Here is a 71,436-nt window from a genome sequence, read left to right as displayed (position 1 = left end):
TGAAGACGGTTGACTTGGATCGTTATTGGCCATATGTTGCTCTTGGGACTCTTGAGGCTTGATTTCTTCAATTTTCATCTTCTTAATTACTTCACTTGGAATTTCTTAATAACCTAAAACATTAGGATCAACTTGCTCTACTTGGGAGCCGTTAGATTCATCAAATGTTATGTCACGTGTAATTTCAATACAACCAGAGGTTTTATTGAAAACACGATAGGCGTAGGCATTTGATCCATAACCAAACATAAAACCTTCATCTACTTTAGGGGCAAATTTAGAACCTTTTGCTTTCTTATTAAGAATGAAACATTTGCTACCAAAAACTCTAAAGTAAGATACGTTCGGCTTGTTACCGATTAGAAATTCGTAGGCGGTCTTCTTCAAGATCTTGTAGAGATATAATCGGTTGATTGCATGGCAAGCGGTGTTGACGGCCTCCGTCCAAAATTGATACGATACCTTGTATTCATCAAGCATGGTTCTTGCCGACTCTATGAGAGTCTTATTCTTCCTCTTGACAATCCCATTTTATTGAAGGGAGTAGGGTGCCGAGAACTCATGCTTGATTCCTTCTTCATCAAGAAATTCTTCAACTTGAGTGTTCTTGAATTCGCTTCCATTGTCACTTCTCACTCTCTTGATCTTCACATCGAATTCATTTTGAGCTCTCCTCACGAATTTCTTAAATATGGCTTGTGTTTCACTTTTATCATGCAAAAAGAATACCCAAGTGAAATGAGAATAATCATCAATAATAACTAAGCCATATTTGTTACCGCTAATGCTTATGTAAGTGATTGGTCCAAATAGATCCATGTGAAGAAGTTCCAATAACCTTGTTGTCATCATCACATTTTTGGTAGGGTGAGGAGCTCCAATTTGCTTTCCCGCTTGACAAGCACTGCAAATCCTATCTTTCTCAAAAGAAATATTTGTTGGTCCTAGGATGTGCTCTCCATTTAGGAGTTTAGACAAATTTCTTATGTCAATATGTGCAAGTCAGCGATGCCATAACCAACCCATGCTAGACTTAGCAATCAAGCAAGTTTTAGGCCTCACTTCATCCGTTGAAAAATCAATAAGATAAAGTTTACCCTTCAACCTACCCATGAAAGCTATTGAGGCATCCTCCCTTTTAGAGACGGTCACACCCTCATTAGTAAAAAGACAATTGTAACACATCTCACACAATTGTGACACGGATAAAAAATTGTAGCTAAGAGATTTAACTAACAAAATATTAGAGATAGAATGATCATTGGAAATAGCAATTTTACCTAGACCTATTACCTCTCCTTATCTACCATCACCAAAAATAATGTTTTCATGTGGTCCTCCATCTTCTTCAAACGATGAGAACATACTCTTCTATCCGGTCATATGATTTGTACATCCACTATCGATCACCTAGCTTGATCCACCGGAGGAGTATGCCTACAAAATGTCACACCCGGTTTTAACGGCCAAAACCAGATGTGGCTTATGTGTGCCCAGGATGTTCAACACACATAAGGACGTCACAGGTGAAGTAACAAAAGCAATACTTTATTCAATTAAACGTTCACCTCTTACAATAAAAGACTTTACCTAAGAAAACTCAATATTAACCTAAACGACATCATCTAAATGACGGCAGCGGGACAAAAGCATTGGCGACCAAAACTCCACAGGCACCGACTGGAAGACACGCTCCTTAGAACACCATGTCGTTGTCTTGAAAATCCTCAAAGTCTTCCACTGAGCAGCATATGTTTTTGGTAGGAGAAAGCAAGGGTGAGCACATAATGTACTCAACAAGTGTGGGAAAATAATGATATGCAGGCTTATATCAAGAGTAGGCTGACACAAGGTATTATTTGCATAATTACAAGTAATGAAAACACATTTGGACTCAAAAGCATTAGACAAGTTTTAAATGAATGTAACCCAACAATCCATCATCTAGCATACAAGGTTTCCCACCCTCCATACAACAACCATCTAGTACTCCCTGTACTAAGACCAAAACCACACCATCTAGTACTCCTTGTACCAGGACCAAAACCAAACCACCATCTAATCATGTGAGCATCCAAGTCTCTCATATCCATGAGCACGGCTGTTATAACAGTTTTACACTCTGCAGAGGTTGTCCAACTTTACCCACGAGTCAGTGAATTCCATGTTGTCGTGTTTGCAAGACACTTAACACACGCCAGTGGTGTGCCACCAAGAATCACTATATGATACTTTCCACTAACCAGAGACTAATCCAGTGCATGTCTGCCCACTAGGTTTCACCGCCAGGCTTTACGCAAGCAAAGCTCCTACCCAGAAACCCCCTTTTGTGCTAACCCAACACACACTGGACAGACTCTAATCAGTATGTCACACCATACTCATATCAGCCTTGTGGTTGGTACGTTACTTCTTGGGTTGTCGCTCCACGAACCGGTCCTTACTTAGGTTACTTGAGCAAGCACTAAACCAACGTCATAACCATGACAACTATCACCAACATCCCTATGCTCAAGACCTAAGGTTCCATGTTGCTAAAACATTATCATATTAACCATCATTACTGCACATGTTCATTAGTCAAAATTATGACACTTCCCAATATCCCAAAAGCAAGGCTAAGCTATCTACCCATAAAAGATTCCTAACCATAACCATCTAAGTTCCAAGGGATGATAAGGGAATATCTAGAGAAAAACCCTAACATAGGTGACTACCCATCATATTGACAGACATTGCATGCAGTTTTATAAAACAAAACATTTAAAAAAATGTAGGTTCAATATGATCAAGGACACTTGCCTTCTCCTTGCTGCTGCTCAGTGTATTCTTGCTCCTGGTCTTGATGTTCTTCAAATTGATCCGGGACGTTATCGGCTAATCGCACAATCACTAGCAAATAAACAAACAAGATACACTAAGAACAGAGTACAAAACAAAAGAACAAGAAGATAAAAACTGGCTAAAAAGAAAGAGCACTGAAAAACGAATCCATCGGCGCACGAATCGCTTAAATCGGAGTTACGATGAAAAAGTTAGGGCTAAAACAAGTCTAGGGTTAAATCTGGATAAAGAAAAGGACTTAAATTGAATTAACAGAAAGTCCAGGGACCTTTTTGTCAAAATAGAGGGACCAAAATGTAATTATGAAAAAGTATAGGGACCTAACTGTAAAAAGACAGGGCTCTTTTTGTTATTTCAGAAAAGTTCAGGGGCTAAATTGCAAAATTACCAATTTCCAGGAATTATTAGATTTATTTTTATACTAGAAAACACCTTTTTTTCTGCGTGGCAGCTGACTGGATCTGACTAGGCATGACACATGGGCTGAGCATTTGAGGTGTCGCACACGTGGAAGGGTGACGAGGCATGGGATGCTAACTGGTTTAAAGGTGACACGTGGCGAACTGCTACTGGCCAACGAAGGGGTACGAATAGATCTAATCTGGACTGATGAGGATAGATCCAATGGCTGATCTCAAAGGGGACGGTCGGCGGAGGGGTTCTCGGCGGAGCCGAGCTCGGCACGGCGGCGACACGCCGGAGCAGGGGGAAAAAGGTCGTCGCCGGCCTCAAACTTCGATGACGAGTGGTGGAATAGCATCAGGAGGGAGAGAGCATCCCGTTTGAGGGCTTACCGAGAGTCGATCGACACTGGAGAAGCTTGGCGGCGACAAGGGGCGGCGGAAGGCTCGGGTCTTCGTCGGGGATGGCGCTCCAGCGACCAAACAGCGAAGATAACGGCGGCTAGAGCTCCTGCGGGCAGAGGTGTAGCTCGGGGGTGGCTAGACTGGGGCTAATCGACACGGGAGCGACGTAGCGGTGAGGGCAGCCGAGCGGCGGCGCTTATGGCGGCGGCGGGGCTTGAAACCTGCAAACTCGGCTCTGGACTCGACGGATTTGGGATGAGATGAGTTCGGGGAGGGGACGGGCACATATATAGGCGGCTCGGAGGGTCGCGGGGCGCTGTAGGACTCCAAGGCGGTGTCGATCTCTGTTCGGACTCGGTGGCGTGGTAGAGTTTGACTCGGAGACGATGGACCTTACCGGCGGGTCCCACATGGCGGTGGCATAGGTGAAGGCGGCATTGGCGGGGGCATCTTCGGCTTGCGCGCGGGAGTGGGCCGAGGCAGGGCACGGCCCAGGCGGGAAGGGAGACCGGCGGCAGTTGGGCCGAAGCCGGGAAGAAAGTGGGCCGAAAAGAGAAAAGCAGCCCAGAAGAGATTTTATTCTTTTTCTTTTTCTTATGAATTCAAAATCCAAATTCAAATTCAAAATCCAGGCAAAAACTCTTCAAATAAATTCATCAAAAATCAAATAAAAATCTTATTTGCCTATTTCAGCATGAATGCAAAATATTCACTTATATCCTATGTCATTTACTTTTTCTTTCATATAAAATAGGGTTTTCTCTCTTTTAAAATAAAATATATAAACTCATTTGAACTTTAACAAATATTGAGAACATTTTAGAATTAGAAAAAATTAGGGTGTTACACAAAACAAGTTTAAGCCTTTGTTTTAGGTACCCAAACTTGTTTGGGTCCTTTTATGTTAGTCACAAGCATTTTTGGCACCCGCACACTCTTTTTCACAATTCTATCCTTTGTGCAGGTACCAACATATAGAGCAACCACTTTATCACGGTGGTTCCTCTTGAGCATATAAGAAGCATAGAAAGTGGATTGAGGTGCATGAGTCTTTTGTTGCTTCACTTGAGATGTGTGATTGACTTGCTTGCCTCCCTTGATGAATTTGAGGCACTCCTTGCCCTTGATCACAACATGCTTATTTGTCTTGCTTGTATGCGTGTCAAATCCGAGGCCTCTCTTTTGCTTGTTGTCTTTGGCCCCAATGGTCTTGTATAGTGCATCCTTCAATTCATAAGTTTTAATGCACCCATACTTGACCAAAGCATTTAGCATACTTGCAAAGATTCAATGTTAGGAGCATAAGCATTTACATCAATGTTATAGCAACGAGAGCAACCATTACTTGTGGAAACACTAGAGAGCAAAGTTGCATCATTAGAGCGGGATGAGCTATTCTTGAGGATATTAATTTGTACTGTAAGAGTTTTATGACTTTCATCTAAACTTGATAATTTCTCTTGAAGCATAGAATTATTATTCTCAAGACTAGCAATTGAGCTATTGGCCAAATTTAGATCTTCGGTCAATTTCTCAACTTTCTCCTTCTCTTTAGCAAGGAGTTCCTCGAGTTCAAGGTTTCTCTCCTTTTCAAGGATGAGCAAGTCTTCTTGCTTCTCGAGGATCTCATCTTGACCCTCTATTATTTCCATAAGTTCTTTTAATTTAGACATGGCATTCTTGTTAAGACCTTTAAACATGCTTTCATTACAACTATCACTATCACTATCACTAACTAGAAGCTTGGGATGTGATTTTACCTTCCGCCCTTTTGCCATGAGGCATGTGGGGGTGTCGTCGTCGCTCATGTCGCCAAAGAGTGATTTTGTTGGTGTAGGAGCGCGAATGGCGATGGTGGTGACTCCTTCATCATCGGAGTCGGAGTTTGAATCCCACTCCTCGCAAATATGAGCGTGACCCGAATACTTTTTCTTGTATGTCATGTTCTTGTCTTTCTTGAATGGCTTGCTCTTCTTTTCATCTTTGTCTTTGACCTTCCTTTTGTTAGGACAATTGGCTATGAAATGGCCAAGTTCGCCACACTCATAGCACGCCCTCTTGGAAGTTCTTCTTTTGGGCATGTCTCTTTGTACTTGCTATAGCCTCCTTTCCTCATGAATTTCTTGAATTTCCTCACAAAGAAGGCTGTCTCTTCATCATCAGAGCATTCATCTTCACTTGAACTAGATTCTTCAATTTGTTTGCTCTTGCTTGCCTTGAAAGCTACTTCTTTGTTTTTGGAGGTGGAGCTTTGCTTGGCTAAGTTCTTCACTTCATTTGCTTTCTCCTCCATGAGCTCATGAGCAAGTATTCTCCCAAGAACATCACTTGGGGTAAGCCTTTTGTAATCTCTTATTTCCCGGATGAGAGTGATCAAAGTTGGGTTTTTTTCGTGCGAAGGCTCTAAGCAACCTTCTCACCACCTTGTGATCATCAAGTTCCTCACTTCCAAGCCCTCTAGTCTTATTGACCAACACCATCATCCGGTTATACATGGCTTGGGGAGTCTCATCATCCTCCATCACGAATCTCCCTAATTTGCCTTCAAGCAATTCTATCTTAGATTCCCTCACACTAGTTGTACCTCCATGGGAAACTTGAAGTGTATCCCAAATTGCTTTGGCCTTCTCAAACCCATCCACCTTGTTGAACTCTTCGGGCTTAAGGCACTAAGTAGAACACTTGTTACTTGAGCATTTCTATGGATGGCTTGTTCTTGTTCGGATGTAAGCTCAATGTCTTCCGCCGGAAAATCAAGACCTACACACATAATTTTCCAAATGCTCGAATGGAGCGATATTAAATACATCTTCATCTTGTGCCTCCAAGCGGCATAATAAGTACCATCAAAAAATGGTGCACGTCCGGAAGGTACAGAGATGAAGTTGTTAGACGGAGAATTTAATTTGCTATAATCAAAATTAATTTCAACTCCATTTCTATCTTTGGAGCCACTGGCTGTTGAAGCATCTCCCGTATCCATTTTCCTTCTCGAACCACCACCCGAAGTTTCACCTTTAGGACTTCTCGGGTTTTTCTCTCCAGATGCCGACATCTTTAATTTATCCAAGCAGTTAAGCCTTGTAGGAGGTTAGACTCTAATACCAATTGAAAGTACTTGTTGTCGACTAGAGGATGGGGGGTGAATAGTCAATTTTGAAAATTAAAACTCTGTAGTAGATCAGACAGTGTCAGGAGACTCCGGCACAATCCGGATACTTCGGGTTCTGGAGTATCCGAGATCTCCCGGGTTATCCGGACTATACAGGAACTCAAAATCAAAGTAAATTTAAGTAAGTCTAATATAGTCTATGAGTTACCACAATCTCTATAAGATGTATATGCTCCTTTCCACAATAACCTGCACTCAAATACTCACAAGAAACAATATTGAGGCAAATCCCCAATTAACAATTTGAACGAATAAAGTGCAAGAAAGTAAATAGAGACAAGATTTATTCCCAAAGTTCGGCCACCTTACAAAGAAGTGCCTACGTCTCCGTTGAGGAGCTCAAAAGAGTTGGGTCTTTTTCAACCCTATTCTCACCCAAGCGACCACAAAGATCGAGCTAGGATTCTTACTCTATTCACGGGTAATACAAAATTTCCATGGCAAACCACAAAGATTGGGTGCTCTACGGGTGACCTTTTGGCATCTAGAAGTACGAAGCTTCAAGAGTAAAGAACGCAAATCGCAGCTTGGCAAGAACTCAAAATGCTCAAAGGTTTGCTTGTTGCTCTCTTGCTCTAAATCTCACTCCCCAAACCCTAACTCTCAAATCTTGCAAAGATCAAGCACTAGAGGGGTTTAGGAGGGCTATTGAATGCTCTTGACAGAGTTAGTTCACATGTAGCTTAGCAGCATTGAATGGAGGGGTGAAGAGGTATTTATACCCTTTCCCAAAAACTAACTGTTACTGTGCTTTTCAGACAGACTCGGAGTATCCGGGTTCACCCGGAGACTCCGGATAGCACAGAAACACACGCACCTAACCTGTCAGAACTAGCCGTTACACTGACTCGGAGTATTCGGATTCACCAGAAGACTCCGGGTAACACTTGAGAAAACCGGCCAAAACACTAGTTCGGAGGATGCCTGGAAGGTCCAGAAGCATTAGGACCCAGAGACTCCAGCTTTAGCACCCTCGGCAGACGGAGACTCTTTCTCAGAGTCTCACTCAGAGACTCCAGGACACTAACAACATCCAGAGTATCCGGGCTAACCCGAAAACTCCGAGCTCAAGCTTTGAAGCGAGACAGAGACTCTCTCTCAGAATCTCACTCGGAGACTCCAGAACACTTACACAGTTCGAAGTATCTGGACTAAGCTGGAGACTCCGGGCTCAGACTTAAAGCCAAACAGAGACCTTCTCTCAGAGTCTCACTCGGAGACTCCAAAACACTTAACAGAATCCGGAGTTTCCAGACTAACCCGGAGTCTTCGGGCTTAGACAACTCTACCATTTTTTTCGGTGTCTGTGAGTAATTGTGTCTCTCAAAATTTGGTTTTAACAAGATACTTTGAGCACTGAGACACTAGTAAGACTACCAAAATGCATCCCTTTTTATAGTACGACATTCCTAAACTCAAATTCAAAAGAAAAATAAATTGAACCCTATGAGTTTCTTCATGCCGCTTCTCTTTTCTTTTTGAGGGACGTCGACTTCTTTTAACCTTTTTCAATAGGACTAAAACCTGTTCATAAACTTGGTAAACTCATTAGTCCCTTAATCGTTTGTCATCAATTAGCCAAAACCCATAAAGGGCCTAGATGCACTTTCAATATTGGACATGGGTGATCCCTCTTGTGATCAGGTGATTGACCACTCCCTCTAGCAAACCTTTGGAAGATGCTTTATCTATCAAAGCATTAAGAGCATCTGCAACAATGTTAAATAACAGTAGGGAGAGAGGGTCACCCTGTCTGAGCCCTTGGTAGGTTCTAAAGAATGGTCCCATTTTATCATTAATGTTAATGCAAACTTTGCCTCCCTTGACAGATTACATAATCCAATCAATCCACCTAGAGGGAAACCCTTTCCCTTTCATGACTCCTTCAAGGTAACTCCACTTTACTTTGTCATAGACATTTTCAAAGTTAATCTTCACCAACAACCCTTGCTTCCTTGTTCTTCTTAATTCATGAATGACTTCATGAAGAGTCACCACACCCTCCAGGATATTTCTACCCTTGATGAAGGCAGTTTGGCTTGGACCAATAACCTCCTTGGCTATTGGGGTAAGCCTATTATTGAGGACCTTGGTGAAACCTTTGAAGTCTACATTGAGAAGATAGATAGGTCTGAACTATTTAATGGTGTTGGCCTCTGTGACTTTAGGAATCAGAGTTATCACTCATAATTTAGCTTTTTAAGAAAGCATCCCTGCATGTAGGTCATTAAACATGTCAAATATGTCCTCCTTGACAGAGTCCCAGAAGACCTTGAAGAAGGTGGTAGTGAAACTATTAGGCCCAGGGGCAGGATCTTCTTTCATGTCCCTAAAGGCATTCTCAATCTCCTAGATGGAGAAGGGTTGGACCAGGGTGTCTATGGCTTCATCTGGCAACCTGTTATGATTATCCCAGAAGGAATTAGCAAGCATCAGGCTCTCTCTTGAATCAGATCAAAAAATGTTTTTGTAGAAGTCATAGATATGGTCCCTAAGTTGGGATTGAGAGGTGATCTAACCTTGATCAGTCTCCAAAGACATAATTAGGTTCTTCCTCCTTCTCCCATTTGCTAAAAGGTGGAACAATCTGGTATTGTTGTCCCTCTCTTTTACCAGAGTTGTTCCACATTTCTGCTTCCAAAGGATGTCCTCCATGGAGATGATTTTTTCAAGATTCTCTTCTAGCTTGTACCTATTTTCCCAATCCATCTTGGAGAACCCATCAAAGTCAACTATTTCATCAAGCACAACAATCTGAGCTAGCAAGTCTTGTTTGTGCTTTTTCTGTTTAGTCATCTTCTACCTATGCCATCCTCTAATGAACTGTCTGGTGTCACAGAGGCTTCCATGCCATTTATCCAAAGAGTAGGCATTTTCAGGTCTTCTTCCTTTCTTCTCCAACCACCTTTTGTAGTCAGCAAGAAACTAATGTCTTTCAAAGGTGAAGTATTTGCCTCTTTGGATCCCAACCTTCCCTGAGTCCAAGAAAATTGAGCTGTGGTCTGAGCTAATCCTAGTCAGGCTCCATGCGTAACACAGTGGAAAGTGTTGTTCCCAATCACTAGACATTAGGAACCTGTCCAGGTTCACCATCACTGGTATTAGCTGTTTATTGGTCCAAGTGTACTTGGGTCCAGCCCTTTTTACTTCTCTTAGGTGAAAATCCCAATGAAACCATTAAAGAGGTCCATCAGATTCTTATCTGAGTTCTCATTGTTTTTGTCCTAGGGCTCCTGTCGGAGGGTGAACTCCTAAAGCAGGGATCCAAAGGGACCCCCTTTGAGATTCGGCCAGAGGGGATGATTCTGAATCTGTTTTGCGGGCGAAATAAATGGGCGTAAATGCGATGGCAAGTGGAATGGAATGATCAGATGCCGAATGCAGTAAATGCACCGAAGGGATTTTTAGACAGGTTCAGGCCGCACTGAGCGTAATACCCTACTCCTATGTATATGCTATGAATGCTCTAGGAATGTCTCTCAGAGATGTTGCTGGTTACAAGAATATTTATCTATCCTAGAGCTTTGGGCTCCTTGTTCTTTGGTGATCTCCGCTTTTGTGCTTGTACTGGACCTGTCTTCTTCCTTGGCTTCCTCCTTGTCCAACTTCTATTACTTGTCTTCTGTCACTTGTCTTCTGTCTTCTGTTCCTAGTCTTCTCTGGGGAGCCCGCCCTGCCTTAAATACTCGTCGGTAGAGGCGTGCCCAGAAAGAGAGGGCCCACTGGGCAGCCACTGAATGGCCCGGCGTGCCCGTTCGGTCTTGTACGCCTGACACAGCAGGGCGGCAGGCGGGGCGCTTTGGGCTTCGCGATGTTATCCCGAGGTGCACCGGATGACGCGGGATGGGACCCGTGCATTAAATGTCCCCCACGCCTCCCTGCGAGGTCGTGGCAGGGACTGACAGCAAGTGTGGCAGGAGCAGTTGGAAGTGACAGGCCATGCACCCTCTTAAATGTGGCATCGGGCCTTTCACTAGTTGACACCTCACCGCTAGACCTCTGTGAGGGCCACCGGCGAAGAACTTCTGAGGCCATCGGGGAACCGAGTGCTCGGGGGGTCACTGTTCACAGCCCCGAGCACTCTCTCTCGAATATGCCCTTTCTTGGTCCTCGGGGAACCGAGTGCTCGAGGGCTACTATTCACGGTCCCAAGCACTCTCTCCCGGAATTGACTGTTCAGGTCCTCGGGGAACCGAGTGCTCGGGGGCCGCTGCTCACGGCCCCGAGCACTCTCTCCTGGAACTAACTTTCTTGGGTCCTCAGGGTACTCGGGTGCTTGGGGGTCACTGTTCGCAGCCCCGAGCACATCCTTCCCAGTACACAGCATCTCTGGTCGTCGAGGGACTTGAGTGCTCGGGGGCCACTGTTCATAGCCCCGAGCACTCTCTTCCCGGCACTTGGTCTTCTCGGATCATCGGGGAACTCGGGTACTCGGGACCACTGTTCAGGGCCCCGAGCACCCTCTCCCGGGACTTAGTCTTCTCGTACTTCGCGGAGATAATCCCCGCGGAAGGGCGCCACGTGGCAAACTGCTGATCTGGCCTCAGGACTCGGGGACCCCTAGTTCCTGTGTCACTGACAGCAGCCCCCGAGCCCATTGGCAGGCCATGGCCCAGAGACTGCGGATGGGGCCTTCTTCTTCATCGAGGCCAACCACAGCACTGACGCCATGTGACGTGTCTTTAGGCGCTGGTCTCTCAGGCCCAGGCTTTTGGTACGGCCCAGCGGGGAGCCAAACGGACGCGCGTCCAGCTGACTCCCGAGGAGCATGATAACGCGGCAAGCAGCGCACGTGGCAACCGTGCAGATCGAGGGTAGTGCGCCTGAAGACTGCTGACAACCGTGCAGACCGAGAGAGATTCGCCTGGCGCTCATGCCGGTCGAGGAAATTTGCCTCACCGAACACACCGCGGCAGGTGTCGTTTGAAATCCCTAGGATATAAAAGGAAGAGGGGAGCGAACCATTGCCCCTTTACGCCATCTTCGCAATCAAGCCTTCTTGCCTTCTTCTTCTTCTTCCTTGCGCTCCATTAGGCCAACAGTGCACTCTCTTCCCCCACCATTCCAGCACACTCCCCACCCCGAAACAATGCCGAGGGCAGGAAGCAGCCGCCGTGACAAGGGGCCTGACAGCATACTGCCGGAGTTGAGGATTGTCAATGAGGAGGGGGTGGAGAAGGTGCGCAAGCTGATGGTGCCCGAAGGCCAGCGGGAGGCGTCGGTGGTGAGGCCGGCGAGCTTCCCGCCCGTCACGGACCGGCCGGAGCGCATCGTTGTCTTTGTTTCCTTCGTGGAGGCCGGGCTGGTGCCGCCATTCTCGACATTCTTTCTCCAGATCCTCGACACGTTGGGGATCCAGCTGGCGCACCTCAGCCCGAACTCGGTGGTCATCTTGGCCATCTTTGCGCATTTCTGCGAGATATTCGTCGGAGTGCCACCGTCAGTGGCGCTGTCCCGCCACTTCTTCATGCTGCGGCCGGCTGGGAAGAAGAGGGGCTCCTCCACCGCGAACGTCGCTGGTTGCTGCAACTTCCGGCTGCGGGACGGCTTGGCGGAGCTGTACATCCCCCGGGTGTTGCGGAGCAAGTTGGACGACTGGCGGCGCGATTGGGTCTACGTCAACGTCAGCCCCCACGACCGCTTCGCGTTGATGGAGGTGGTGGCGGAGCCCCAGAGGTCGATCTGGGAGATGGCTCCGGCAGAGGACGAGCGGATGCGACCAGTCCTGAACCACATCGACTACCTGCGCCAGGCGGGACTGACATCGGTGATGGTGGTGGCGGACTACCTGCGCCGCCGCCTGGCGCCCTTGCGGGAGCGGGTCCGCCCCAGCTGGATGTACATCGGCTCCAATGACATCACCAGGACCCAGATCAGCGAGGACAGGGACCTGGATGAGGGAATGCTGGTGGGCCTGCTGCGGGTGGTGACTGGCGTGGAAGACCTCACCCGGGCGGTGCTTCCCCGGGAGCAGTTGGTGCTCTGCGCTGACCCGGGCCAGGTGGCGCTGCAAGCGACGCTACCCGACTTCGACGCCCAGGGTTTGGTCGACCGGCCGGGGCGCCGGAACCCCGGGACCATCTTGATCCCCGGGGTGGACGAGGAGATGGGCGGCGTCTGAAGGACTGGCGGTGGGGATGCCGCGGGTGGCAGGCCGCAGGCTGGCCGTGGGGCTGCCGCAGGCAGCAGCCATCAGGTCGGCGGAAGAGGCACCACCGAAAGTGGAGTGGCGGCCCCGGGGGACAAAGAAAAGCGCCCCCGGACGTTCGTGCCTCAACCCTTGTCCTCGTCGTCACCGTTCCCTCCACGGCAGCGGCCGTCGGCGAGCGACGCAAGGGAGGGAGGCCGGGGTGGCCAGTCGTCTACACGGAACCCACGACGGAGGCGAGGTCCAGGGCGCGGGAGCCCGAAGACCAAGGCCGGTGTGGCGGCACTACAGTGAGTTCCCAAGCCGACCCACCACCGGAGACGGGCTCCACGGTGGCCCCTCAGCGGCCCGAGGGACAGAGCCCCCCGCCGAAGACGAGGAGGGTAGACTTCGGGCCGAAGCCGCAGGGCCCGGAGTTCAAGATCCCAGAGTCCCAGTGGCAATACCGCGGACCAAAGTCAGCGTGAGTATTTTCCTTTTCCCGAGCGCACTTCGCCTGGAGTAAGTTAGGGGACTAACCTTTGTATGCTTTCGGGACACCCAAAGACACCGCCAGAGACCAAAGGCGACCGAAAGTGCCCAGGCCGTCTCGCGCCCCTAACCCGAGCGCGCCGGCCGAGCCAAAGCCGCAGGTGCTGCCATGCCCTGAGCCGAGGGTAGCAGCCGCGCCTGAGCAACCGACGCAGGCCGAGCCCGCCCCGAGCACTTCGAGGGCGGGGCAAATGGCCGCGGCGAGGGCGGCACCGATGTGGCAGCAATCGGGGACCCCGAGCACCTCTGCAGAGAGGACTCGCAGGGGACCCAGCACCTGGCTGTTGTCCAGCCAGGCCGCAGAACCCCTCCCGAACGTGCTAGGAAGCGCCCGGGAGGTGATCGAGCGACTGGAGGTGGCCGTGGCGGGGGAGCGGGCGCAGCTCGAGGTGGACCGCGCCGCCCTCGTCAAGGAGAGGGGGCGTTTGGAGGAGGTCAGTCGACTTTTGGAGGCCCGCATTGCCTCGGCCCGCGCCACCCATGAGAGGGCGATGCGCGTGCTGGCCGAGGAGCGGGAAGCCCTGGAGGAGGTGCACGAGGAGGCTGTCGCCGCGCAGGAGGAGGCCACCCGCTTGGGGGAGATATCGCGGCGGCGGGCCACGGAGCTGCTCGCCAGGGAGCGTCTGGTCCGTGCCCGGGAGGAGGCCATCGTGCAGCGTGAGAAGGCTGTGGAGACCTCCGTCGGGTGGAGGAGGTGGCAGTCCATGAGACTGACGTCGAGATCACGGTGACGGCTCAGGACTCCCGGGAGGAGCAGCTTACCTTGCGCGAGGAGGAGGCTACCATGGCGTCGGCGGCCCTAACTTCTTGGGAGGAGTAGGCCGCCAAGTGGGAGGCCGAGCTGGCCGCCCGGGAGCAGACCCTTACTGCCCTCGCTGAGCAGGTGAAGCGGGGCCAAGCCGAAGCCCCGGCGACCCGCGGTGTCCCAACCATCTTGGCCGAGGGGATTAGCCTCGAGGAGCGACTGCAGATCGCGAAGGACGAGCTCGAGACCATCGTCGCCGAGCAGGCCAACGTCAAGCTGATGATGCGAGACATTCTTCGGCAAGCATGGAGGTCCGTGAGGGTGGCCGGGCTCGGGCGAGTCAATGTGGGCGAGAAGGGGATGGATCAAGAGACCATCAGCCACATCGCCCACGGCTTCGAGGAGATCAGTTGGTGACTGAAGGCTCTTCCCCGGGCTGTGCAGGAGTTAACCTCCCGGGAAGGGCGCGCTCTGGCCCAAGCGGTGACCGAGCACATCCTAGCCTATTACCGGAGCTGGGACCCCAACTTCTCGCTGGAGCCAGCCCGCTAGGGGGTGGTCGAGGCTGAGGAAGGGGCCGCCCGGGAGGCTGTCCGGGGCATCGCCGCCGAGGTGGCGGCTTGCTTCACGTGGGAGCCGCCACCGGTACCGAGCAGTGGCAGCAGCAGCGAAGACTCCTCGCCGCCTTCAGAGCCCACCGACCTAGATTAGTGTTCTGTTTTTTGTTTTTTGACTTGTTGTAAATATGAGAGTGATCCCTCTGAATGGCTCTTCTTTTTTAATATAATGGAAGCCTTTCTTTGGGATCGCAACTCCAATGTTTGTCTCTGATGTACTATTCTAACTTTTTCGACATGTGTTACATAAGACCATATACTTTGCTACACCACTCTTGTTTCCATACTATCGATAAGAATCCTTGAGATCATGGTACATCTTAGTGCTTTCTGATTCCTGAGAATTTCGTAGCTTTAGCACTCTTGATAAGTTTTTTTTTAATCTTCTCATCTATTGATTGACCTTGGCGGACCTTCTTATCCTTGATGATTTAGTAAGGCATATCTTCATTCCAAGGAAAGAGTACTTATTCTTAGCAATCACTTATGTGGTCGGAGTGCAGCTTCTTGTATTGTCCTTCCTTTAGCACACTTTATTACCACATTACCTTTGCTAACTAGCTGTTTCCAATATCTGTTTTTAGGTTCCAGAACCAAGAGATTAGGTAGGAATACTACCCCCTTAAAAAGGAGCGGACTTCACTGACTTACATTTCCAGTTCTTGAGAAGTAGATAGACATGTAGCCTTTAACATGGAATATTTCACTCTTTTTTTGTGCCTACTGAGCTTCTGTGAGATTGATGGGATTTCATCGGTCTTGGCTATCTTGAGTTACAACTTGAAAGTCATGACAGACTGAATATTGAATTGAGATCTTCATATGAGATTTGGGGTTGATCCAGTTCTGTGCGGGGTGTTTCACGGGACATCTTTTGACCCAGTGCATAGGTTCTCCAAAGTGGGTACACACCTTCTTATCGTCAGGTACAAGGCTCCTTAGGGGACATCGATTTGCATAGCGTCTTTCTTCTTCACAGCAAAAACACACCTTCCTTGTAGAGGTACTCTGCAAATTTTCTCTCGACCTGTGAAACTTCCTAGTTGATAGAACAAAGTGCTTGCTCAGGAGTGGAACGTAACAAAGAACTATTGTTTGCTTGATGGTCTTCAAAGGCTTTATTCCTCTTCTTATTGTTGTCTTGCTTTCCACGCTCGTCTTCTGTACCTAGAGCTTCAACGATATGTAGCAGACTTTCCATATTCTGAGCCATGCCTTAAAGGATCTGAGTTTGCGTCTCCAAAAATTGTTCCTTGTGGCATCAACTGGATGTTGTTGTTATTGTTGTTGGTACCTTTACCAAGTTGATCTTTCTTTGTGTTCACCATCTGATCGGTAATGAGGCAGGAGGTTGGGGCATGAAGAGAAAAGGCTAGAAGGAGAAAACCCAACTATACTATCAGCTATATAGATATATAAGGAATATCGCTGTTATCAGATGCTAAAGCATCCCACAACGCATCCCATCACTCAAACAGAAAAGCCAAATCACACAAGGCACACCACACAGGCACACACTACTAACAGCGCTCTAACGTTTACGAAGAACAGGGGAAAATCCTCCTATAACTTGAAGAACTAAAACCGGAAGCGGTGCGGAGGTAGATCTTCATGTCTCCAGTGTTGTGGTAGATGAATCTTCCTTGTCGTGATGGATCTTCATCTTCATCATATAAATCTTCATGCAAGGTAGGAGTGCCAAGAGAGATCTTCAAGTGCATCCTCCTCAAACAGAGTAACTAGGATCGTTCAACAACTAAAATTTTGAGAAGGGGAGTGTTGGAAATTCATTTTTCTGAATAGATTGAAATGGGTAAGTAGAGAGAGAAACTAAGAGGTCAGAAAAGCACAGGGATGGGTTTTTCAACATAGGCTTTTAAAATACAACCTTGTGGCACGACCATTCTATCTAAGCTTGCGTCCTACGGTCAGTATGGCTCTGATACCACCTCTGTCACACCCGGTTTTAACGGTCAAAACCAGATGCGGCTTATGTGTGCCCAGGATGTTCAACACATATAAGGACGTCACAGGTGAAGTAACAAAAGCAATACTTTTATTAAATAACGTTAACTCTTATAGCAATTAACATATATTGTCTTCTATGAAGATATCTGCAACGGAACAGAAGCACTGGTGCCCAACAACACCGCAGGCAACTCACCGAGAGACACGCGCCTAGAACGTCACAACCTCGTCTTGATAGTCTTCAACATCTTCACTCACTGAACAGCAGCATACATGTCGCATGATACAGGAAAAATAGCAAGTGTGAGCACATAGAGTACTCAGCAAGTGGGGGAAAGTAATGATATGCAGGCTTATATCAAGAATAGGCTAACACATGGTATATTTGCGAGTAATGAAAACATATTTAGAGTCAAAAGCATTAAGCAATTATTATGTGAATGTAACCCAAATAATTCAGCATCCAGCATACAAGGCTCCTCACCATGCACACCATAACCTTCTAGTACTCCCTGTACTATAATCAAACCATCTAGTACTCCCTGTACCAGAACCATAACCACAACCGAATTCATAACCACAACCCACTAATCATGTGAGGATCCAAGTCTCTTATATCCGTGAGCACGGTTGTTATAACAGTTTTACACTCTGCAGAGGTTGTCCAGCTTTCCCCACGAGTCAGTGAATTCCATGTTGCCGTGTTCGCGAAACACTTAACACACGCCAGTGGTGTGCATCAAGAATCACTGTATGACACTTTCCACTAACCAGAGACTAATCCAGTATGTGTCTGCCCACTAGGTTTCACCGCCAGGCTTTACGCAAGCTAAGCTCTTACCCAGAAGCCCCCTTTTGTGCTGACTCAACATACACTGGTTAGACTCTAATCAGTATGTCACGCCTTACCCATATCAGCCTCGTGGTTGGTACGTTACTTCTTGGGTTGTCACTCCACGAACCGGTCCTTACTTAGGTTACTTGAGCAAACACTAAACCAACATCATAACTATAACAACCATCAACACCACTTTGCTCAAGGCCTAAGGTTCCATGTTGCTAGATCATTAACACATTAACTATCATTATTGCATTTGTTCATTAGTCAAGATTATGACACTTCTTAACATCCCAAAAGCATGGCTAAGCAATCTACCCATAAAGACACCTAACCATAAAACATCTAGGTTCCAAGGGATGATAAGGGAAAATCTAGGGGAAATCCTAACATAGGTGACTACCCATCATATTGACACTGCATGTAATTTTTTAAAGCAAAACATTTAAAAACATAGGTTCAATAAGATCAAGGACACTTGCCTTTTTCCCAATGCTGCTCAGTGTTGTCGAAATCTTGGTCTTGGAGTCCCTCGAACTGCTCCGGAACGTTATCAACTAATCGCGAGAATTACCGACAAACAACACAAAGGAAACACTAAGAACAACATACCAAACATCATCAAAACACTTTAAAAATGCTATGGTCAGATAGGGATGATTTTAGAAACATTTAGACACAAGAATCGTCTAAATCGGAGTTAAGATGAAAAGAGAATAGCTTTCGGGAGATGGATTAGACTGAAAAGGAAACTATCTCCCTATGGAAAAGGCTTTATTGCACATTCATTGTGTCAGGCTTGAAAATATTATTGCGCAAGATTCAAGAAGTGTAGGGCAGGTCATTCTTCGCTGAATAGGCTAACAAGAATGATGTGGTACTGACTGGTATGCTATGCAAGTACCATCTTGGATTAAAGAAGGGATACACTGAGATCTAGTATCGACCACCTATGATGGATCAATAAGGCTGAAGATTGCGCTTCTAGGTTGAGGATACTACTAGTCACTTTATGTAGCGGTGGTGGTTCGGGTTTCGTCGAAGATGGCGATCGAGCATGTGGCCACAGACATCGATGTCGGCTTCAGTGGTGTTTCAGTGAAACGAGGGAAGCACGGCGTAGAACGCGGAAAGACTAACTCAGCGGTATGGTTGGTTTTGGAAGGGTCATCCGAGGTAGCGGCAAAACAGTGATGACTACTGCTAGGTTTGGTGGTGACCGTGAACAGATTCAAGAACGAAGACGCTCGCGTTCCAGGAGATTGGCTATGAAATTTGAAAAACCGTTTGAACAAGGATGTTCATATAACCCGGGAACACAATGCTATGGCATAGTTTTGGGTAGATCATCCACTGAGAGGAAGAACGATCAGTATAGATGAGACGGGTGATGGCTGCGATATGCTGTGGTTGGCAATGGCATCCTGGTCGTGTCGCTGCACAAACGGGGATGGGCTCCTAGGGTCACGTAGAAGACTCCATGGGTCACGCCGTGATGCATTTGATGCATCCATACGGCTTTCGGATTGACGGGGAACACGAATGCAAATCCGGTGCGCACGCAGAACGCGTCCAGAAACCAGACAGCGGGTATGTCGACCCTGATTTTGATAGTTTGGCTGCTCTACTGGCCGACCTGGTTAGTGAGGGCATGTGGAACATCATGGGACATGCACCGGTGAAAGGGCTTGGTGATTTGACCTCTGGTCGATCGGGAACATTGATGCCAATAGGCTACAGCGCGGCTGTCTCGCGGTTATCCGCGACGGCGACGACCGTGGCGGCGTAGATTGAGCTTTGGCCGGGGCTAGGGCTTGGCTAGGGACTTAGTATGATGCTAAAACAGTATTAAGGGAGAAGAAGAAGGGATCCTCACATTGCTTTGATTGTCGAGGAAGGAGGATTCGCGGAGAAGACGACATAGCACATCACGGGTACCGGCGGCGGCGGCTCCGGCGAACGGCGGTGCTCCGGCGACGCAGAGGGCAGGGCAGCAGCGACTTCTAGGGCTTGGGGCATTGAATAGAGGTAGGAGAGGGCGTGCAACTCATATATAAAGGTCTAGGGGTGGCTGGTTAAGGTAAAGTCCAAACCGAACACGAATTGGATTTGAGTTCGAGTTGGTTATGATTTCCTTTTTCGCAGCTCTGTATTCCGAGGATGATATCTCCATCGTCCGAACTCCAAATTGGACGTTTCTTGATTCTATATTGTATTATTCGAAAATATCTACAACTTTGGTAGTCATTGGAACTTCTGAAAACGTCATCTTGATTTCCAAAAATGCACCACAAAATAAACTTTTTGAACTCGGACTTCTCTGCGCAGCACAGATTTTGGGGGCCGTAACTCCTATCTCCATTATCCAAAAGAGGACTTACATAGGTTCAAATCGAAGCTCTTTACGAGACCTACAACTTTGGTATTGTCAATATTTGCATTTGAGGCCGCTTTCAACTCCGAAACGTTATGGGAAGATGAGGTTGTCCAGGACTCCGCAAAAATTTGCAGATTTCGTGGATCCTTTGTTGGGCCATCTAGAAGACTTGGCTAAGGGTTTGGACTTGAGAAAGATTGAGTCTAAAGATATTTTAGGTATATCTAGGGTTTAGAAAAGAAACGTTTGCAGAGAAATTTGAATAGGATTTGAATTTGAATTGAGTTTGGAGTGAATTTAAGAGAAACGAAAAATGAGGTTGATCAAGAATAAAAGTAGATAAGGAATTTTAATTTGGATTTGGGTAGAATTTGAGAAAGAGGAGTGATTGGCTTTAAACAAGGATTTGAATAAGATTTGATTTGAACTGGAGAAGGATCAGGTATGATCAAGGATTGAATAGATGATGAATTCAAAGATTTTGAATTCCAACCATTAAGATCCTTAACTTATTCACTACTGAGTTTTGTAAAAACCTTTTCAAAATCTTTTTCACTCAAAACACCAAAGAGAAAGAAAAGGAAAAAGAAACTATAATACATTTACCTAGCTCCTAGCAAAACTTAGCGTGCAATGCATAAGAAATAATAACCTATACTGATTGATTGATTAAGAAAATAGGTTTTAAACCTATACTGCTGGTGAAACTATTCAATAATCTTGAAAAAATTTAGAAATTTGAGAAATCTAAAAATCAGGGTGTTACAATAACCCAGAGGTCCTATGGTTCGATGGCGCCCGGGAAGGACTGACCAAACCGAGCATCGACCGCCCACCCCTAGGGTCTAGGCTCCCGACCACTCTTTGCTCAAGCGGTAGGATTACCCGAGAACCCCAGAGGCTCGGTGATGCTCGGGGTACTGCCATGACACCGAACACCACAGCCTACCATAACAGACTTAGGTCAGCGGCAACTGCCTGCGCACATACCGATCGGGATTCTTTTATCAACGGAAAAAATGAGAGAGCATGTTTTTTCTCGCACAATCGAGCATCTCACCAGACAGATTAAACATATGGATTCCAGAGAGAGAATAAAATTTGAAATAAGAACTGGACAATGAGAGTATATATTGATAATTTTGTATAAGATTGGGTGACTTACATGGTTGGTGGTAGCCCCCGGCCAACTTGGGCGGGGGAGGACCCCCGACCTGGTTGGCCCGAGCACAAACATGTCCAACTAAGGATAGAACTTGCGTAGATGCCCAATGTTCCACGCATTTGGGAGCGGCTGCCCATCCTCCGTAGCCAGCCAAAACGAGCCTTGTCACGGGACACCGATCACGGTAAAAGGGTCTTCCCACATAGGGGACAGTTTATTTCTTCCTTCGCACGTTTGAACGCGTCGGAGAACCAGATCCCCAACCTCGAGTGACCGGGCCCAGATGTGATGCTGACGATAGCGTCGCAGGCTCTGCTGGTATCGGGCTGCTCGGACGGCGGCACGCCGCCGGCGCTCTTCCAAGTAGTCGACATCGTCGCGTCTTCGCTGTTCCTGTTCGCCTTCGGAATAGGCATGCACCCGAGGGGAGCCAAGAGTGAGCTCAGAGGGGAGGACCGCCTCAGTGCCGTACGCGAGGAAGAATGGTGTCTCCCCGGTGGCGCGGCTTGGCGTGGTCCGATTGGACCATAGCACAGCATGTAGCTCGTCGATCCACCCTTTCCCATGCTTTGCGAGCATGTCGTAGGTCTGGGTTTTGAGCCCCTTCAATATCCCAGCATTGGCACGCTCGACCTGCCCATTGCTCCGAGGATGAGCGACAGAGGCGAAGCAGAGCTTGATGCCAAGGTCCTCGCAGTAGTCCCCGAACAGGGCACTTATGAACTGAGTGCCATTGTCGGTGATGATCCTGTTCAGGACGTCGAAATGACTTGTGATACCGCGGATGAACTGAAGCATCGTGTTATTGGTAACCTTGATGACTGGAACCACCTCTGGCCACTTGGTGAACTTGTCGATGGTGACGTAGAGGTACTCATAGCCCCCGATTGCTCGGGGGAATATACCCAGGATGTCCAGCCCCAAGACCCCGAAGGACCGTGATAGGGGGATGGTGTGAAGAGCTTGAGCTGGTTGGTGAATCTGCTTTGCATGGAACTGGCACGCCCTGTAGCGCTGAACCAACTCAGAAGCATCCTGGAGAGCTGTAGGCCAGTAGAAACCTTTCCGGAAGGCCTTCCCAACCAGCGTGCGGAACGATGCATGGCCACTGCACTTGCCCTCATGGATCTCAGTGAGAAGCTCACCGCCTTCTGCCCGGGTGATGCATTTCAGGAGGACACCATCTGTGCCGCGCCGGTAGAGACCCCCGTCTACTATGGCATAGCGTTTGGACTGCCGTGCAATCCTCTCGGCAGAGGTATCATCCCCGGGAAGGAAATTTTCTTTCAAGTACCCTTGGATATCGTCCATCCATGAGACATCTTGAGAACCGCCGGCAAGCGCAGCGCACTCACCGGGTGGCGGCACCCTGACGGGGCTCCCCACTGAGGGCGCCGCCTGGGTCCCCTCAACTAGGCTCGAGGGTTCCCCTTCATCCTGGTCGGCAGGCAGGACGGAAGGCCGTGTGAGCCTTTCTTCAAAGGCTCCGGCAGGGACGCACGCACGGGAAGAGGCCAGGCGAGAAAGGTCATCGGCTAGAGTGTTGTCGCGGTGAGATATGTACCGCAGCTCTAGGCCGTCGAAGTGCCTCTCCAACCTCCTAACTTCTGCCACGTACGCCGCCATTTGAGGATCTGTGCCTTGGTACTCTTTTGACACTTTGTTGACCACCAGCTGGGAGTCTCCCTTGATCAGCAGGCGACGAATCCCAAGGCCTGTCGTAGCACGGAGGCCGACGATGAGGCCCTCATACTCTGCTATGTTGTTGGTTGCTCGGAACTGCAGCTGCATGATGTACCGGAGTTCTTCACCCATTGGGGAGGTGAGAACCACTCTGGCCCCCGCGCCTTTCAGTGTGAGGGAACCGTTGAAGTGCATAACCCAGTACCCGGGCGTATTGCCCGGGATATGCGGAAATCTCTTCTTGGTCGATCTCGGGGACGGGCGTCCACTCTGCCACAAAGTCAGAGAGCGCCTGGCTTTTGATCGCTTGGCGACTGATAAAGTGCAGATCGAACTTCGCCAGCTCCATCGCCCACTTGACGATGCACCCAGTGCCTTCTCAGTTCCGGAGGATGGGCCCCAGCGGATACGTGGTAACCACTGAGACCTTGTGCGCCTGGAAGTAGTGGCGCAGCTTCCGGGAAGCGACGAGCATGGCATAGAGCAGCTTCTGGCCTTGGGGATATCTTGTCTTGGCGTCTCGGAAGACTTCACTAACGAAGTACACCGGTCGCTGTACACGGCGGGCCCGGACTGCGACTTCGCCCGAGGGCTTATCACAGCCCCCGAGCTCAGCGGCGTGGTAGGGATTGGCTGAGTGCTCGGGCTCGACTCCCTGGTCAGGAGGAGCCAAGTGCTCGGGTTCAACTCCCTGCTCGGGAGGAGTCGGGTGCTCGGGCTCGACTCCCTGCTCGGGAGGAGCCGGGTGCTCAGGCTCGACTCCCTGCTCGGGAGGAGCCGCGAGAACTGGAGACTGTCCGGGGGTGGCCGGGAGCTGGGACCCAGCACCTTGCCCCGAGCACTCATCACGCTCCACCACCAGTACCATGCTCACGACCTGAGGAGTGGCCGAGACGTAGAGCAGTAGAGGCTCACCCTCGGAGGGGGCCACCAGTACAGGCGGCAAGGTGAGATACTTCTTCAAGTCGTGGAAGGCCTGCTCGGCCTCCGGCATCCAGTCGAAGTGACCAATCTTCTTCAGGAGTTTGAAGAGGGGGAGCCCTCGCTCCCCGAGCTTGGATATGAAGCGCCCGAGGGCCGCCAAGCAGCCGGCGAGGCGCGACTGAACTTCCTTGAGTCGAGCCGGGGGTCGCATCTGCTCGATGGCCCGAATCTTCTCTGGGTTGGCCTCGATTCCTCGGCTAGAGACCAAGAAACCGAAGAGCTTGCCCGCAGGTACCTCGAAAACACACTTCTCGGGGTTGAGCTTCAAGCGGGTAGTGTGGAGACTATTGAAAGTCTCGGCCAGATCTTCCAGCAAGGTGGCGTGGTCTCGGGATTTAACCACGAGATCGTCGATGTAAGCCACAACGTTGCGGCCAACTTGCGAATCAAGGGTAATGCGTACGGCGCGCTAGAAAGATGACCCAGCGTTGCGCAAACCAAATGGCATTGATACATAACAATAAGTTCCCACCGGAGTGGTGAAAGAAGTTTTTTCTTCATCCTCTACGGCCATGCGAATTTAGTGATAACCAGAGTTTGCATCTAGAAAACATAAAAGATCGCACACCGCGGTTGCATCTACAATCTGATCTATGCGGGGTAAAGGAAAACGATCTTTGGGGCAAGCCTTGTTTAAGTCGGTGTAGTCGATGCACATGCGGAGCTTGTCGTTGGCCTTCGGGACAATGACTGGGTTTGCCAGCCACTCAGGGTGGAGGACTTCTCGGATGAAGTCGGCGTCAAGGAGTTTACTTACTTGCTCCCGGATGAACTCCTGGCGCTTAAGCGCCTGCCGTCGGACCTTTTGCCGTACCGGCCGTGCGTCCGGGCGCACGGCAAGGTGGTGCTAGATCACCTCCCTAGGGATCCCGAGCATATCGGACAGCTACCATGCAAACACGTCGACGTTAGCCCGGAGGAAGGCGACGAGCGCGCTTTCCTATTTGCCGCCCAGGTCACCGCCGATTCGGACGACCTGGGAAGCGTCTTCGCCCACCACGACCTCCTTCGTAGGAACGGAGGCGTCGACGGTGAGTCGGGGTTTGGATGAAGAGGGTCCCGGGCCCCCTGAATGACCCTCGACCTCGGCCCAAGCTAAGACCAAGGCCGAGTATAGTTGCTCGGCGCAGGAGACGGCGCTGCCGGTCTCGGGGGCACAGAGATGGGGCCCACTGGGCCCGGTATCTTGACTGTGAGGTATGCGTAGTGGGTGATCACCATGAACCGAGCGAGCGCTGGGCGCCTGAGAATGGCGTTGTAGGGTAGGGGGAGTTTCATGACATCGAAGATGATGTTCTCCGTCCGAAAGTTATCCCGGCTCCCAAATGTCACGAGCAGCTCGACCTGCCCAAGGGGCAGGGAGTGCCCGAGTGTCACCCCATAGAAGGGGAGCGACGGCTTTAGGCGCCTGGAAGGCACCTGCAGCTTCTCGAAGGCCTCCTGGGAAAGGAGGTTCAGGCCTGCACCCCCGTCGATCAGCACCCTACTGACCTTTACATTGCAGATGGTGGGGGACACTACCAGCGGTAGTCGCCCCACTCCTACAGTACTTGCGGGGTGGTCGGCCAGGCTGAACGTAATCGGGGAGTCCGACCATTTCAGGGGCCTTGCGGCCTCCGTGCTCGGGATCACCGAGCACACCTCGCGCCGCATGGTTTTGACGCTGCAGCGGGAGGAGGGCGTATACGCGCCTCCATCGATGAAAGCGACGGTATGCTCTAGCTCCTGAAAGCGGAGCTCTTGGTTGTCGGGGGTGGCTTTGTCATCGCTGCCCCTGTGGGGCTCTTCGCGGTCCCTCTTGCGTCGCTCGATGAGACCCTTGACCATGCGGCACTCCGTGAGGTCATGCCATTCGATCTGGTGGATCTAGCACCACTTCCGTGGCTCGGGCCTCGCAGGAGCGGGGGCCCTAGCGGGAGCAGGAGCCGGAGCCCTCGTTGGGGCTCGGGTCGGAGCCCTTGTAGGCGTGGGCCTTCTGTCGGTGGCCGCCCAGCGTGCTGGCCGGCGGTCAGGCTACTGGACTAGCCCATGGGTAGGGCCCTGGGCCGGCACGACAGGGACAGCCTCGCACCTTCTTCTCGTTTTCTTTTCCCGCCTGTTAGAGCGGGAAGGACCTGGTTGATCGGCAGCGGGTTGCTCAGGGCGTGGAACGTGCCACGCCCGAGCCTCCGCCGCCTTGGTGCACTTGTCGGCCAACGCGAAGAGTTCCGCGGTGGTTTCGACTTCATGCGTGCCCTGCTTTTCAAGCATCCGCTCATCGCGGACACCTTGCCGGAACGTGACAATGATGGCGTGGGGGGTTATCCGCGGGATGGTGTTACGGACCTGGCTGAAGCGCTATATGAAGCGCCGCAACGTCTCCCCCTCCTGCTGTTTCACGGCGTGGAGGTCGCACTCCAGGCCAGGGCGGGTGAATGTGCCATGAAAATTAGCCACAAACTGGTAGCAAAGGTCATCCCAGGAGCCAATGGACTAGCGGGTGCCTGAGGAGAGCTTGCACCGCAAACAGCGCGCTCCCAGGACTGGCATCACCGAAGGCGAGCCTGCGCCGCAACGGCGCCCAGTGCTGTCCAGACGTGGACCTCACGGCAACAGCGGCGGTGGCCCTGCTGGGCCCAGCGCTATGGTCCCCATGAGAGGGGAGCGTCGTGCGGGCAGACCGTGGCTGCTGCTGAGGAGCAGCAGCGACTGGGGCCTCCTGCGCGAGGGGCTCCATTTCTTCACTGGAGCTGGAGCCAGTGCGTCGGAGACGATGGCCACCTGCCATTTTTTCTGCAGGAAAACAAAACAAATTTAGGGATGCAACCCCCCTACCTGGCGTGCCAGCTGTCGGAGGGTGAACTCCTAAAGCAGGGATCCGGAAGGACCCCCTTTGAGATTTGGCCGAGGGGATGATTCTGAATCTGTTTTGCGAGCGAAATAAATGGGCGTAAATGCGATGGCAGGTGGAATGAAATGATTGGATGCCAAATGCAGTAAATGCACTGGAGGGATTTTTAGATAGGTTCGGGCCGCACTGAGCGTAATACCCTACTCCTGTGTGTATGCTATGAATGCTCTGGGAATGTCTCTCAGAGATGTTGCTGGTTACAAGAATATTTGTCTATCCTAGAGCTTCGGGCTCCTTATTCTTCTGTGATCTCCACTTCTATGCTTGTACTGGACCTGTCTTCTTCCTCGGATTCCTCCTTGTCCAACTTCTGTTACTTGTCTTCTGTCTTCTGTTCCTTGTCTTCTCCGGGGAGCCCGCCCCGCCTTAAATACTTGCCGACGGTGGCGTGTCCAGAAAGGGAGGGCACGAGTTCCAAGGCGCCATAAATGGAAAGCAACCATCATGGATTGTTGCACGAAGTGACGGGGAGGGTTGAAAATGCGCCCCCGTCCGACCTCGTTCGTCATGATATCGTTCTGCAACGGGCGCCGCGGAGAGGGCCCACCAGGCAGCCACTGAATGGTCCGCCGTGCCCGTTTGGTCTTGTACGCTTGACACAGCAGGGTGGTAGGTGGGGGCACTTTGGGCTTTCCGATGTTATCCCGAGGCGCACCGGATGACACGGGATGGGACCCATGCATTAAATGTACCCCACGCCTCCCTGCCAGGCTGTGGCAGGGACTGACAGCAAGTGTGGCAGGAGCAGTTGGAAGTGACAGGCCACTCGCCCTCTTAAATGCGGTATCGGGCCTTTCACTGGTTGACACCTCACCGCTAGACCTCTGTGGGGGCCACTGGCGAAGAACTTCTGAGGCCGTCGGGGAATCAAGTGCTCGAAGGGTCACTGTTCACAGCCGCGAGCACTCTCTCCCGGATATGCCCTTTCTTGGTCCTCGGGGAACCGAGTGCTCGGGGGCCACTGTTCACGGTCCCGAGCACTCTCTCCCGGAATTGACTGTTCAGGTCCTCGGGGAACCGAGTGCTCGGGGGCTGCTTCTCACGGCCCCGAGCACTCTCTCCCGGAACTAACTTCCTTGGGTCCTCGGGGTACTCAGGTGCTCGGGGGTCACTGTTCGCAGCCCCGAGCACAACCTTCCCGGTACTCAGCTTCTCTGGTCGTCGGGGGACTTGAGTGCTCGGGGGACTTGAGTGCTCGGGGGCCACTGTTCACGGCCCCGAGCACTCTCTTCCCGGCACTTGGTCTTCTCGGATCATCAGGGAACTCGGGTACTCGGGGACCACTGTTCATGGCCCTGAGCACCCTCTCCCGGGACTTAGTCTTCTCGTACCTCGTGGAGATAATCCCCGCGGGAGGGCGCCACGTGGCAAACTACTGATCTGGCCTCGGGACTCGGGGATCCCTGGTTCCTGTGTCACCGACAGCTCCCTAATGAGGTTAAAATCACCTCGAAGAAGTAAAGGCAGTGACACCCTATCACAAATTGCCTCCAATTCACAGATGAACTCCTTGGATGTCTTGTGGTCTACAAGGGCATATACTGTGATGAACTCCCATATGAGGTTAGTGGTCCTCAATCTCATAGTGATCTGGATACATAATTGATGAAGCTCTTATTGCTCCAATTCCAGCAAGTCATTCTTGACCCCCACCAGAATCCCCCTAGAATGGCTCTGGGCTGGTAGCACACTCCAAGAAAAGTCCTCGGCACCAGAAATTTTTTTAAGTTCTTTTGCTATGAAGTCCTTCTTCACAGTTTTCTATATGCCAGTGATATTCAACCTTTACTGCATTATGTAGTCCTTGGTCTGCTTCCTCCTTACTGCTTTCCCTAACCCCCCTAGCATTCCATATAAGAATTCTCATTTATGCTTTTTCTTTGGTCTACCTCTTCCTCTTTTTTGCTTAGGGCCACTCCTTGTGACCTGCCTTTTTTCTGAGCCTGGCTTACCATAGCCCCTCACAAAATTGTAGATGACCTCCATGGTCAATTCTTGTTTTGGGTCCTCTACCCTAGCAGGTTCCTTCTCATTTTGCTTTTGAAGGAAAGCTTTAAAAGCTGCCTCAACAATCTTAGCCCTAATCAGTTCCTCAGCCTTAAAGGCATCTATTTGATTATCAATATTCTCAACTACTAGAACTAGCTCAGATATAACATTTGCAATGCATTCATTGGAGGTATTATTAAGAATAGAAAATTGGTTCAGATTTAGGACAGTACCTGTAGATGAATTCTTCTGTTGGGCTCTTTTCATGGCATTGGCCTGAATGGAGATCCCATCTCTGGGGATCCTGGAGCTTGCCCTAGTTACAAGGGCTGGTCCCCTCCTCTTATAAGTCCTGATCTTTGGACTTTTAGAGACAGCCACCCACCCATGAGAGCTATCCCCCTAGTCAGTCTTGGAGCTGAGCTGAGATAAGGTGTCAAAGTTCTCTTCTTCTGCCTCCAAATTTTCAGTTTCCTACAATCTTCTAGGGAACCATTTCTTAGGAGAACTCAAAGTACTATGCACATCCTGGATCTTAGGTTGATGGTTAGATGTGTTGTAAGGGGAAGGAGACAAACTTGGCCATGAACTAGCACACAACAGGTAGGAGCCCTCCTAGTTGTGAACAATGATCATACCATTAAGAATCACACCCTCCTGTGTAATTTGGACTCCACTTCCTTGTCCATCCCCCTTGCCATTGTATTCCTCAGGATGACCAGGATCAGGTAGGAGGTGCCCCTCCTTGGGACCACATGATCATGTCCCTTGGAAGGGGGTGAGAATCTGAGAGGTAATGGTGCCTTCCATACCTAGAAGAAGCTCAAAGGATTTTTGTTCCACCTCCAAGTGGTTGTCTTCCAGAGTGAGGCGCCTCATGTCCCCTTTCTCCACCTCCCCTTCATTATAGATAGTTAATGCCCCCAATGGCTAGGTAAAAGGAAGCAATGGGCATGATCTCCTTGAATTCTATTGGTGAAGAAGGGGCTTCCACAGATACCTGCTTGCCTTTGTCTTTGTCTTCACTGTCCTTCTTTGGCAAGTCACCTTGACTTATGTCTTCATCAAAGTCACTTAAGTAGTCATCATCAGATCATCTATCATCATCATCATCATCTGGTTTGGAAGATGGCCCGCCATCAGTTGATGTTTTATCATTGAAACCTTCCATGACATACCTGATTAGGTGTCCTTCTCCATTGAAAAAAAAAATCTCAATGAAGTTTCTGATCTTGTGTGGGTCCCTACATAAAACCTTTACCCTGATAGGGTCATTTCTGAGCAAGCTGAGTTTATCCACCACTAGTGGTTCAGCCACCAGGCCAGTGATCTCTTTGACAAACTCAACATCTTTAGGCAGAGATCCCAAATTTTTTTATCCAAGTAGACTTCAGTAGGTCATTGATATCAAGGTCCTTCCCATGAGTACTTATCTTGACCTTGTCAGAGACTCCTTGGTGGGGGAATACAACCATGTATTCATTCACATCCAATTTTTTAACCTTCCTATCCCATTTCGGGTCAATCAAGTGTTTGAGTTCAGCTTCTATTTTCTGCATTGTGGCCTCACCTATGAGAACCGACAGCAGTCCGGTGGTTTGGAATATCTGGATCTTCTCTACTTGGATGTGGATAGAATAAAAACCAAGATTCTATGTTGCAAAACCAAACATTTGTATCTTCCTACTCTTGCCAAAAACCGGTTGCACAATCCATAGCCATGTGTCCAATTTGCTTGCATTTATAACAGACTGGGTCATTTGTGCAATCCGCTTGGTGGTGGCCGTCTTGCTAGCATCAGTGCAGCATTTTGTTAGCATGTTCATATGCAGTTTCAGGATTTTTGTGAAAGCACAAGGTCATCCACATGACAAGATACCTAAATCAACTAAGTTCAGTTCATGATTTTCAATTGTTCTGCTATCAATGGATGGTGACGAATTGATGGTAGCAAAACACCTTCAACAGTCAGATAATTATTTTCTGATTCCATGTTTGTTCTGTCCTTGCTGTCACTAGGATGCCGAGATTCCAGAAAATGAAATGATGGAAGAGGAACCGCCACAAGCAGATGATGCTCCACCAGCTATTGTGTAACCAACCATGTTCATGCCCTCACTGGTGCTGCCAACTCAGGGCCAAGAAGCGGCTCTCCAAGACTGCACAATGAGCATTGCATCTGGGAGCAAATGTTCAGAACCACCATTCAGCGCAGACCAGGCGGCCCCGATGGACGTCGAGGCAGATGTCCGGCAACGCTAGGCCCTGCCGCAGCCGGGGGATCACGCTACATTCTTTTCAGGTTAGTAAGAACCATGGCAGCAACTGGTTGTTTGTCTCAACTGCAGGTTTCTTCTGATGAGTGGCACTCAGCTGAATACTCCGGCCGGCAGTTGTTGAAGTCATGCGACATGCTGCTCTGCAGCCTTCGTCATCCTCTTAGATCAGTACATGTTGCTCTGAATTTGATGCTGCAGCAGAAGAGAATGTCTTGCATTTCATGCTGTATAATGTATGATAATGTTCAGTCCATCACCACCACTGCCTAGATCGGTACATGTTTTACTAGGTATGCAGGTGTATGCATGTGATGGATGGAGTAGATTTAACTGTGAACTATGATTTTTTACACAGGATTTAAATTAGTCAGTAACCAGGCTAAATACAGGAAATATCAGTCAATGCCATGTTCAACTAAGCATAAGACTGGAGTGGTCTGATTGGTTACTGTTCTTTAGCAAACGAATCACACATTGACTTGACACTGCAACATAAGTTTCTTCTGCAGTGCACCCTGATAAACAGTGAGACTGAGACCGAGACCGAAAGACTGTCAACAAATACAATAGAATAAGATCATCACTAGGTTCTTTGTCTCAGCAGTATAAATTTTCAAAGTATAGCATAGTACAATCAGGGAGTATGCAATGCTAATCACTCCACACGCTGTTAATTAATAACACACAAGTATACAACATGGATTTGCTGAAGATGTTCAGCTACAAATATATCCCCTCCAACATAAGTCAAAAAAGAATCATGTATGTGAACTCTTGATGTCAAGTGAGCTCTTCTTCCTACGAGAGCAATAGCAGAAGAATGTGACAGCTCTTTTTCATTTCCCTAATTTAGTTCCTCCAGCCGATCCTCATTGTCGAATGACTGTCAAAGTATCACTATGACCTTTCTATAGCCAATTTTATGTTCCAGTCTCTGCTGTAGAATAACATCAATACAGGGTGGCCACATACATTTCCTCAGTTTGCTGCAAAAATATATGCTCCTTATGCAGCACTAATCTCCAGAAACAAATTTCTTTTGTGTGTAATATCTGTCTTCACTTGCCTTCTTTTTCAAGTTCCTTTTCTGTTTATAAAAGCACAGTAACCACGTTTAGCACAGATAAACAGTGATCAAACAAAACTATAAACTGTGACAATGCATACCTTATAGGCTTCATGATTGTCAACTATCCTCGTCGCCACTGAGACTGATGTTATAGTTTTTGGGCTCGTGATTGTCTTAAAAATACCCATGCTCTTTGGAACAACGTAAGGATCAATTTCACCCTGCAGCACAAGCTCACCAGTTTCAAGATGAATTTCGGCAATTATTACATGTAAGATTGGCTTTGACATCAATTAATTAAGTACTTACAGCAGAATTGCCCTCGGCTACAGTCCCATGCACAACCAATGAAATGTTAAATGTGGTGATCTGCACCATTTGAAATTAAAAAAAAAAAAAAGTTATGACGGCATACTAAATTGTCAACAGATACTCATATAACAATCACAGCATGCTTGCAACATGATGATATGACAAAATATCTACGAATGAAAACATGGACACAAACGTACCATATCCTTCGAAACTTCCCATGGTGCACCAATAATGACTTCATCAACATAGCGACAGGCAAGTACACTGAGAGTACGCTCATGAAGATGCATGATCGGGCGATAGCCTCTTCTATCCCTAGATGAATGGTTCTCATAAGCTAAGTATCTCAATTAATTACAGCAAACTCTTTTGAAAGGAATTTTTCTGATATATACTTCCTATTGTAGTCAATCAATTTCCTAGTTAAATCTTAAGTGAAGAAATGAAATAGGACCTGATAGACTGGTCATCATGGATACCCACAAGAAGAAAGTCACCAAGTTTTCTAGCACTTCTGAGGATCTGCATTGAACGATAAGCATCAATATCTAGTATTTTAATAGTAACATATGAGTCAAGCTAGTGAACAAACATAATGAGATATGATAAAATGATTTGCATGAGAATAAAGAAAATGATACCTCAACATGGCCAGCATGGAAAAGGTCAAATGTGCCATCTATATACACGACACGAGCACCTGGCGAAGGAGCCTGAGTGCATATGAGCATATGTTCAATAAAAGCAACAGAAGGGCAGTATCAAGCCTTTAATCATTGGAACCTTTTAAAAAAAATTGTTAACTACATAACATTACTCTGAGAAAACCATTGAAGAGCAAGATTGAAAAGGCAGGAATATTGATCACTCAGGACCAAGATTGAAAAGGTACAATGAAGGCATCATATGTGTGATATATCAACTAATGTAGTTAGATTAGCTGCGAATTATAAAGCAGAACACTTTCTGTAAACGCCCAAAAAGGTTGATCAAATTAAGGTCACTGACATGTAAAAACCCTAATTAAGCTGGGGGTGGATATTGTCTCCATTATCAATAAAAGGTCACATTATGGAGCAGTATGAATGTTAAGCAACCTTAGCCCTTCAAATCTCATACCTGCCCATTTGAAAACTGCATGATCCGGCGAGAAGTTGGAAGAAAATGAGATAACTGACTTTTCAGTTCATCACATGATTCCGCTCTATCCTTCTCATCAACAGCAACATTTACATCGGTGTCAGCATCTTTCTGCTTGAATGTTAGCAATATCCTCCCTGTGTACAAAGGATGCCATTTCCATGTACAATTGCAGTCGACAAAAAGACAACATTTTAGAATGAGCTTGATTTTTTTCCAAGTGATGCATTATAAGCTTAATTGTAAATAACACATTGAGGGGAAATATGATCCCGGAAAAATGGTGAGGTTACTGAACCTTACCAACTATATCAGTGCTCGAGACACCTTCTGTTCGCTTGATTTGCTTGTAACGTCCAACCTTCTTTGCTAACGCATAAGCATCAGTCCCATCAGGTAGAAGACAAGGATCATCTCCATGAATAATGTAATCAATGTTGTATTTGTTGAAGAGGGTATTCATGAATTCCTCTGTGATCTCATAGGGTGCATTGGGAATGACCTCATCAACCCACTTCAGTCCACTAACAAGAGTCAACCTAGAAAGAAAAACCATTGATACAATAAATTTGCAACGAATGTTCAGGTAAGATGAAAGCCAAGAAATTTCGATCGTTTAGAAAAAATATATATGAGATCATATCGAACAATGCGGCTCTACCAATTAACATTGATAATTTCTTTCTGGGAAAAGAGTAGTGTATTTCACAGAACAGAATAATTAAGCCCTGTAGTACCTCTCTTCCATCGAAAAGACAGGGGGACCCTTATTTGCCACAATCTCCTCATCACTTACAACTCCAACTACGAGCTGATCTCCCAGCAACTTTGCCTGTCGCAACGCATTCGCATGGCCGTAATGCATGAGGTCAAAGCATCCATCCATGTACACTCTAACAGGCCTATTGCGCTCCTTCTTTGGAAGTTGCCCCAAATATGGCCAAAAATATGGAGCAAACGGGGCACCTATTCCCCCAAAGTAGCCCGTGGATAACATGAGAATGGCAACAGTGATCATAACTCCTCCAATTCCAAACAACTGCGAATAGTATCCACCCTGGTTTGTCTCAAACGCCAGCAATCCCATCATCTTTGAGGTGGAAGTACGAACTTGCTACTGCTTCTGTTAAAAAGAAGTAGAAGACCAAAATGAGACTCCAAAGTCGATGGGTTCTTGTGGCAAATGGCAACCATATATGCAGCATGGTAGTACAAAATATGTCATTTTCCAACATAAGGAGAAGCTAATAACCTTCACAGCTTGAGTTATCGTTATTATTTAAAAACAAGAAAGTGACTTCAAAAAGAAAGAAGAAAAGTGTGCCTTTCTCACTAATTAATTACGAACGGTTGGAAGGATCTTAGACGCATAACCAGAAGAATTATATGTATACATATTGCTAAACGTGCTGAACCATCAAGTCATGCTGACCAAATCCTAACCACCAGGTATTTTACAAAAGCCACAGGAACAGACTCGAATTGATTTTACAAGAAGCCGCGTAACAGCTACCGGAGCTCTAGAAACCATGACAATAGCATGAGAAATGTTCAACCTTCTTTCTCATGAAGAAATACAATTCAATTGTTCATCCCAAAAAAAACAGCAACTTTGAGCACAGTTCAATATGATCTTCTAATTCAAAATTGTGAGACAATCATTAAAAAAACAACTTGAATCCACAAATAAACTCGTCTCCAGTAGCATATAACTTAAAACAAACACTCTCAATTCAAGGGCCCTAGCAATCTAATTCCTTCGCAATCAAACGAGCGCACATGCCCGACAAAGAAACAAATTCCCATCCGCGAACCCCATAGCTGAGCTGTCAGAATACAGTCAGCGATGCCCAGCTAGGCAGGCAGGCAGCGGCATCCAACGATGCGTACTTCCAATAGCCTCGGGAGCACGGAGAGGACCACGAAGGTTGGAGAAAGCAAATTCTCCAGCTCGAATTTGCCCCCACGGAAACCCCACTACCAGTGCCGTGAGCAACGGAAGCATCAAATGCAATCGCACCTCCGTCTGCCCGTGATTCGAATTCCAGCGCGACACGAAATAAATCAGAGAAAGCAATTTCTTGAACAACAAGCTCGGAGATTGAAGGGGATCACAAACAGAACCCAAAAAAAACAGAGATTTTTTCCCCCTACATTTTAAGAGGGCACGCGCCCACCCATAACGGAGGAACAAGCAACAGCGGGGGATCAAGAGAACGGACCGAGATCGGGCCGGCGAGCGGCGGCGAGGCTCGCTCCCCGGGGCGAGCGAGGATGGTAGAGGGGGGCTCCGGGCGGCGGGGGCGGATCTCGCGTCAAAATCCGGCCTTGGCGCGAGATCCGCCGCCGCGAGTCGACGCTGCGCCGGAGATGAGAGATGAGGATGAGGAGGAGGCCGGAGGGAGGGAGGGAGAGCTCTGTCGCTCGCCGCCTCGTCTCCGTCTCGCCTCGCCTCGCCAATTGGGGGTCGTGGAAGCGTGTGGGTGGGGGTTCCCCTCCACCAAACTGCCTTCTCCCGGGCCGGGCCCACCGGCAGGAACGTATCGTTTTGCACTTAGGCCCTGGGGAGGGGAAAAAGAATTTGCATATCGTTTTGTCGCTACCAGACCGTGATGTTTCTTCTTCGCTAAGAAAGAAGGTGAACACCGGCGATTTTTCACACCAAACAAAGCCATCGAACTGTAGAATCAAAAAGGTTGTGTTTGACTTTTGGAATTGTATAGTATAGTTTGGTCGAGCGAAAACGGGTTAAATAAAGTTATAATTATTAAAAAGGAGAGTGTTTGGTTGTTTGTATCTGTTTATTGATTGAATCTGAGAACTTATTGTGGATGTAAAAGTTAGGATTGTGATTGGTTACGTATATAAAGATGATATTGTGACACTGATAAGTTAGTTCGTCTGTACGAGTGGATGTAAGAGCCTACATCCGTCAGGCTAGAGAACTTATTGTGGATGTAAAAGTTAGGATTGTGATTGGTTACGTATATAAAGATGATATTGTGACACTGATAAGTTAGTTCGTCTGTACGAGTGGATGTAAGAGCCTACATCCGTCAGGCTAGGATAAAAACGTATATTTACATCTATCAAGCTAGGCTAAAATAATAGATACGGACGATCAAATATGTTTCTCCTAAAAATTACACATATCTACTACGTTAGACTAGAATAAATTCGAACAGTCAAACACACCTAAATGCATGTTGGATGATCTTGTGCTCGAGATTTTAACCATAGGATCCTGGTTTCTAGAAAACCTAGTCACTGAAACTAAAGTCAGGATGTTTGGTCTTGTCAACTTCTTTTCCCCGATAAATAGAGCAATACTGACCAGTTTTATTTACTTGGCAATGTTTTTTACTGTAGCAAATTTAATCAAGCTTTTTAAAAAAATTATAATACTTGAAAGTATATAATGCCAGTAAAGTTTATTTTATAATAAATCTAATAATATAAAAGTTTTAAGTATCTATAAATTCTTTTTAAAGAAAACACACGATTAAATTTACTACAGAAAAAATTAGCGACAAATACACTGAAACGAATGTATTATTTTATTCCTCAACCTACTTTTTTTCTCGTTTTTCTCTAAGGATAAATAAACTAAAACTAAGGCACACATAGAGTTTTTTTTAGAAAATAGATAAACATCTGGTTTAACCTCGAAAATTCGTTGTAGCCATTTGGGAGGATATATGAAATCAAGGCACACATAGAGTTTTTTTTTAGAAAATGGATAAACATCCGGGTTTTTTTATCAAAAGACGCATATAGCTCATAGTTGATTATTACAATATTGAGGCACAAGAAGCTAGCATCACACAGAGAGAAAACATAAATAAAATGAAGAAGAGTTTTATAAAGCTTGTAATCTGTAACTACAAGACTACCCATACTTAGCGAAGAGCTCTATCGCCACAACCTCTAAAAAGTGGCAAATCTTAAGAAACTCTTCCCTTTGTTCCTCCCTGTGTAGTAGTCTTAAGAACATTAGCTAGTAAGTTTCTCTCAAAAGTACCTGCATAAAAGACATATTTGATTTTTTATGAAACGCTATATCATTACGATAGAGCTATATGACCAAAAAAGGCCGCTATTCCAACTAAGATTCTTCTCTTTTTCTTAGCTCATATCTCGTTTAACCAAGTACCTATCATATGTGAAATATTCCTTAGATTTTTTAATCCCTAAGGCTATCCTAACTATATACCAGATTGTCTTAGCCAAGAAACATTCAAAGAAAATGTGTTGGATATTTTCATTCTGATTACAAAAGGAGCACTTGAGGCTGCCCTTCTAATTTCTTTTGACCAAGTTATCTTTGATCAAAATTACCCCACGTCATATGTACCATAAGAAATTTTTTTATCTTTTCATCTTCCAAAACCTCATTCTCTTTTCATCTTAACTCCGACTTAGGCGATTCTTGCATATAAATGTTTGTAAAATCATCCCTATCTAATCATAGTGTTTTTAGAGTATTTTAATGATGTTTGGTATGTTGTTCTTAGTGTTTTCCTTTATGTTGTTTATTGGTAGCTCTCGCGATTAGTCAATAACATTCTGGAGCAATTCGAGGGACTTCAAGACTAAGATTTCGACAACACTGAGCAGCATTGGGTAAAAGGCAAGTGTCTTTGATCATCTTGAACATATGATTTAAACTGTTTTTATTTTACAAAAATGCATTCAGTGTCTATCAATATGATGGGTAGTCACCTATGTTAGGGTTTTTTCTAGATTTTTCCTTATCATCCCTTGGAACCTAGATGCGTTGTGGTTATGGGTTGTGGTTATGAGAGACTTGTATCCTCATATGATTAGTGGGTTGTGGTTATGAGATGTGGTTATGGGAGACTTGGATTATCACATGATTAGTGGATTGTGGCTATGGGTTTGGTTGTGATTTTCGTCGTAGTACGTGAAGCACTAGACAGTTATGGTATGTAAGGTGGGGAGTCTTGTATGCTGGGTGTTAGACTGTATGAGTTACATTCATTTAATAACTGCTAAATATTTTTGAGTTCAAATATGTTTTTATTACTCGCATTTACGCAAATATATCATGTGTCAGCCTATTATATAAGCCTGCATATCATTATCTTTTCTACACTTGCTGAGTGCGTCATGTGCTCACACTTGCTATTTTTTCTATACCATGCGACATGTGTGTTGCTGCTCGGTGAGTGAAGATGTTGAAGACTATCAAGATGAGGTTGTGACGTTCTAGGCGCGTGTCTCCCAGTCGGTTGCCTGCGGTGTTGTTGGGCACCAGTGCTTCTGTTCCGCTGCAGATATCTTTATAGAAGACAATATATGTCAATTGCTGTAAGAGTTTAGTTTATTTAATAAAAGTATTACTTTTGTTACTTTACCTGTGACGTTCTTATGTGTGTTGAACATCCTGCGCACACATAAGTCGTATCTGGTTTTATCCGTTAAAATCGGGTGTGACAGGTGATCACAGAGATAGTTGCACTGGAGTATTTTCAGGGAAAAAAAGAGAAGGTTTAACTCATCAGATGGTTCGGTGTGAATGAGATGAACACCAAACGATTGCACTGGAGTATTTTACACAGAGAGACTGCAAAGGCTCGTCTGACTCAAGATAACTGATCGGAAGGTCCGATGATGAATTTGAAGGCACACCGGAGTGTCCTATGTTTATAGAGACATTAAGTAGATTTCCAACGGCTAGTTTCTAAGTTTATACTCACCGGATGATCCGGTGTTAGTACTACTGTTCTCATCGAATTATTCGATGTTAATAGCTTTTCTGAGCAGTTGGGAAAACAACTAGTTGATGGGTTTGAGGCTATAAATACCCTACCACTCAGTTATTTGAATATGTGGCATGCTGCTGGAGTCTAGAGCAAGCTCATATATACTTGAGAAGACATCCAAACCACCAAAATACTTATAGTGATCATCCAAGGTGATTAAGCACAAGATTAGAGAGTGTTTAGTGCTTATAGGCCTAAAGTGAGTTGTAGCTAAGTGCTACCGCTTGAAGAAGGGATCAAGGAGTGATCCTAGTCTCTACTGAGTGATACGTCAGCACCTTAAAGTCTTACTGACTCGCCGACATCTTAGGCTTTGGTGGCTCAAGCTTGTTGAACCTCCGACTTGGTGTGGAGTGATGGCAAGACATGTGTATGGGGATGTGGAGACCCTTGCCATGATGGCTCAAGCTCCAAAGTGATCACGGCAACAAGTAATCGGAATAGAGGCTAGTGGTGAGACCTTGTCTTAGTGGCTTGGTGGTTCATCGTGCTTAAGACCTTATCTTGGTAATTTGGTAGCTCAAGAGTCGTGATCGGGAGAGACTTGGCAACTGGGAGCATATCCTTTGTGGAGCTCTAACGTGGATTAGGAGTGACATTCATGCCATTGATACCACAGAATAAAAATCTTTTGCGATGAGTTTGTCTCTCTATACTATTTATGTTTACGCATTTATATATTTGCAATTTACCTTTCTAGAGTATGTTACAAACCTCTTGAGCAGTAGAGTAGACACACTACATAAACCTAGATCACATTTACATATAAATTAATATAGGTTTATCTTGTGAAGTTTTTGGAACCAATTTATTTTAGGTTTCTCAATGTCCTAATTCACCTCCCCCTCTTAGGATGTCACCATTCCTCACAATTGGTATCAAAGCCTCGTGCTCTTGATAGACTTGACATTCTAGAGTTGTGATGTCCGGGGTTAGGATGGATACCCATATTGCTACACTTTTCAATGGCACAAATTTCTCCAGTTAGAAAATTCTAATGTCTTGTTATTTGCAAGTCAATAGTCTAGATGTTTAGAGAGTCATCGAGGAAATGATGAGACATCGCATCACCAATAAGAATAAGTAATTAGATGTATTGGCGAAGAGTATTCTTTTATCATCTTTAAATGTTGATACATTTAATCGTGTTTATTTTCTCACCAATGCACATGATATTTGGAATAGTCTCATTGAAATACATGAAAAGACAAAGGATGTGCATAAGGAGAAATATCATGTGCTTGTTACTAAGTTAAATAGCATCAAACAATTTTCTCATAGAAGTGCTAGTGACATATTCTTGTCAATAAGATAAATAGGCTAGGTTTGACACTAACTAATGATGATAAAGTGGTGAGAAGAATACTTCAAGCTCTTCTTTCAAAGTACAAGTTGATAGTCTCCATCATCTACGACAATAACGACATCAAGAAGATGACTCCATGTTAAATGCTCGGCAAGATTACCGCCCATGAGATGACCACGAACATAGGGGTGAAAATCTCTTCCTTATCCGACTCCAAGAATCTTGCTCTCACAAGTAAGCAAGCTACATGCTCACATATAAAGGTGAAGATGAGGAGGCAAGAGCAAGAGTCAAGCTCAAGCGAAGATGATGGAGATGAAGATGAAGATGAAGAGAACAATGAAGATGATGAGCAAAGAATATCAAGTGATGAAGAAATGGATCATGAAGTCATCGAGCTCATATCTTAAGTGGAGAAAAATATCAAGAAGATCAATACCAAGATTGATCAATGCATCTCCATGAAAGACTTGGTCAAAACTATTGATCACATCAAGAAGAAAAAGAAGAACAAGAGAAAGAGAGGGACAAGGGGAAGAGTCAAAGCATTTGCAAATATGAAAAGATTGGTGAGTGAAGATGAAGATTCAAGCTCAAGTGATGAGACATTCACCACCCACTCCTCGAAGAGAAGCTCTTCCTTAAGGTCATCATCACGCAAGTCAACACGTAAGCCATCTCATAAGTGTTTTATGGTCAAAGGTATGGATAACGATGGAAGTGATGATGAATCCGATGAGGATTCTTATTCCTATGATAAACTTCTTCATTTGATCAATGAGCAAAGGCCCTTAAGAAATAATCAAAAGAGCTTAAGAAATTCAATACACTTAATGATATTCGTGCTATCTTTGTTTCTAATTATGAACAATTATTGAGCAAATTTAATTTGCTAAATAAGGAGCATGATAAGCTTAAGGCAAAATTTGAGTGCATTGAATCTCAATCTAAGGTAACTTTGGAATAATCTATCTCTCTATTTAATTTTAATCCTAATATAGATGCTTGCACAAGACTAAGGTCCCCTTGGAGCAATCTATCTCTCTATTTAATTTTCATCATAATATTTATGTTTGCACTTCTTGTGATGATTTAATTGATCTATTATGCTCATCCCTTTGCAATGATATATGTGTTGAGAATATTCTTGTAGAACCATCTAATGAACTCATTGCACAAGAAAATGATGAGCTCAAGCAAGAAGTGAAAAAGCTCAAGAAGGACTTGGCAAAATTAAAGGGCAAAAATCATGTTCAATCTCCTCAAGATAACAATGCTACCATGGTAAAGAAACTTACGAAGGGGTTCACCGTGACATGCTTCAAATATCATCAATAAGGCCACAAGTCCTTCCATTGCAAGCAAATCAAGAAGAAGATCATGCACCTCTCCAACAAGATGTCTAACATCTACATCAATCCCAACTACAAAAACAAGATCAAGAGTAACTACTACAAACTCAAGAAAAGAGAAAATGGTAAGGTGGTTACACATATGATTGGAAGAAAGAATTGAGGGTGGAACCAACCTATTTGGGTGCATAAGAAATTCATCACCAATATGAAGGGGCCCCAATTAGTTTGGATTTTAAAGAAGACTTGAAGCCCGAGACGGCTACGAAGATTTGAAAACTTGGCTCACAAAATGAAGTGAAAGTTCAAGTAAAGAAGACAAGTATATAAGATTGAGTGTTTTAATGAAGATCATGATCATCATATACCCAAATCACCATATAAAGGTAATGAGGTAATGGTAGCTAGACTTTTGTTCATGTTTTTTAAACCATTGCCTTGTCTAGGAATGCATGTGTGTATTTTAATTTATTGCAATGCCTAGTTTTCATATGGTATGTTGCTTGTGCTTGTATCTATCCTATGAGTAACCTAAATAGTTTATTAGTTGTAGGTTCTTTTCATAGCATTAGTTTCAGTTGGTATCTTTTATGTGCCATGAACCAATCTATAGGGTACTCTTTCCATTGTTATTAATAACAAGTGCATATGTCTAGCAAGTATTCAAAACTTGTATGCACACATTTAGCAGAGTATATCCTATGGATTGTGATTTTGAGACTAACACATGTGTTTCAAGTAATATCTTTTATAGTCTCATGGAGAAATCAACATGTCTTTAGGGTTATGCAATACTTAAATACTTCAATTGATATTATTATCAATTTATTTCTACATTTAAGCTACATCCATATATAAGATAACTTAAACTTCATACTTCTACTTATTGTCTAGATATGCATATATTGCTACATTCCTACAAGTGGTATTCTCAAGTAGATCTTATTATATGTATGCACAAATAAAGGGGGGGTTTAGATTGTATCATGTGAGTTTTATGAATAATTATTTGTCTTTCTCAATTGATATCAATATCTCATATCCTTACAATTAGTATATCTTTTCAATTGGTATCATTTCATTGGATCATGTTGAAGCTCTCCTATGTGCTCTAACATTTTTTCTCGAGTTCAATATATGTTTGTAGCTCCTTTTGAGATTGTTGACAAATGGGAAGAAGCTTGATAACCAAAGCAAAAAAGAACAATATAAGATGTCTAGGAATATCAAAGTTGACAAAGGAGGAGGAGAAAAAGAAGATACAAGAAGCAACGTAAGTTACCTTGGTTGACAAAAGGGAGAAACTCTTGCATGGGTCGATCAAGGGAGATAGTAACAATGGAGAAAGGGGAGCCACAATAATAGGGGGACTAAATTGTAAGAATATGCATCCAAGAAATGTGGTAAGGCTTTATACTCTTTAAGATTAGTATCATTTATTATTTTTCATTTGCTTTGGTTGTGTTGTCATCAATCACCAAAAAGCAAGAGATTATAGCGAAAATGACCCTATTAGGCTATAATTATGATTTTGGTGATTAATGATAACATAGTCGTTGGGACTAACATGTTTATCAAGAATATATGTTAGTAGGTCTCATTGATGCAATACATCAAGAAGCCACTGCAGTCGGGATAAAGTTTGATTGAATTGGAAAAGTTCCAGTACGATTTGCCCCACCGAAAGGTTCGGTACAGAGGAGTTGAACTCACTAAAGCATTATGCATAAAGGCGGATAGCCTCACCAGATAGTCCGATGCTCTATACTCACCGGAGTATTTCTGACAAAGGAAGAGAAGGCAGAGAACCTCACCGGATTATTTGGTGATCTGCATAGGGTAACACCAGAGTATCTCTTGCAAAGAAGAATGCAAGTGCAAAAGACTGAAGATCAACCCACCGGATGGTCCGGTGCTTGGTTTGTGCACATCAGAGTATAGCATCGGAACATTTCTTGCAGAGTTGACTGCAAGTGCTGAAGAATGAAGATCAACTCACCGGATAGTCTGATGATCACAGAGATAGTTGCACATGAGCATTTTCAGGGAAAAGAAGAGAAGATTTAACTCACTAGATGGTTTGGTGTGAATGGAATGAACATCGGATGAATGCATCAGAGCATTTTACACAGAGAGGTTGTAAAGGCTCATATGACTCAAGATAACTCATCGGAAGGTCCGGTGATGGATTTAAAGGCACACCAGAGTGTCCTATATTTACAGAGGTATTGAGTGGAGTTCTAACGGTTAGTTTCTGAGTTTGTACTCACCGGATGATCCGGTGTTAGTACTACTGTTCTCACCGAATCATCCGGTGTTAACAGCTTTCCTGTACCGTTGGGAAAATAGCTAGTTGGCAGGTTTGAGGTTATAAATACCCATCCACTCAGTCATTTGAATGTGTGGCATGCTGCTGGAGTCTAGATGATGCTCATATATAATTGAGAAGACATCTAAGCCACTAAAGTGCTTAAAGTAATCATCTAAGTCGATTAAGCACAAGATTAGAAAGTACTTAGTGCTTATAGGTCTAGAGTGAGTTGTAACTAAGTGATACAGTTTGAAGAAGGGATCAAAGAGTGATCCTAATTTGTACCGAGTGGTATATCGGCACCTTAAAGTCTTTGTGACTCGCCGATATCTTGGGTCTTGGTGGCTCAAACTTGTTGACCCTCTGACTTGGTGTGGAGCGGTGGCAAGACATGTGTATGGGGACGCGAAGAACCTTGCCTTAGTGACTTAAGCTCCAAAGTGATCACAACGGCAAGTGATTAGAAGAGAGGCTAGTGGTGAGATGTTGCCTTGGTGATTTATTGTGCTTGATATCTTGTCTTAGTGACTTGGAAGCTCAAGAGCCGTGACCAGAAGAGACTTGCGACCGGAATTATATCTTTTGTGGAGCTCTAACGTGGATTAGGGGTGATATTCATGTCATTGATATCACATGATAAAAATTTATTGTGCCAAGTTTGTCTCTCTATTTTACGTTTCCGTATTTACATACTTGTAATTTATCTTACTAGAGTAGATTACAATCCTTTTGAGCAGTAGAGTAGACACACTAGATAAATCTATAACATATTTAGGTAGAAATTGATATAGATTTATCTTGTAAAGTTTTTGGAGCTAATTTATTTTAAATTTATAAATATTCTAATTCACTCTTCTCTATTAGGACGTCACCGTTCCTCGTACCGTCTTGAAAGTTTATTGTCTTTGTACAGATGCAAGTATAATTAGAACTCCTTTCTACTTAATGTAGATTGATTGGCATGCCATGCTCACATGGATGGGATGGATTCGACAGGAGGACATGAAGATCGCGTAGGAAGAGATCTTCGGTCCCGTGATGTCCCTCATGAGTTCAAGTATGTCTGATCCATAAAAACTAAGCCAACCTTGCATTCTGAGTTCTAGCTGACCCTTAATTTTGAAATATTTTTGCATGTTCTGGGTGATCCATCGAAATAAAAAGAAAGCCTCACAAACTGTAAGTGATAAGTTGTTTGTCCTGGCTCGTGGATTTATTCTTGCGACTTGTAAAACAAGTAAGCAAAAGGAAAGCAAAAGAGGTAGGAATGCTGCAGTTTTCAATGGTGATCTGCATGTTCTGGATTGAAATTGATGAAATAGTGCTGTACAAAGATCTTTCAATAAGCCAACAGTGGCGGGGAATGTAAATTGTGGTCAGGCTACATTCTTGTCTTTCAAAACCCTCTTATACTTATCTCAGTGTAAAAGAAGCAGCTGTGTAAAATGAGGCATGGAGGTCCCTAATTTGATATGAATCATTTGTAAGGTTTTTATAAGCAAGGTCAAAAAGAGGTATGAATGGGTTCGGTTTCCGTTGCAACGCACACATATTTAACTAGTAAACAATAAAAAAACATTTCAAGCCCAGAAAGGTAAAATTCTCCTAACATTTTGAAAATATTTGATATGAAAATCTTATATAATATACAAGTGCCCCTAAATTACACAAGTTTGCCATCCATCGAATTTCAGAATGAAAAAATACCCACTTGTCTTACAAGCAAGTGCGGCCACCTGGCTCACATCTCATAGGGGCTCGTGAACAACGCTACCAGGCACCATGCACATAGCATGACAACTCCTCAGGGAAGGAGTGAACATGTATAAAGCATGAGCATTCTGATATTCTTCCGTGCGACCAACCGTGTCCGACAAAATTCTTGCAAAATTCAAATATACAAGTTCTTACAAAACTCATGCGTTGCAAACGACGCTCAACTTGCAGATTGCCAACCTTATTCGGAAGTGCTGTCCAGTTGGGTTCGAATTTATCCTTGGCATCGCCTGCCCAACAAGCTGTTAATGTGGGTCATCCATCTGTTCATTCCACGTCAGGAATCACATTCGAGAGTGACATGAAACATTACAAAATGGCACGTGCCGCACATGGCTTCCAGCCTTCCATAACGAAACAAAGCAGAAGCACACCTTCTCCCAACTACACCATGGTAGGGACTCCAAACGATGCGATCTCCTCCAGCATCACAAAGGTGATGGGAAGCATCAGATCGTGACCCCAAATCCACCCCTTTTCCATGCAAAAATTCCGCGAACAATATATATTTTCCACACGATACATGGCTGAGGAAAAGAATTAAGTTAAATAAATGAATTAGTGAAACACCGAGTTCCGGTCCGCCACCGATACAAAGTTACAAACAACCCATACGGATTCAGGGACCATCATCACGAGGTGTACTCGAACGGCTGGGGCGCCTGGGGCTCCTCGTCGACGGCCATGGCGGCCGAGCCAGAGCCTTGCTCGCTGGGTGCAGGCGCGGCGCTGGCATTCGCCGCTGCGGTTGAGGGGGCGTCGGTGAGGACTAGCTCCTCGGCCTCGGTGGGCTTGAGGTCCCGTAGGAGGACGAATCCAGAGGGGGCAGCCTTCACCGGTTCGTATCTGCTGCCTTGCAGGAACTTTATGAACTTCTCCTGGGCTGGGACGACCCGGGCTGGGTTCGTCAGGATCTGGAACGTCGGCTCTGGTTCAGGGGCCTTCTTTTCCGCAGCACCATCGACCTGAGTTCATAGACGAGGCATGTGTCAGTGTCATGAACAGTAGGATGCAAATCGAATAGATCGTAATCAAGAGAAGCAAGCAGTTCAACTTGGAAACTACAGCTATATATAGCAGATAACCAGGTCTATATGGCTTTTTCAGCACAATGATTCAGAAGTCTAAATAAAACAGATCGACAGTCAACAGTGAACAATAAGAAACACACTTTTTGCTAATCATTGTTACTGGGTAGATATGATGGAACAGTATATTGCGCAATCCTGAAATTCTTACCTGCATGGAAGTAGAAGCAGCAGAAGTGTCTTCACTTGAAGGTGCCACTGCCTTCTCCTGGGCTTTGCTCTCTGCTTCCTTCTTTGCCCTAGATTTTGCCTTGGCATACGTTGACAAGATGGCCGTCGGCACCTTGACTGATGCAGTCGTAGTCTGCTGAGTTGTCGCCTTGGGGTAATCGAACAGTGATGGCTTAGCGTTCGACAGGAACTCAAACTTTGGCACTTTCAGATCAGAGTTGAGGCCAATGAGAGCCGTCGGAGTGAAGGCAAGACTGATGAAATAAGTGAGTGGGTACCAATACCAGAACTGGGTGAAAACGGCGAGTCCAACAACAGCAGTGAGCCTGTCATGCTTTGACTTCGACTTAAGCTTGATGGTGACATTCCTGCCACCAGCATCGAGAATACCGGAAGCCAGTATGGCACCCATTTTGCTCATGGTATCCTCGTGCTTGTCAAGAATGATCTTTTCCAATTGACGCCTGAATGTTCCAACACGCGAGTCATAAGATTCATTGGTCTGGATCATGACCACTGCCATGGCAATGAGAGCACCCTGGCGTACAAAGTCAACAGCATCTGACGTGAGAGGCTCCAGTAAGGAGATGGCTTCACTTAATCCTGTTCCGGCACAGGAGATTCCAACAGCTAGAGCTGCACCATAACGGACATGTGGATTGTATGATTCCGATAGCAGGGAGACGATTTTGGGTGTCTGCATTTGATCACAATTGTAGTTCAGTCAGACATGGAATAAGAAACCTTTAAATTTGTTACTAATGCACGATATTAATCGGAGGTAAAACCAACCTGCTCAGGTTCATTATACAGAACAAAGCCAAGAGCCAATACTGCAGTCCTCCGCACATCGTCGCTCACATCCGACACAGCAAAATGCAGAAGCTGGTGGATAGCTTTGTTATTTGCAGTTCCCCTGTAAGCTAGAGCTAATGCGTACATACCGCCATAACGAAGTATGGGATCTTGATCTCTAGTCATTTGTTCAATCAAGGTGTCAGCTTCCTCTTCCCTGCCATACACCGTCAATGCAATTCCAAGTGACAAGCCCCTGGAGAGTGAGGAAAAGAGTGTATCAGAACAGGAACATTTTTATCATCTTCAGAAAATAAATATTATGTCATTGATTACATTAATAGACATCCTATTGCAACAATAAAAAAAGTTACCTAATAATTTTCTCATGTTGTGTATCATGAGCATAGGCAAGCATCTCTGTGGCCTTCTCACTGGCTGTACCAACCATAAGCAGGCCCATGCCAATACCAGCTGCTTCACCAGCTACAGCACTATCCGTGTATAGAACATTCTTTATGTCCTCACATATTTCCTCGTCTGCTGTGCCCAAAGCTGCAAGCCCAAGTCCCAGACAAGCACCGTGCTGGACCACCTGTGTAATATGATTCAAAATTAGAATCTACATGAAAGAAAGCAATGTCTATGGTACATAGAAATATGTGACAAAAAAGGATTTCCAACTTTTTCCCCGCCAATATTTTTCTCACTTCCCTGCTCCCACTTGCAGGGCATAAGTGGATTACAGAAGAATTGTATGAAAGTGCATAATTACAAAGACATACTATAGTCACTCTCATGAAAGGATTGTTACAAAACAATATTAAGGGAATGTTGGCCTGGAATAGTACCTCAGAACTGGTGTTGCGAAGACTCTCGCGAAGAAATTGTTTGATTCCTTCACCATGGTTGGCATGAATCAAACCAAGAGCATAGAGGGCACCTCCTTCCGAGTATGGACTACCACCACCAACAGCACCATTCTGAGGTAAGTAAGGGGCCATCAAAGCTCGGCCTTGTTGAAGATGACCTCTATGAATGACGCCTAGTCCAGCAGTGGCGCCGAACTTTGCCCAGTTGGTTGCCCTACTTAACCATTCCTGTAATACAGAGCAAGATGAGAAAATGTAACAATGCAACCACAGTAAACTACAGAAAACAAAGATGCTAGACAATGGTAACATCAAGTACATAGAGTGTGAATAAATCATACCAAGTTTTCTCTGAGGAAGGTATCTACTGTTGTTCCTGCATGCATGATTGCATTGGAGTATATTGTTGCACTGTGACAAACACTGTTCCTCGTTTCCACAGCTTGCTTTATAATCTTCAAAATTAAAAGATCAGACCTGTTGAATAATAAGATAAACAAATAAATATAGGAGATAAAACTAAAACAAAGCTCAGCTATTTGAATTCAGTCAGATAATATCACTTTACCTATTATGGCTGTACAAAAACTGTAATGTTAACTGAATAGACGTCTCCCCCGATAGTATACCAATAATTTTTGTCAGCCTATCAGCATGTGCTAGTTCATTTGGATCCACAGTGAGACCACTGCCATTTGGCATGGTAGCATCGTCTTTCATCTGAATATCCCTGGATGGTTCGGTAGCGGCATTAGTAGTTTCATCACTTGGTAAAGCCAACCTACTGTCAGGGTCAGTACGGACAGAAGCACGGGAACACAGTATATCAAGGTGATTCCGCACATTCAGGAGGAAAGCCTGATTTTCATTTTCAACAAGATCGAAAGAAATTTGGTATGCAAGGAGAGCATCATCCTGGCAAAGGAACACAAGGTTTTAGGTCAAAAACTGAATCAATCAGCAAACTGAACATACTGTCTAGCAAATCCAAATTAGTGATGCAGAACAAAGAGAGCTCTCTGTTTTGGCCAGAAAAAAGCAGTGCATACCTCGCTTCCAGAAAGCAGCTTGTCCAAGATACTTGCAACAGTATCAGGCTCACCCAAGAACATAAGACACTGGCAAATGCTTAAAAGATCCGGGTTTGGCAATGTCTGGTATATTTTGACAAGACATTGTAGAATCTGGAAAGACAGAATAGTTGTTATGTGCCAATAACAAGATATTGAATTGTGAAGCAGGATTTACAATCCCAATAAGCCAAAAGATGCCCTTGCCTCGCATCTATATTCACGATGATTAACATATTGGTGAGACAAATTGATGCAATACGTAAGAGCTCCATGAAGATTATCACATTGAGAAATTGCTCCCTCCAGCTTATCCAGTCTCCTGCATTCAACAGCCATACCCATGGCCTGTTGGTTTTTTCCATCAAGGATGCACCTGAAAGACAATGAAGTATTTTTCAGATCTGCTCTTCATTTGTTACAAATCAGAGAAAAAATGGATAATGAACATAGTATCATACTTGTCCAGCATTCTTTCCACAATGGCCTCCAATCTTGGATCCATCATTTCTTCTTCATCTGTAGCTTTAGAGGTCTTTGATCGGATGGTGGCATATTCATCTAAAGCTTTTGCTGAAGAAAGAAATGAAACAAAGATTATGTGAACACAGAGTTTTTAATAGTGGCAAACATAAACTGATCATATTTCAGGCAATCCCTCACCTAAAAGTGTTTGAGCATAATCAGAATCATCAGAGACATCAAATAGGGGTCCAGCACCAAGTGCATATGACAGAGCATCATTTAGCTCGCCCAAGTAGAAAAACACCTTTGAAGCAACTAAAGCTGCGAGCTGCCTCTGGTCAAATTCCTCATCTTCATACAAACTCTCACTACAAGAAGCGGCAAGAAATAAATTATGGAAAATAAAGCACAAGGCACTCATGCAACACAAACTTATACTTATTGTTGAAGCTTTATGCACAGAAAATATTCAGGTCCATGCACATCAATTGCAGCAGTCAAATAGGCTACAACGAGCTTGATATTCATACAGGTTCTTCTAACATGAAACATAATTCCCATGAAATAAACATCAGTTGTCATAAATTCAGGAATACATGGAAATACCCCTTTCACCAATATAATTAGATAGCTTCTATTGAAGCGAAGAGCAACGAATAAGCCAAGGACAAATTAGAGGTCCTACAGTGACCAGTAAACACATCAAACGGTATTATGTTGTGACAAGTTACAACTCTTCAGAAACCAAAATTGCCACATTTAATTGGTATTCATCATCAGTCCAAACCATAAATTTGGTATTTGTCGCCTTAACAAAAACAGGCCCATAGTGCGAAAGTTCACTTTTTTTTTTGTCCTTCACTACGGCAAGTACCAAAGTCGCGATTTGCCCTCTAAATTCTAGGTTTCCAGATATCAGCAACAGAAACCGCACACATTAAGCCCTCCCAAAACCTCCAGCCGAACAGATCGAACCTAGGGTTCCCTCAAAGGCTCAAACTAGCGCCGAAATCCGAATCGAACCCGAAGCGGCACCTCCGACGCCACCTAGCACGGCCTCTCCACGAGAACCCGAATCTAACCTAACCTAACCGAAACTCCACGAACAAATCGCGACGCCACCGGGGGTGGGGGTGGGGGGCAGCACCACCAGCCGCCGGGGCGGCGGCGGCGTTAGAGCGGGCAATTAGAGAGAAGGGGAGGGGATGGGATGGGATGGCAACTACAGAGAAAGGGCGTGGAACTCACATGGCGGGGACGCTGGTGGAGATCTCGGGCCAAAAGGCGTGGACGAGGGAGTTGATGCTGGCGAGCGCGTGCAGCTTGAGCTCCGGCGCCGGTTCCTGCAGCATCGCCAGCAGCGAGCCCGCCGAGCTCACCATCACCGCCGCTGCCGCCGCCATATCCTCCGCCTCCAAGTCCGATCCGGCGCCGCAGGGCGTGTTCCGCGTGGTGTGCGCGGCGCGCTCTCTTGGGCCCGCCGGGGTGGGTGTGCTTTGTTAGCCGCTGCAACCTTGCTTGGAGCAGAAGAAGATCGCGGATTCGCGGAGGAGGGGAGGCGCGCGGGGGGGCGCTGCGTAATTACAAGGGTTCGAGGAGGGGCCGATCGCGAAAGCTGCAGGATTGCTCCTCGTCGGATTTTTTTCCTTTTCTTTTTTTTTTAGACAGACGTATTTCCCCGATCGCGTTTTCTTTTCTTTTCTATTCATGTACGACCCTGGTTCACGTTTGGGCGTGTGGGATTTTTAATGTTTTGTTTTCCATGAATTTAAACTCCATTCTTATTACTGCTAAGTATATAAAACGAGAGAGATTTACCTCGGATTATAAGTGGTGAATAAAATTAATGGAAAGCTAGAAACGATATCCTCTTAAGGGATATGTCTATTTAGTATTTTAGTGTTTGGTTGGAGGGTAAGTTGGATGGGATGTATCAATTAGAGGGAATATTTTTATCAAATGTTGCATTTGTGTATCCGTCAAAAACTACTGGACGGAGTTATTCATATTCTGGATGAGTTTTTATTCCTGCTGATGTAATATATTTCAGCTGGTTCAAGTAAATGTACTTTTTGTTAGTATGTTTTAAATGATATTATCTCTTAAACTATTTATCTGATTTGTGATTAGATTGTGCTATTATATTTATTATAATTAAATCAATAAAATAAGATCTCATATGATTATATTTTAATAAAAAAACTAAATATATAATAAGCAGATCCTACAAAATTTTGGCTAATCCCATCTAAGTTCTATCCGTCTAACCAAACAAGAAATTGAATTGTTTCATCCAACAAAACATTGATGGACATATCTCATCAAGCCTTTTCTCCAACCAAAAGCACCATTAGGGTGTGTTTGATTGTTCGAACGGAGTTTTGAAGAGCTATATCGTGTAAGCAGGCTAAGGAAAAACAAGCTGAGTTGAGTTATATGTGTTGAAAAAATAAATGTTTGATTAGTTGTATCTGTTTGGATAGGCTAAGTTAATTTTTTGTTTGCTTATTGAATCTAAGGCCGCATGAGCATATATAAAAGTTGAGATTATGATTAGTTACTCGTATAAAAATGATTTTATGATACTGACAAATAAACCTGACTGTATGAACGAATGCAGAGCCTGCATCCGCTTAGCTAAGATGAGGATCGTCAACTAGGATAGAGCCGGATATTTGCATTTACTCTTGCAGACGGAAACAGTAGATACAAATAAACTATTTTTAAAAAAAATTATACGTATTCATCAAATCAGACTAAAAAAAATTTAGACAACTAAACATACCCTTATAAAATGAGCACGAGCTGTGCTGGATTCTATTAATAGCACAGGGAAGCAAAATGTGTGTGAGAAGGCCACGGCCGTTGTAAATGATTAATACCCGTGAGACCCGAGAGGAGAGCAGGCTGATTCAGATTTTCCTTCTTGCTCTCTACTCTTCCTCTGTGACCTCTGTCCTCTTCCCCGCTACCCTCTTTTCTGTATGAACCACTCTGTGAAATGGAAAAACATCGTTGATCGCGTGAATTCCAGTCTCGTTTGCTACTGATACGAACTTGTTACGGCACGGTTGTAACACATTTTGCTTTAGAACTTAAATAAAACTTCAAACTGGCATACGTTTCAGTTTCGGAATCCTGGAACTCTTTATATGCTTCCTTTTCTGAACCCTGAAAACAGGAATATGACAGGTTTCAACTATCCTAGACCTGAAACTTCGAAAACTCTGCGATAGATGCAGGCCATTAAATCAAGCACAACGGTTTTGAAAATAAGACAATCGGCGTATCTAGTTCACCAGAACTAGAAAAAGGAAAATGTAATTTCTGTAAAGGCATCTCAGTGCCACAAGAACAATTTGCCATTGCCCTGCAATTGTTTGTACAAACACAATAGTTTCTTCAGAAGTTACACAGCACAAAATTGAATTAAGGCTGAAGACTCCTCATGTGATAATTTCTGAAGCAAAATTGCTTGCCATTGAGAAATATCAGACCAAAAGAACATGGATTTTGCTGTAGATTATCTATGGTGCACGAGCACAATCTTATAGTTCACCCGGAGTTTATTTCTAGCACATAATCTTCCATGCGACATAGTTTAGAATAAGAATTTGTTCAGGTTACTTCTGAAATTCCCAATCACGCGGGACAAATAGCCTGACGCTCGATTGCTGACCAGGCAGCCATTCTAAGTGAGGCCTTCAGAAGAAGAGTTTCTTCAGAACTGTAATACTTGTCCAAGTGATTCATTGACTGCTACCTGCAATATATAATTTGTATTCCCCCCTCAGTACAGGAATATCAAGTCAGGCTAATTTATGGTTATTTGGCGTTGAGACAGTTCAAATGTTCATTCTTAGAGTGGCTCAAATAATTTAATTATTCATCATCTGAAGCAATAATCAAGAAAAAACAACTAGAATACACCATCAAAAAAGGTTTCATAATATTTTACACTGTAATTACCTCGGTTGATTTTCTTACCAAAACATGAACTGACAATAACATAACATACATAAATGTGCATCCATGTTGTTGAAGCAATAAATTTCTTCTTTTATTCTCCTATAACAACAATTAGTGAATAAATTCTCCACTACTCACTGTTCAAATACTGAGATAAACAAGTAGGAGTCAACAATACCAAGTCGATGCAAACCTGGAAAGTGACATTTTCCAAGCATTTCCCTGATGAAAGAAACTAAAACCTGATGAAAAAATTCTCTAGTGGCGCTTTATTTCATCCAAAATGTTGCCCACACTAGGTGACAATCTTGGAAGGTATTTGTATACCTGCAACATAGAAAAGCAAAACTAAGTATACTGATCTTACTAAGATTACAATGTGAACCTTTCATTGCATGAAAAGTAGTATCAGGAACATGTTTTTACATCTATAAAAGTTGTAACTAATAACTCAACAGTCAATAGAAAACTTTTAAAAAGAAAGTTCAAATTTGCTTTATAGAAAAGACAATTAAAATTTTACTGGATGTGATTAAAAATAGTTGTGCTGGTGTTGCTGAAATGTGAAGTGAAACGTGATATAAAATGGAGAATTAGGGCTGAACTTCTATTAAAATTAAGAGGTTCCAACAAACAAAATATGCTGCTTAATTTTAAAAAGCTATTGGCAGGTCCCTGTTATTTTGACTATGAAAAGGAATAAACTAGACTTACCCAAAACTTTATGAATACATCCAACGCAACTGGAACCAGACAAACAAAAAATGTGATTGCAGCTTGATCGGCTTCAAGCCCGTAGTGCTCGAGAATGACTTCTACTAATGTATGCCAACCTGACTCTGAATGGTACCTGCAAAAGTGCATCTAGTGGACTTCTATATAGTGGAAAAATCATAGTGAATAGACAATAATTAACAATAAAAGGAAGATGCAAATAAAAAACAATTTTAATCTTTCTTTACATTTAAATGAAAAAAGAATGAAGCGGGAAAATTATCAAGGCTATTTCTTAGTAGCTTGAAGAAGTAATATGCCTCAGAAAGCAAGAATAGAATAACAGACAGAGTTAATTTTCTCATGGCAGTTCAGCTTTTGTACAAACCAACTTCTCAGAGGAGGAAACAATCTAGCGCTTAAGTTCAGTATTTTCCATTTAGATGGTAGATAAGATTCTGACATGAATGCTTTTGATGAGAGAAAAGAAAATAATTGAGAGGGAGAGAGGACATCTCAAGCACACATATAAAGGATAAACCAAGAGACAAGTCGAATAAAACTATACCTCCTAGTTGGCACAACTAGTCATAACACAAATACTTCCGTGTACTTTGACAAACTTATACAAATGACATTATGTGCAAGGGATGAGTAAGTACTGTGCCAGTATTATTACTGATGATAAAATGTCATGAATAAGACTTCCTACAACATGCTGCATAAATGCATATGATTGGTTATAGTATCAGAACCGTACACCATACATAGATGTGCTATTTAAGAAAACGAACAATTCATATAACATACCCTAGCAGGATGTCTGACACTAGAATAATAAGAAAGGCCTTCCCACTGTCCGAAATGTTATTTAGCAACTTATATCCTGTGAACTTCAGCATTGCAACCTGAATGTGTAGGGGGGAGTAAGAGTAAGATTTACGATAACAAGATAACTCTATATATTCATCTGGAGGAGAAACAAAAGGCCATGATAATCAATGAGACATTTATGACTGTCAAGACATTCTTGTACAGGAAAGATGGCTGTCAGGTACACTAACTGAATGACACTATCTCTAGTCCAAAGTAGATGCTATCTCAGAAGCCTGCAGCCCAGGTCAGCCTGGCGCCTACCGTATCCTTCCTCACAACTTTTAAAATTTTGACCACTAATATAGAGTTGAATTTGTCACATGAAAATGATGCCAATATCACTACCTTAGACAATATGATATACCAAGTACAAGATAAAAGGCAAAATTTTGGTCAGTAAACTTTTGCAGTTATGTAAAATTGACAATATGAAGAAGTAACTAGCACTCCTTTGACATTAATAGAGCCTAGTTGCACAAGAAATTTATCTACTTCTAAGCATTTAAAATTTATTTTAAATAAGGAGAAAACTATGTGCCCACATGCATGCTATGAAGAGTGCAACAGAGATTAATGCCACACAATTGACAATGGATTGAACATGAAAAAGAAGCCCCTTTTCTGATGGATACTTACTTTGCTCTGGTTGAAGCAGATAAGAACGAATAGCACAACCCCATAAACCACATCGGACCATATATTTGCAAAAGCTTTCCGGTTTTCTAATCTCCACTCATCTCTCAACTCTATCCTGTTGAAGTACATGAGAGAATCCTTTAAAAACAAACAGATTAAACTTACTGGATGATAATATAATGTTCCTGACTATCATATTAACAGAGGACAATAAGCCACTTAATGGCTAGTGCATTTATAAAAGCATCTACTTGGCAAGAAACCATAGTAGTGAGCTTTTTTCTCACGCTTTTTCCCGCAACTCTGTCCAGACCTCCTCGTCAGAAAGTGGAGGAGATTTACCAATCTCTACTTCAAAACGGTATCTTGCCTTCTCAATCTTTAGGTCTTTAACCATCTGGAGCTTCTGGCTGCGTCTTACGTCAAGCAACTCAGCAGCAAGCGGCACCTTCTGGACATACCTGTTGTTGGGTAATGTTCGATGAAATAAATTCTGCATTTAGCATACATGGTTGCATGTAATTACAAAAGCAAAGAAGAGTAAATATTATCAGTGCTCGCTATTTCACTGATAAGAAGAAGAAAAAAGAAGATATGTAATGGCATAAGATGAACTACCTTTCTAAAAAGGGCATCATAACATAGTCATGAACAAGAAAATCTATCACCCACGGAACCACAATCAGTAACGCCAGAAATTTGGCCTGTAAATTTCAAAGCCCTTTTGTTAGTTCGAAGTTCCAAAGGCCTCAGTACAGTAATCTGATACATGCTAAACTATGCAGCATTTCATTTTATTCCATCCAAATGGATCCTCAACAAGAATATAGGGTTACAGTAGGCTTAAATTTATTGTTATATTATGCATTATTGGTACACCATGAGCGAGAACCCCTATACATGGTAGTCAAGATGAGCAGCAGTAAAAACTGATACATTTTGATTGTCATTGGACAGTGGATCTTGATAGTTGGTGGCACAAACAAGGTAGTAAAGAACGCACCGAGTTCGTTGAGGCATACAAGAAAACTCGATCTTCAAACAGCATGTCATCATAATCTTCATCAATGGAATCTCTGAAAACTTCAATAAAGCTCTTATCCCTCACTATCTCTGCAGGATCATCAGTTATCTGGTCTGACACACTCACATCCCCGCCCCAGTCGCCACCCCCTGACGTGCTGCCTCCACTGATCCAATCCTCCCACGACCGCTCCTCGGCATTCATAGCGTCCTGCTGGGCTTCCCTGAGCTCGACAATAGCCTCGGCCTTCCTCTTCCATGTCTCAAACTTCTCATTCTCCGACAGTTCTTTCTCACTGCCAATCTCCTCCAACAATTCACCATCCTCCCTCCAGCCAGACAAGCTCTCTTCATCATCGTTCCAATCCGAGAAAAATGTCTTCCACCACGGCCGCTGCCACCTCTTCGGCAGCATCCTCTTCTTCGCAAAGACCACAGGGTGCCTCACCCTCCTCCTCTGGGAACCGAGAGCGAGCATATCACATGCGCAGGCACCCCGGCGCCGGATCCTCTCCTCTATGAGAAGCCGGAGCGCAATGCCGCTAGAGCTGACCGCAGAACAGCTCATGAAGGTCATGAAACGGAGACCACATGTTCCTAGCCCCAGCGATACTTAGAACACAAGGGCAAATGAACCTGGAGCGACCACAGACTCATGTCATCAGCATTCCACTAATGTCGACATGATATATCGTTGCAACATAGCAACCTCCACATCAAGAAACCAAGCAGCAGCATAAGCACACATGTTGGCACAGAATTTGTAGCAAATATTCTACTCCCTTCGTTGAATTTCTCCAGAAATGAATCCTAAAACAATTTCTTGTCTCTCCTTTGCAAAAGCAGCAGAAAGGACCAAACCTTGGTGTCTTTGAATCAACAAATCTACAAGAATCCTATAACCTTGAAAACAGCTGAGCGCTTGTTTCTCGCGCTCTTGACTGTGAGAAGATCGCCGTTGCTGCTGCTAGTATTATTAATCCGGGAATTTTTTTTGCTCTGGTAACCTGCAAGCCCCCAAGCACTCGTCCACACCTACCTCGCCCGATCACTGCACAGGGCTCGAGTCAGAGAGACTGACAGCACGAACCGGGTGAGGAGAATGGGGCACGGATGGTGCGTGCGGTCTGGGGCTATTACCTCTGTGACGCTGCTGCTGTGAGGATTGCCGGCGGAGCCTCTCGGCGGCTAATGGTGGCCTGGCACTTGCGGCTGCAGAGCTAGCTATCTCTTGGGCAGCGGCGAAGTGGCCGGAGGCGGCGGAGTGGATTGGGTGATGGATGGATGGATGGATGGTGTCTACGTGCTCCAACAAGAGCCAAGCACGGCCATTGATTTCGGTCGTCATCCGTACACGCGTGAACGCACTGACGCTACACGCAGCATGCTGTGGCTGCATGTCAGATAGAAATGGTGGTCAGTTTTTAAAAATAATGTAAAATTTCCTTCCAAACGTATAGGTGAGGTAGTGATCTAACCATGTAAAATTCCAAAAAAAAAATTCAATTTGGTTTGCGAGGTAAGAAAAAAATCGCTTGAAATAGCAAAAAGAAATTGTATTGTTCACACTATTACACCAGAAATTGTCATTTTTATATCTTACAGATGGAATTGAATTCGTTCATGAAGTTTGCAAGTACGTAGAACACGACTTCATCCATTTTTTTAAATAATGGAATAAGATTCAACATATGTCATCTTCTACATCCAAGCAGGTACGCAGCCGCTACTTAGTATAAAGTTGTTGCCATTAGCTAGAGTAAAATATCTAACAAATAGAAAAAGTTCACCAACATAACCAAATATAGGCAGCATCAAACTCATATCCTGTTATTAAACTGCCACTTATCCTCAGCAAATATCTCCATAGTGGTTATTTCTAAGACACGACATGTCCTCTGTATTTTTTACTCTCCTCCTCTTCTTTATGTAGCAAGGTTATAGCAAAAATGATCCTATTAAATTATGATTATGATTTTGATAATTAATGACAATATAATAAATGAGACTAACATGTTTGTCAAAAATATATGTTAGTAGATTTTATAGATACAATACATGAAGAAGTCATCGAAGCCGGGACAATATTTGAACTGAATTGGACAAGTCTCAGAGAATTTATACTCACCGGATAGCCCGGTGCCGATGAGATTACACTTACCGAAAGGTCCGGTTCTTAGAAGCGGTGTACACCAGAGTATCTTCCTCGGAAGAAGGAAATAAGGATCTCAACAGATAGTCCGGTGTTCAAAGAAAAAGCACACCGGAGTATTTTGTTGCAGAGAGGCTTTTCAACCAAGGAAGATCGAAGATAACTCACTGAATAGTCTGGTAATGAAAATGTGCACATCGGAGGCTTCACCAGAGCATTTACAAAGTGTGTGAAAAAACTAGAAAAGACGAAGTTCTACCCATCAGAAGGTTCGGTGATCAGAAGATCAAAGCACAGGACAATTGAACAGTGAAGAAGATGGCTCGGTTAGGCTAAGGTATACACACCGGATAGTCTGGTGATAAAGATGGAGTACACACCGGATAATCCGGTGATCCGAAGAAATGTAAGTGGAGTTCCAATAACTAGTTTACTCAGATGTACACATCGAATGGTCCGGTGCTTGTACTACTATTGTCACCGAACCATTCGGTGTTCACAGTAAAGTTGAGTCGTTGGAATAATAGTTAGTCCGCAGGGTTGAGGCTATATATACCCCTCCACTCATTCATTTGAAGGTGTTAGAGTCCAGAGAATCCCATATACACTCGAGAATATATCTAAGCTACCAAAGTGCTTAAAATGTTCATCCAAAGCAATTTAGCATATCATTAGAGAGTGATTAGTGCTTATAGGCCTAGAGAGAAGTGTTGCTAGGTGTTGCAACCTAAAGAGTGGATCAAGGGGTGATTTAACCGTGTACCGAGAGGTACGTTGGCGCCTTGGAGTTTTTGTGACTCGCTGGTAACTTATTGACCCTCCAACTTAGTGTAGAGTGGCGGCAAGAGGATTATGCGGGGATGCAGAGATCCTTGTCTTTGTGACTAAAGCTCTGAAGTGAAGACGGCGCATAAGTGACCGGAAGAGAGGTTAGTGGTGAGATCTCGTCTTGGTGGCTTGATGGCTTATCATGCTTGAGACCTTGTCTTGGTGACTTGGTAGCTCAAGAGTCATGATCGAAAGAGACTTGGTGACCAGGAGCATATCTTTTGTGGAGCTACAATATGAATTAGGGGTGGCCTATGTGCCACCAATACCACGGGTTGAAAATCCCTTATGCCGAGTTTGTCTCTCTAGAAGCGCCTTATATATCGATTGCACTGAAAATAGTCCACTTTGATGTAAAGACCATCTAAAAACATATGATCGGTCATTCAGTTGCATAGAAGCAACTGCGACAATCAGGTTATTCTAGACATTAAGTTTATTCCCCATTAATACTCTGTGGAATGAGACACTAAGAGGGGATGAGTTTAGAACATCTGCTATGTGGCATGTTTTCTATGTGCAATGTTATATAAGATGAGATATTGCTCACTAAATGTCTGGTTTTTAAGCTATTTATTATCTCATAATCTAATTTAGGTACCATTATGTAGATGGAATGTATTCAAATTACGGTAGAGAGGTTTAACCTTCATTAAGCTAGACAAAAAATGTGAATTGTCTGGTTGTTTTTTCACTTCGGCAATTGTTTTCCCTCTTAATTATTTACTCTTAGAAGTTGCTGCCAACCTTTCATCCTCATTAAACAATTTGAACATCCATCTACTTAATAAACATTTGTTCTGAATATCAAGGTCTTGGATCTCAATGCCTCTTTGATCCCTGGGCCTACAAATAATGTTCTATTTGGTTAGCCTATACTTCTTTTATTCCCATCTCGTGCCAGAAAAAAATGAGTCTGTAGTAATCCAGTTGTTTTTTTTATATAATTCCTCCGAGGACCTCAAAATGGAGAAAATAAATGTAGCCAGGCTGTTGAGTACTGAATTTATTAGGGCAAACATGCCACCATATGATAGATGTTTAAATTTCACTTTGCACCATGTATTAGTGTATTTGGTGCACTTTGAACCACCTTTAACAATAACTTTCACTTCGAACCATATATTTGATGCTAATATTTCAATTTGCACCGTGTTTAAGGAATGAGCCTTGGGCTATGTTCACGTGATGAGTTGTTCCATCCATGTCAGCTCCACGTATTCATCTGGGATAATATCTTATGTGTATTCCGACCCTCTGATTACCTGTTCGCTAGCATTACAGAGATAGGTGATGGGCCAGTGGTGAGGTAGACATGGGCGGGGTGGTGCGGTAGTGCAGGTGGCGACTTGATGTGAGGAACCGTCTAAACAGTATTTTAATTAATCATTAAGTCGATTATTTACTCAATCATGACTTCAACGATTAACCAGAATACCATCCCGGTAGTCCCGACACGTGTTATGTGCCCAAGATCGGAACGTATGCCTTTTCAACATAAGCAATCACAACCAAGCTTAATAAAGAGCGAGTAATTAAATTATATTACAAATTCTTAAGTATTTACAAGTTTAACAATTTACAGCAAAAAAGATCTAGGAGGATATTAAAACTGATCAACTCCTAACTAAAAGAGAAACTACGCAGTGGAAACAAAAACTATAGACCATAAAAGGTGGGTAAAACCATATACCCTTAGGCTTCATCCCAAAAGCACAACTACCGAGTAGTTGCATCCTCATACCCGCCACCCTCGGCAGGCGTGAAGTAGCCAAACGCCACCTCTTCCTCACCTGCAAAACCCGTAGAGCAGTTGAGTACGAAGGTACTAGCAAGACATAATCCATATAGGGTACATATAAATAATTCGATTCTAAGGATCATGCATTGAGGCATTAGTAAGAAAAAAGCCACAATATTAAGTACATTAATATGCTTAAGAAACCTAGACACGTATGTGTGAGTACCTATACTTAACCAACATACCATGTAACCAACAACTTGCACATAAATGTAAATGAAAACATAGTAATACATCAATAGCCAACATTAACATATCCCAACAGACCATCCATACCATCGTCCCATACTCGTATTTCTACAACCGATGCGGATGGGCAAAAGCATGCCCATGACCGAGAGCGCGACAATTGGAATTATTTTTACACCCTGCAGGGGTACTCCTTTACCCACACGATATGAGGACCATTCGGCTTGTGCAACCCATTAAAGTTCACACAAGGGAGTGCTCGTGACAACCTTTCCCAATAGGCTCCAACCATTTGATACATGCATCGCTCGGTGCGGAGATATTTAGATCTACTCCTGGAGCAAACTAGATACCTCTACAAGCCTGCCTACTCACACCGTCGATGTTCAGACCCAAATGATCATAGCTACAGAGGTATTCAGTTTACCTTACCATTAGATTAGCTGTGGTGAGTACAGTAAGTGCTAAAGCCAATGGCACCGACGGACGGTGCTTAACCGATGCAAATCGGTCTATGGTGCTCAGGCTCCTCTCTCGAACTACCCCGAGGAACTCCTCCGGGGCAGAATAGACCCCTCACGACTCACCCAACCATCATCATCACTCCATCATTGATATCATTGTACATATAATTAAAGCCTATGCTCGCGAATGATGAAACATTTCACCGCTCAACTTCTACCGTGGATCTATGCAATGTTAAGCATCTCGTATCACAATTAAATTAGACATCACTATATTTATACCCATGCTGCAAGGATATAGATCATCAAATAACCAAGGTAGAAGGAAATGCATCATAATAGGGGCTACTCGATTATCCAACATCGACTTGCTTCACATGCAAACATATATAAGCATATTTTATCAATTTTAGACTCCACAATTTAAATCAAGGGTGCAATATGCTTAGATGCTTGCCTTGCTACTATGGCGGTTGCCCGATACTCCCCGTACAACACTCACAGAACTCCGGGAGGTTGGCGTCACCTTCAAACATGGTCGCGTCATGTTCCGGTTCGTCACTCACTAAAGAAGAACACATGCAATAATGAACATGAATGAAGTGCAACAATGCATGCTATAGTATGCACATGATGAAATACTATAAAATATGCCATATAATGCATGAAAATATTTTTCCTAGCTAGAACAAATCATAAGAAGACTAGCAAACTTGATTTCACCCATTTTGGACTTGTAAAGAATTAACGGTGAATTAATGAAGCTTTAACCTAATTAATTTATCTCAGAAAGTTAATTAATTATTTCGTGGATGGGATATTTTTAATAGGTATAGGAGGTTGTTATAAAACCAAAAAAATTGGTTTCATAATTTTTGGAGCTACAGAGAATTTATTATGAATTTTACAAGTTATTAGCAAAGGTAGACAAAAAGGAAAACCCCCTCGTGAACAGAAAATTCGAACTATTCGGGTTGGGCTGGACACTCTGGGTTCCGGAGTCTCTGGGTGAACCTCCAGGTGGGGGTCCTCGGGTTTTTATTTTTGGATAGGATCACTTGGAACCTACGGGTTGTGACCAAGATACTCCGAGTGAGGTCAGAAAATGCGGATTTTCGTCCCGGATCTCTTCAACGATGATTCCGATGACTTTTGGGCTGGGGATTTTGGACCTAGAGCATCATATTGACCTCCTCTACCGCGTAGGATAACAAGCACATGCCAAAAACAATCGAAACTCGACTATTGCTTCTAATGATGGTGGAAGCCTTTGTTGAGCTCGGTGAGCTCAAATCCGATCGATCTAGCCATGGGGAAGGAATGGGAGAGGGTCTAGGGTGCTCACCACATCCTAACAAGCTTGTAGCTCGACCGTAGGAGTTAGGGAATGGCCGAAGCTCGAGATGACATCGGGGAGGTGGTGGCCGGCTTGAGGAGGAAGAAGCCATGGCCGAGGGGCTTGAGCTCGATGGGGAGGACGACCTCCGGGGCTGCGGTGGGGGAAGCTCGCTGGGGACCTCCTTCATGGCCTCCCCTTGCTTCTCCTTCTCTTGGCTCGGTTGGGGAGGGAAAGAGAAGGTGGGAGAGGGAGAGAGTGTGAGAATAAGAGAGAGGGGGAGTGGGTGTGTGAGAGAGGGAGAGAGAGTATGGGTGGGGGAGGGGGCTGCTGCTATGGAGAGAGGGCGGTGAGGTGGTGGGGCTGGCTAGTTAGGTGGGCTCCACATGCTAGAGAAAGAATGTGCAATTTCAATTCTTTCTTTCCTGAGTTTTCTTTCTCGTGTCCGATTGACTTAAAACTAAGTGATGTAGTGTTGTAAAATAAAATTGCTCAAAATTAGACATGGTACTTATGATGCATGATTACGCTTAAATACATGATTACTGGTTTTGGGACGTGATACTTGAAGAGAGGCGGCAGCAAGGCAGATATGGCTAGAGAGGAGCGACCGTGCAGGAGGCAACTTGAGATGGCGGCGTTAACGAGGAATATAAGCTAATGACGAAACCTGTCAGCGATAGCACTTGCACTCTGGAGGCCTGATATGGAGATACGGCTCTAGCAACTTGAGGTTAAAGAGGAAGCAGGCAACACAGAACAAACTAAGAGGTAGAAAGCTTAGGCAGGAAACAGATTTCATCCTTCCAGTTGAATTCGTGGAGCTGAGATGGATGAAACTGTTCGACATGTGAGTATGGTCAAATACCCAATCCTTAAACATAGTACAAACTAAAATATTAATGTAAAAATATGGTTCAAATTGACACCCATTGTTAAATGTGGTTCAAAGTTCACTAGGTGCACTAATATATGGTCCAAAATAAAATTTGCTCTTTTCCCTTCCAATTGCTCAGTTTCTTCTGAAATATGTCTTCTACTATTTTTCCAATCCATGTTTCCATCCATAGCTGCCATTTTTCTTTGGTTTTGGAATCTTGTGCATACGTGTTTTAGAGAATTTGCACCATTTTCAAAAACTTAACCATTTTCAGCTGAGTTGCACCCGCATGCTGTACCACTATTTGTTTTTTCCTTATAAGTATTGGAATAGAAATTTTAGAGATGTCAAATTCTTAACAAAATATAATGATATTTGGTTTGTGACTAACCAAAAGGACTAAACTCCGAGTAAAGAAAAAACTAGCCTCTTCTAAAAGCTTAGCAATTAAAATAGTGAGATTGACCGTCTCAACATTTGCCTTCAGGTTCCGCGGCTGGACTCAGCCAAACTAAAGTCGGGGTTGCTTCACCCTGTTCTGCCCATGTTTAGCTTGGACATGGTCTATGCATGCCAAATGTCGACACAATTCAAGTAGAGGTTAAATTCCATTCATACATCCAAATATAAGGTATGTGATTGGCGTACAATGGCCCATAAATCTCTAGGAATTCATTTTACTGGACCAATTCTTGTGTAACCGGAGGTTGCATGCTGAATCCATCTATCCATCTGTATTTTGATAGTTGTATTGCATGTCAAACTAAGGTCATGTTTGTTTCTTGTTTTTGATTTTACTTCTACTGCTGCTAGAAGCTAGAGCAAACAGTATTTTAGAGAAGTGACTTCTGAGAAGCTAGAAGACTGTTTTTGAGAAAAATAAATTAAAGTTAAGAAGCTCGCTGAGAGACGTTTTTACGAGAAACTATATGTTAAGAAGCTAAAAATTTATTGTAGAAACCAACATCCTATTTTAAAAACGATTTTTTATAAGCCAAAAACATAATTTAAAAAAAACCTAAAAATAAAAGCACAAACAAATAGATACTAAGTTACAACTGCGATTGACTTGGCTTGCTACAAATTTTCCTTAAAACAAAATAAAACAGGACAACGGAAAATTTGTGGTGCCATGACTAGTGGAATCATAGCCCATGACGTGGTTAAATGGGTTTACACGTTAAGGCCCATGGCGTGATAAGATTTGACCGCCAAAAAGGGTCATATTTGGAAACTTAGGGCACCTCCAGCGTTGCATTTTTAGGAGGCTAGGGGAGAGATGAATATATAGCAAGTGTGTAATACATTGGAGCTCATGATACTAATAAGAAGGAAAAAAAAAAACTTAGCATGGGTGCTAGAGTTTGCACCGGGTGCCAGCAATAGAAAATTAATTCATTTCGTACGACGGAATCTGCACAAGTATGCGTAGCAATGCTCCCAGGAAACCAGTAGTAGTAATATTTTTGTCTGGTGGGTCCCGCTTAGAAATTCCTTAGGCTAGCTCTAGCAGAATCTAAAAAGCATGTTGTATCACTCACTGTAGCAGGCGTATATGCCACTTCTGCTCTATCGCCCTCCAGCAGAATCGGTTTCTAATGCTATACGATCAAAATGTAACAATGATACTGCTACAGTGATATGATCAGAACGCAACAGTGATACAACAGTAGCAAATTAGATGTTCATTTCTCTTTACGTAATAATATTTATAAAGGGTGACTGTGGGTTTGAAAGGAAAAGAAAAGTAACGTAAGACAGTAAATATGATAGTTACTGACGATAAAAAAATAAAGAATAGTATAATAATATTAGGTGATTTTATAATAATATTAGACGATATTATAATAATATTATAGAAGATAAATTTTTAAATATCTATTAGGGATGATCTTATAAACTAAACACTTAGCTTGTAGTATCATCTAGCATCTTCACGAAGTGCCTTTACTTTGGAACCCCTATAGAGAATAAATGTTAAAGTTTCTCTTAGTGAGCTAGGGTTTATTCTTAGAATATTAGTCAAAAACTTTTAAAATAAAAAATTGAATTATATAGGTGCTTAAGAATTTCCCCACGTAGAATTGTGGCGGCCACTCGAGGAGAGGGAACCTTTTAGAATTTTCTCATAGAGCTCTAGGTCTCTTGCAGGATCTAGACCACCTTGGGATGATCCAAAACTTGATCAACCGAGCTCCAAATCTAACCACACTTCGAGCGATGGTTCCACCTTTACCATGAATGATGTCTACATGCAAATTACCCATAAAAGAATAGGATATGAATCAAGATAATTAATGATCAAGGCCTAAAAATCAATCAGAATAAACAAGAAATCCGAAGAACCTCCTAGCCATATATCTTCAAGCTCGCAAGGATCTTTACACTTTCACCGCCCGATCGCCGCCAAATGGTTCAAATAGTACACGATTCTTGATCACTTGTAGCAACTCAATAGATTTTCAGGGACCTAGGCTTGCATATTCAGATCATGATGTGACATGATTGGGTGTGGCATATGTGATGACAAATGTGCTGAAAACCGTTAATTATAATTAATTTGCCATGTTTAAACGCAGACTATCGCACTCTTTACAGTTTAAGACAGCTACTAGCCACTCCATTGCTCCCTTGTCCCCCAGCTTGATACTCCGCTCCCCTCTCCAAGGCAAGAATTGGATGGACAGATTGGGGATGCTTCTGTTGCTTGCTCATGTGTTTAGGGCATGTTTGTTTTAGGTTGTTTGAAGCTAGATGCTAAAAGTCCAAACAAACGGGTTGGTTGAAAAATAATTTCTGAAGAAGTCAAAAACTTATTTTTGAGAAAATAAACTAGAAGCTGAGAGTAATTTTTCTGAGAAGTAGTGTGCTAAAAAGTCAAAAAAATATTGTAAAATTTAACAGCTAAAATCTAAAAACAATTTTTTAGAAAAACAAAAAACATAGCTTTTCAAAGAAGCCAGAAACAGAAATCCAAATAAACAAACCCTTACTACTATATGGTTTTGCTGAAGCCCGGCACCAGGCAGGTATATACTTGAGCTCCCTTTGTCACTCTGGAATCAGATCCTTTACCCACTCAATATTCATCCTGCCAGCTTTGCATGTACCAAACACTCCATGGCTCCATGCTCTCTGGCTTGCTTCTCTGAACAAGGGCACGTTTGAGAACGCATGAGCTTTCGCAGTTGTTTCATCGAAAACGGCTCAACTCCAGAAGGAATCGAGAGAAAAAGAAATCATGTATTCTAATTTGGATATAAAAGCTGCCTGATTTGGGATGTATTAATACTTTTGTCGATTCGATTAAATTCCAAATTACCAGGGCACTTGATATTTTCCTGGTTTCTGCCTTGTTGTATCTATTAGGGACCAACTATTAAGTTAAGTTTATAGTTTACAAAACTAAATATTTTCATAACAATGAGGATAAAAATGTGAACAGATGCAAAAGCACTAAGAAAAGGAAATAAGGATATGTGGAATAAGCAAAACCAAAGCAAAACCGGTTGATCTAGTCATATCTCCGTTCCCCTTTTTGCCCTATTTTATTTCGCACAACATAATAAAAGTATTATCAACTCTGGTTTTTTTCCCTCTTGCTGTAAATTTATTTTTGCTGTGAGCTTTTTCTTGCTCCAATGCTATTTTCATACCGCTCCATGATTAACATTGTTCATGCACTCAACCTACCTATAATCACCACACTCTTTTCCTACACCTGGCAAATCTCCCCTTTCTTCTCCTGGTTTCATACCTGCTTGTCACATCTTTTTGCATGGAATGCTAGTTGTTCATTGGTCAATTACTTGTTCTTGTGATCTTCCTCAGGCATATCTTAATGCAAATAAATGCCTTGCTAAAGCTTTAAAGTTATTTGCATGCATTCTAGAATAACATCTATTTTGAACTAGTGTTAGAACCACATTACTTATAGAGTTAAATGTTAATAATAGGTAGAAAGACTGCCAATGCCATTTTCATCTATCAGTGTCAAAATATTTGGAAGGAAAGAAACAGACAATATTTCAAAAGTCAAGTCTCCAACCGGAAGTCTCCTTTCTGAAAAGAGAGTTAATTACAGGAGCTTCTCATAGGTATAATCTAATTCTCGAGCGTGTGTGCCTGCGCATTTCTGTTCGTACGTGAGCTAAGCTGTTGGATGCAAATCCATTACTCCATAAGACCCATGCAAGTTTCAATGCTCACTTCGCTCACATAGTCACTTAGGCAACACCTCTCGAGGATCGACCTAGACCCCTCCGCTCTCCCACGAATTTCTCTCTGGTTTGCTTTATCCCCAAATATCTATCTCTTCCTCTCCTCGAAATTGCTAGACTAGTGAGACCTCCGATGGAGCACATGTGAGACCAGCAGATCGCCTGCCTCCCCCCTCTCTCACATGCTTGCTCCGCCCCAAACATCTCTCTCTCTCTCTCTCTCTCTCTCTCTCTCTCTCTCATGGTGAGGTGTTAGGGGAGGCGTGCAATTGCAGACCACTCTGATAGTGGAATAATCACATGACATATTGAACGGTGGAACACATGTTACATATATAGCCCAAAGGGTTACCATATCAACCAACACGGTTTATAGAAATATGACTGGTGGGATCAGAACCCTATAAGGTGTGATATACGCTAAAGCAGGGAAAGAGTCCTAGCTAAATAATCTGTCTAACACGCCCCCTTAGTCAGAGTTGCAGTAGGACAAACGTTCAGACTAGACTTGAACTCGGTGAAGACAAAAGACGACAATCCCTTGGTGAAGATGTCAGCATACTGTGATGAGATGGGAACATGGAGCACCTGAACAACACCAGCAGTGACCCTCTCACGGACAGAGTGAAGATCAATCTCAATATGTTTGGTGCGCTGATGTTGCATTGGGTTCATCGAGAGATAGACTGCACTAGCATTGTCACAATAAACAAGAGTAGCTCGTTGAATACGACAATGAAGCTCCATAAGCAATTGTCGTGGTCAGGATGTCTTAGCAACAGTGTTGGCAACAACATGATACTCGACCTAAGCACTAGAATGGGACATAGTATGGTGACACTTTGACGACCAAGAGATGAGGTTTTCCTCAAGAAAGACACCATACCCAGATGTAGAGCAGTGAGTATCAGAACAATTGGCCCAATCAGCGTCAAAGTATGCAACAAGAGAGGAAGTGTTAGTGTAGTGAAGTTGCAAACCATAGTCCAACGTGCTCTGAAGATACTGGAGAAAGCACTTGACCAATGCATAATGTGGCTCCTACAGATCATGCATATGAAGACAAACTTGCTTAACATGATAAGTGATATCCGGCCGGGTGAAAATAAGATACTACAAAGCACTTGCAAGACCTCAATAATGAGTGGATTCCGATACATGCAAACCAGCTAGATGCACACTTGTTACTCTCCAAGCACTAAAGATGTCCTTAATCTTCAACTAAGAACTTGGAATTAACACAAGTGCTCTTTCTTGCTTCTAAATGACACACCAACTGTATAAGCTGCTACAAGGTCGCAAGAGCACCATATGAGACCAAATGAGTAGGTATTTATAGGCTAAGGATTAAGAATTAGCCGTTGCCTAACAACCCAGAATTTTTCTTAACGCCGGAAGGTCCGGTATGAATAACTCTCTCCATACCGGAATATCCGGTGCTAATACCCCTGACAGAATAGCCGTTAATTGTTCCATTAGCTGTTAAAGCTCCGGCGTTTCATCCGGACTAACGCCGGATCATTCGACGCATTGAAATCGGCCAGATGATCGTTTGCAACCTTTCTGTATAAAAACATCCGGCGTTTATCCGACCATATGCTAGACAATCCGGTGCATATACGCCGACTCTCTCTGTGTAAAAGAAACTCCGGCGAATACTCTTCAGTACACCGGACCATCCGGTGTGTAGAATCACACCGAGACTGCACTGCAAAGATTGCTCCGGCGATCTCACCACTCGAACGCCGGACCATCCGGCGTGGACTTCAACAATTTTTCAACTCAGAACTCTTAGG

At 44.3% G+C, this 71,436-nt stretch overlaps 3 protein-coding genes across 8 annotated transcripts; all 3 read right to left on the bottom strand.

The window, feature by feature from the left end:
- Positions 1 to 31,588: 31,588 nt before the first annotated feature.
- On the bottom strand, positions 31,589 to 36,058 carry LOC133898927 (ethanolamine-phosphate cytidylyltransferase-like). Of its 2 annotated transcripts, none has more exons than XM_062339752.1 (10): positions 35,783 to 36,058; positions 34,298 to 34,683; positions 33,864 to 34,099; positions 33,540 to 33,697; positions 33,062 to 33,133; positions 32,875 to 32,942; positions 32,618 to 32,729; positions 32,415 to 32,474; positions 32,204 to 32,326; positions 31,589 to 32,123 (listed from the first exon to the last, which is right to left on the bottom strand). In XM_062339752.1, exons 2-10 carry the CDS (start codon positions 34,648 to 34,650, stop codon positions 32,052 to 32,054), a joined length of 1,254 nt encoding a protein of 417 aa, XP_062195736.1. In that variant the 5' UTR covers positions 34,651 to 34,683; positions 35,783 to 36,058; the 3' UTR covers positions 31,589 to 32,051. The 2 variants fall into 2 exon arrangements, with proteins under 2 accessions (XP_062195736.1, XP_062195735.1); XM_062339751.1 differs by having other exon boundaries at positions 32,618 to 32,735; positions 35,783 to 36,057.
- A 10,523-nt stretch (positions 36,059 to 46,581) lies between these two features.
- On the bottom strand, positions 46,582 to 52,119 carry LOC133898799 (26S proteasome non-ATPase regulatory subunit 1 homolog A-like). The gene is made up of 12 exons (XM_062339541.1): positions 51,801 to 52,119; positions 50,751 to 50,920; positions 50,549 to 50,660; positions 50,295 to 50,463; positions 50,067 to 50,201; positions 49,586 to 49,932; positions 49,359 to 49,494; positions 48,997 to 49,245; positions 48,520 to 48,740; positions 48,143 to 48,401; positions 47,331 to 48,047; positions 46,582 to 47,056 (listed from the first exon to the last, which is right to left on the bottom strand). Exons 1-12 carry the CDS (start codon positions 51,953 to 51,955, stop codon positions 46,724 to 46,726), a joined length of 3,003 nt encoding a protein of 1,000 aa, XP_062195525.1. The 5' UTR covers positions 51,956 to 52,119; the 3' UTR covers positions 46,582 to 46,723.
- Positions 52,120 to 53,896: 1,777 nt separating this feature from the next.
- Positions 53,897 to 59,068, bottom strand: LOC133898830 (chloroplast envelope membrane protein-like). 5 transcript variants are annotated; one of them, XM_062339594.1, is made up of 9 exons: positions 58,911 to 59,068; positions 57,751 to 58,821; positions 57,366 to 57,451; positions 57,035 to 57,208; positions 56,748 to 56,862; positions 56,046 to 56,143; positions 55,236 to 55,371; positions 54,715 to 54,848; positions 53,897 to 54,315 (listed from the first exon to the last, which is right to left on the bottom strand). In XM_062339594.1, exons 2-8 carry the CDS (start codon positions 58,345 to 58,347, stop codon positions 54,780 to 54,782), a joined length of 1,275 nt encoding a protein of 424 aa, XP_062195578.1. In that variant the 5' UTR covers positions 58,348 to 58,821; positions 58,911 to 59,068; the 3' UTR covers positions 53,897 to 54,315; positions 54,715 to 54,779. The 5 variants fall into 5 exon arrangements, with proteins under 5 accessions (XP_062195578.1, XP_062195581.1, XP_062195579.1 ...); XM_062339597.1 differs by adding an exon at positions 54,522 to 54,620 and having other exon boundaries at positions 55,236 to 55,396; positions 57,751 to 59,065; XM_062339595.1 differs by adding an exon at positions 54,522 to 54,620 and having other exon boundaries at positions 57,751 to 59,063.
- Between the last annotated feature and the right edge of the window lie 12,368 nt (positions 59,069 to 71,436).

This window comes from Phragmites australis, chromosome 18 (assembly GCF_958298935.1).
Source record: "Phragmites australis chromosome 18, lpPhrAust1.1, whole genome shotgun sequence".
NCBI lineage: Eukaryota > Viridiplantae > Streptophyta > Magnoliopsida > Poales > Poaceae > Phragmites > Phragmites australis.
The sequence above is the reverse complement of the archived record's forward strand: the minus strand, read 5'-3'. Positions and strand labels throughout refer to the sequence as shown.

Excerpts from the sequence above, each read along its gene's own strand:
- LOC133898830 (XM_062339594.1), bottom strand. The coding sequence starts at position 58,347 with ATGACCTTCATGAGCTGTTCTGCGGTCAGCTCTAGCGGCATTGCGCTC. Across the intron at positions 56,144-56,747 it reads TCTGCTTCAACCAGAGCAAA|GTTGCAATGCTGAAGTTCAC; the intron begins GTAAGTATCCAT and ends CTACACATTCAG. Across the intron at positions 55,372-56,045 it reads GTGTCAGACATCCTGCTAGG|GTACCATTCAGAGTCAGGTT; the intron begins GTATGTTATATG and ends GCACTTTTGCAG.
- LOC133898799 (XM_062339541.1), bottom strand. The coding sequence starts at position 51,955 with ATGGCGGCGGCAGCGGCGGTGATGGTGAGCTCGGCGGGCTCGCTGCTG. Across the intron at positions 50,921-51,800 it reads TCCACCAGCGTCCCCGCCAT|TGAGAGTTTGTATGAAGATG; the intron begins GTGAGTTCCACG and ends CGCTTCTTGTAG. Across the intron at positions 49,246-49,358 it reads CCTTCCTCAGAGAAAACTTG|GAATGGTTAAGTAGGGCAAC; the intron begins GTATGATTTATT and ends TCTGTATTACAG.
- LOC133898927 (XM_062339751.1), bottom strand. The coding sequence starts at position 34,650 with ATGATGGGATTGCTGGCGTTTGAGACAAACCAGGGTGGATACTATTCG. Across the intron at positions 32,736-32,874 it reads CATGATGACCAGTCTATCAG|GGATAGAAGAGGCTATCGCC; the intron begins GTCCTATTTCAT and ends CCATTCATCTAG. Across the intron at positions 32,475-32,617 it reads GGGAAGTTTCGAAGGATATG|ATCACCACATTTAACATTTC; the intron begins GTACGTTTGTGT and ends CAAATGGTGCAG.